The 70,542-nt window shown below is 44.0% G+C and overlaps 4 protein-coding genes across 14 annotated transcripts; all 4 read right to left on the bottom strand.

Moving 5' to 3' along the window:
• Positions 1-293: 293 nt before the first annotated feature.
• Positions 294-7,236, bottom strand: LOC127914336 (zinc finger protein 501-like). Of its 5 annotated transcripts, none has more exons than XM_052490022.1 (5): positions 7,059-7,236; positions 6,700-6,801; positions 4,138-4,419; positions 3,959-4,046; positions 294-3,779 (listed from the first exon to the last, which is right to left on the bottom strand). In XM_052490022.1, exons 3-5 carry the CDS (start codon positions 4,375-4,377, stop codon positions 2,332-2,334), a joined length of 1,776 nt encoding a protein of 591 aa, XP_052345982.1. In that variant the 5' UTR covers positions 4,378-4,419; positions 6,700-6,801; positions 7,059-7,236; the 3' UTR covers positions 294-2,331. The 5 variants fall into 5 exon arrangements, with proteins under 5 accessions (XP_052345982.1, XP_052345983.1, XP_052345984.1 ...); XM_052490023.1 differs by having other exon boundaries at positions 6,700-6,804; XM_052490024.1 differs by lacking the exon at positions 6,700-6,801.
• Positions 7,237-11,530: 4,294 nt separating this feature from the next.
• LOC118371300 (gastrula zinc finger protein XlCGF57.1-like) lies at positions 11,531-18,205 on the bottom strand. Of its 3 annotated transcripts, none has more exons than XM_052490006.1 (4): positions 17,483-18,205; positions 15,245-15,526; positions 15,066-15,153; positions 11,531-14,885 (listed from the first exon to the last, which is right to left on the bottom strand). In XM_052490006.1, exons 1-4 carry the CDS (start codon positions 17,747-17,749, stop codon positions 13,438-13,440), a joined length of 2,085 nt encoding a protein of 694 aa, XP_052345966.1. In that variant the 5' UTR covers positions 17,750-18,205; the 3' UTR covers positions 11,531-13,437. The 3 variants fall into 3 exon arrangements, with proteins under 3 accessions (XP_052345966.1, XP_052345968.1, XP_052345967.1); XM_052490008.1 differs by having other exon boundaries at positions 15,010-15,153; XM_052490007.1 differs by having other exon boundaries at positions 15,004-15,153.
• Positions 18,206-18,351: 146 nt separating this feature from the next.
• LOC118371301 (multiple epidermal growth factor-like domains protein 8) lies at positions 18,352-49,362 on the bottom strand. Of its 5 annotated transcripts, none has more exons than XM_052490002.1 (43): positions 49,290-49,362; positions 47,525-47,776; positions 47,178-47,341; positions 46,682-46,891; positions 46,169-46,349; positions 45,639-45,727; positions 44,446-44,659; positions 41,737-41,920; positions 41,150-41,295; positions 40,903-41,013; positions 40,663-40,826; positions 40,115-40,216; positions 39,823-39,970; positions 39,007-39,170; positions 37,885-38,088; positions 37,544-37,747; positions 37,162-37,407; positions 36,929-37,047; positions 36,695-36,826; positions 36,298-36,495; positions 35,832-36,059; positions 35,479-35,663; positions 35,135-35,348; positions 34,676-34,919; positions 34,426-34,558; positions 34,082-34,332; positions 32,981-33,091; positions 32,775-32,893; positions 32,357-32,594; positions 32,016-32,187; positions 31,576-31,739; positions 31,292-31,427; positions 29,350-29,581; positions 29,042-29,168; positions 28,739-28,955; positions 28,399-28,613; positions 28,057-28,252; positions 25,747-25,915; positions 24,281-24,473; positions 23,916-24,086; positions 23,569-23,699; positions 22,655-22,787; positions 18,352-22,462 (listed from the first exon to the last, which is right to left on the bottom strand). In XM_052490002.1, the coding sequence occupies exons 2-43, from the start codon at positions 47,697-47,699 to the stop codon at positions 20,969-20,971; spliced, it is 8,628 nt and encodes a 2,875-aa protein (XP_052345962.1). In that variant the 5' UTR covers positions 47,700-47,776; positions 49,290-49,362; the 3' UTR covers positions 18,352-20,968. The 5 variants fall into 5 exon arrangements, with proteins under 5 accessions (XP_052345962.1, XP_052345965.1, XP_052345959.1 ...); XM_052490005.1 differs by lacking the exon at positions 49,290-49,362 and adding an exon at positions 48,878-49,213 and having other exon boundaries at positions 40,675-40,826; XM_052489999.1 differs by lacking the exon at positions 49,290-49,362 and adding an exon at positions 48,878-49,213.
• Positions 49,363-63,451: 14,089 nt separating this feature from the next.
• trim35-28 (tripartite motif containing 35-28) lies at positions 63,452-68,876 on the bottom strand. Its single transcript, XM_035756679.1, has 6 exons — positions 68,189-68,876; positions 65,839-65,934; positions 65,143-65,373; positions 64,939-64,961; positions 64,728-64,846; positions 63,452-64,541 (listed from the first exon to the last, which is right to left on the bottom strand). The coding sequence occupies exons 1-6, from the start codon at positions 68,612-68,614 to the stop codon at positions 64,003-64,005; spliced, it is 1,434 nt and encodes a 477-aa protein (XP_035612572.1). The 5' UTR covers positions 68,615-68,876; the 3' UTR covers positions 63,452-64,002.
• Between the last annotated feature and the right edge of the window lie 1,666 nt (positions 68,877-70,542).

A 70,542-nucleotide genomic window follows, 5' to 3' on the forward strand; every position in this document is an offset into this window, starting at 1 on the left:
GTAATAAAAATCACAACTACTGCAGAGTTCCGAGTAGCGCAGTGGTCTAAAGCACTGTATCTCAGTGCTAGAGATACGTCACTACAGACCATGGTTCGATCCCAGGCTGTATCAAACCAGCCGTGAGCAGGAGTCCCATAGGGCGGTGCACAATTGGCCAGCATTGTCCGGGTTAGGGGAGAGTTTGGCTGTCAATGAAAATAAGAATTTGTTCTTTACTAGTCTAGTTAAAAGGTTAAATAATCAAAGATCACAAAAAAGCAATACAGGCTTCTGGACTGAAACAAATCATGTGGTCTCTATGTAATTAACTTTAATTAAATGGCATGTTTATAACAATAGTATCAGAGTTAACTTTACATAAATTATCCTCGTTCCAAATCAAGGAATACACTACAAACACAAAGCAAAGAAAACTGACAATCTTTCAGAATGTATCGCCAACTGATCATCAGGACAATCAGTCATAAAACCATCTGAACAAATAAAAAAAATGGAATAAACTGGTGCTTATAACCTCTTAGACATAAGGTCCCTTGTTTGGGTGGTTCTGGTACCGGTTCCGACCCTGCGTGATGTAGGATGTGAAATCTAACACCACTTGAAGCTGGGATGTCCCTTCTACCATTTCAATCACTCTTCCAACTGTCCAACTCCTGGCTGAACCCTATATCAGAGCTACTGACAAAGCACATGCCTGCAATCCTTACATCATAGCACAGCAGGAGAGTGGTTTCATTACAGTAGCACATTCAGAGATCGATTTATAGCCAATAATCTAAAACAATTAATACATTTTAAACAAAAAAGATTAACATGGAGAGTTCCTAACGAGTTCATGAAGGCAATCTAGAGCGCTGTGAAACTTCCACAGCGATGGGGTCAAACACTTTAATCAAGAGAAACCTGTAGAAAATATCTAACACTAAACATACAAATATGATATTTACAGTTATGAGGTGTACTTGTCATTTTATAATTTATTTATGCTATATTTAGAAAGCACATAAGACATTTCTAGCATTATTCATACAATTTTGTTGATAAGGAAATCCATAACATATTTGTACTGTGTACTTGAACTTGTGTCCTCAAAATTGACCTCAGCAATTTAACTTCAATTTTTTGACCAGAAGTGAGATTACCTTTCTTTGAGTATGCAACATTACTAGTTACCATTTATGGACCTCATGATAACTACTTTTGGGGATTATGTAGCTTCCATTGAACTGGTTAAATGCAAACATCCATAAAACAAAAGAGCAATAATATTAACAAAAGAGCTCCAAAAGTATTGGGACAGTGAATTATGTTTTGTTCTTTTGGCTCTGTACCTCCAGACGTTGTATTTGAAATGATACAATGATTATTAGGTTAAAGTGTAGACAGTCAGCTTTAATTAGTATTTTTACCCATATGAACAGTTTAGAAATGACACTTTTTGAACATATCCCCCTAAAATAAGGGGGGACTAAAAGAACTGGTACAAATTCCTTGTTTGGTAAAAGTAGTCAAAAGTGTAGTATTTGGTCCCATTGTCCTAGCACATATTGATTACAACAAGGTTGTTACTCTACAAACTTGTTGGATGCTACAATGATTACGGATAGTCCTGAATAATGAGTGAGAAAGCTAGAGTACAGACGCACAAGTATCATGCCCTCAAGACATGCTAACATCTTACCATTACAATAACAGGGGAGGTTAGCATTTTGAGGGGGTATGATATTTATGCCTCTAACTTTCACTCATTAATCACAATTCATTCAGTTTTATCCATAATCATGGTAGCCACTAATATAGAAGACCATACTATTCTAATTTATAATAAAAGTGACAATACATTATTTACCATGAATTTCTATTGAGCACAAAATACCCTGACACACAACCAAAACAAACAGCAAACGCATCCAGTCAAGCTTAATGTAAGCATTGCATGCTGGGCATATGGGACCAAATAATGTAACCATTCCCTTAAAAATGGGGGGGAATATGTACAAAAAAAACCTGTTCTTTCTGAGCGGTTCACCCGATATGGATGAAAATACCCTCAAATTAAAGCCGGCACTTTAACCTCAGTCGTTGTATAATTTCAAATCCAAAGTGCTGCAGGAGAAAGAGAACATGTCACTGTCCCAATACATGGAGCTCACTGTGACCCAACTGGAGGATTGTTAAAACATTGCAGCGTTATCAAACATGGGGCAAAATTGAGTTAGAATTTGATGTCACACATCGATCACAGACAAAAGAGATCAGACTCCCCTCCATTTAATTCATAAGAGTAACAGAGTTTCATAAAATGTGCTATGTTAATATACATCATTATCATTTAGGTTTATGACGTCTAAGCAGGTGTTTGGAGAGGTTGGACTTGCGAGCAAAGCTGAGAAAGCAGTGGGGGCAGGAATAACGTTTCCCCTTGTGGATTTTCATGTGGCCGTTCACATGACTCTGTTCATAAAAGCTTTTCCCACACTCTTGGCAGGAGTATGGCTTTACTTCACGGTGAGTGTGGGTCCTCATGTGCAGGGTCAGAGAAGCAGAGCAGATAAAGCGTTTGTGGCATTCAGAACATTCAAATGGCCTCTCCCCAGTGTGGAGGCGCCTGTGTTTAGTTAGATCTCCAGACTGAGTGAAGCTTTTACTGCACTCGGTACAGGTGTATGGTTTCTCACCTGTGTGAGTGCGCTGGTGGTTCTTCAGGTGGTCGAGTCGGGCAAACTGCTTGTCACACACTGTGCAGTGGTAAGGCCTCTCACCTGTGTGTGAGCGCAGGTGTATGTTCAGCACCCCAATCCTTATGAATTTCTGCCCACAAACCCCACAATGGTAGTTTTTCTGGTTGCTGTGGATCTTCAGATGAGTCTTCAGATAACCTTTGTCAGCAAAGTCTTTACCACAGACAGTACATTTGAAAGGTCTCTCCCCAGAGTGTGTGCGCAGGTGAAGCTTCAGACTCTCCCTGTATGCAAACTTCCTGTCACATTGGGAGCAGGAGTACTTCCTCTCACCAGAGTGAACAGTCATGTGCTTCCTGAGGAGCGACTTCTGCTTGAAAGCCTTCCCACAGTCCTGACATTTGAATGGCTTGACCCCATTGTGTATTAACAAGTGATAGCGGTAAGCGCTGGTATCCGAGAAGCGCTTGCCACACTCCTTGCAGACATAAGGCTTTTCTCCAGTGTGGATGCGCATGTGAGTGTTCAGGCTCGTAGGAGTAGTGAGGATCTTGCCACAATCTAAGCATTGGAAGCCGACTTCCTTAATGACCATCTGTTTTGCGTCCTTAGGTTTATTGCCCTCTGGTTCGTGACACCGGTGAGGCCCGAGGCCCCAGCAATTCTCAAAGCTCTTCTCACAGTCTGCGCAACTGATGTGTCCATTGGTGAGAACAACGGCCATTTTGTGCAAACTCTTGCAGTGCTTCAGCAGGCTGCCCAGGTACTTGAATCTGCGGGAGCACTGTGGGCACGTGTGGAATTTCTCCTGTACCTTGTGGGGACGGCCAGTTCTGCGGGGAGGGGCAGGTTTCTGGGGACGGGCAGAGGGGTGGGCCTGGCGGGTGTGGATGTCTAGCTGTCGTGGTGTATGGAACATGCAGCTACAGTGGGCACAGCTGTGTGTGGGGCCGTACACTCTTTTACTCTTTGAGACTTGGCTTCTCAACATGGCCAGGTACTGCTTCTGGTGTTTGGTCTTGATGTGGTTCTCCAGGAAGTAACAGTCAGTAAAGGAGATGGTGCAGTGTGGACAAGGAAAGAACTGAGGAGAACCTGAGAGTGAGGGATAGAGGGAGAAGAGATTGGTACAATAAGAGGGGAGAAAAAAATGGCAAATGTAATTTCTTATTCAATAGTCCTTGCCAATATTAATATGAATGTTCCAGTAACCATCACCCATTTAAACTGCACTGTTGGGAGTAGACTGGAGTATGTTAAACAGCATGTCCTGCCTCCATGGTTGTCTTCATCCCTCCTGACATCCGTCACCTCCTTCACCAAACAAACTTTAATGTCTCTCAGAAGTGTCTTAACCACCACCTTATGGATTAGAAAGATACAGAAACTACAAGTATGCATTAACAATCTTGCCATAATACTAGGCACATTAGAAAACACTAATCCTACTTACCTCAGCCAACCTGGTTAGCACTACCACAGGATCCTTGTGGAGTGGACTAGAATCTGAATGATGATTTGAACTGGTGCTCTTTGAGAGTGCTTGGGTACAATCTGATTCATCTCTGCCGGTGGAGTCATCACCTGACTGTGGGTCACGTTCTGTTTGTGTTATACCCAGGTTTCCATGGCGTTTAGTCCCCATGGTTTTTTTGTGCAGTGGCGTAGTTTTTGAACGTTGTTTGATCTTCATCTTGTTGACTAAAATGCCTCTAATATCCTCCTTACTGACATTCTGAGTGAAAAGAGAAGCAGTTTCAGGCTGATGCTCATTAACCAAGATGAGCTAGACTAGGTCAGGAAACGCAAGGGAAACTCTTTTCATGGCACTTCGACATTGTGACTTTTTTGTATCAGGTTAGGATAATTAAGGTAGCAGGTTAGGAGACTGTGGTTAAGGTTAGGAAAAAGCTCTCCTTACCTGCTATGAAAATCACTGTATCGAAGTGCCATGAAAAGAGTATCCAGGACCAAAACAGCCTATACACACAGAAACACTGCAGACTTAGGCCGCTAGGCAATGATGATTACACACAATGGCACATGCATTTATTTTATTAAATCACTACATAATAGGCCATTAGAGACAGGATTGTATTTGAGCAAGGCATCTACATTGAACAAAAATATAAAGGCAAAAAAGTGTTGGTCCTATGTTTCATGAGCTAAAATAAAAAAAAAAAGAATTTTCCATGTGTACAAAATGCTCATTTCCCAAAAAGAAATTGCACAAATGTTTGATTACATTTAGCAGACACTCTTATCCAGAGCGACTTAGTCATGAGTGCATATATTTCATTTTTTCCCCTCTGTACTGGTCCCCTGTGTGAATTGAGCCCACAACCCTGGTGTTGAAAGCAACCTGCTCAACCAACAGACACATGGGACCATAGACATGATCATTACACAGGTGCACCTTGTGCTGAGGAAAATAAAAGGCCACTAAAAGGTGCAGTTTTGTAATACAACAATGCCACAGGTGTCTCAAGTTGAGGGAGTGTGATATTGGTTTCAACTGTACCGGGCAGATGGCAGACAGCGTGTACGGTGTGTGGATGAGCAGTTTGCCGATTTCAACATGGCCCATGGTGGCGGTGGGGTTATGGTATGGGCAGATAGGCTACAGACAATCACAACTTCATTTGATCTTTTTTATCCATTTGAATGCAGAGAGATACCATGACAAGATCCCGGGGCACATTGTAGTGCCATTCATGCACCACATTCACCTCATGTTTCTGCATGGCCCCATGACATAAGGATCTGTACACAATTCCTAGAAGCTGAAAATGTCCCAGTTCTTCCATATTTTTTTTATTTATTTATTTGACCTTTATTTAACTAGGCAAGTCAGTTAAGAACAAATTCTTATTCTTAATGACAGCCTAGGAACAGTGGGTTAACTGCCTGTTCGGGGGCAGAACAACAGATTTGTACCTTGTCAGCTCGGGGGTTTGAATTTGCAACCTTCCGTTACTAGTCCAACGCTCTAACCACTAGGCTACCCTGCCAGACCACTCACCAGACATGTTACCCACTGAGCCTGTTTGGGATGATCTGGATCGTTGAATATGACAGTGTGTTCCAGTTCCAGCCAATATCCAACAACTTCACACAGCCATTGAAGACAAGTGGGACAACATTCCACAGGCCACAATCAACAGCCTGATCAACTATACGAAGGTGGTGTGTTGCACTACATGAGGCAAATGGTGGTAACACCAAATAGACTGGTTCTGATACATACAAAAAAGGTGTATCAGACCAGACAAATATCGGTATTCTCAGTCAAGCAAAATTAATCGATTAGAGCCCAATTAATTTATTGCAATTGACCGATTCCCTTACAACTCAATGAAATCTTCGAAATGGTTGCATGTCCAGTGTATTTTCTTAATACACACAGCTTTGCATAGTTAATTGTTTAATTCCAGCATCTTAATCAATTCTTCATTTCCTTAACTAACGTCTAATCACTTACACACTAAGGTTTATTTTGCCATAGAATGCCGATTAAAATTCTCTGTAGTTATTAAGACCGTTTTTACTGGCGATAAAAACGCCAGTAAGTCATCACTGAATAACTTAAACTCAACAAAACATTAAAGTGTTTAACCGGAATTGTTTACCTAGTGTAAACAACTCATTTAGACCTGGCGTTTATTTGAAACAGGCGTATATTTGCTGACATGTGTGCCGTTTTTCAGTTATTAAAAGAGAGACAGGCCGCTATTTCAAACGGCGTTTAATTGAAGTTACGGTTAAAGCTGTCTAGAATCTAGCTAGAAGATGGGATTTTGTTGAAAACGGAGTGAATTATCTACAAAAACATCATGTGGCGTGGTTTTGGTGAAACTTAGATAAACCAAATTACGCAGCTTCTTACTTAGCATATTTAGCTACAATTGACAACGGTCACCCACCAAACGTTCGACTTCGTTATAAAGACATCAACGATGTGAGTAAACATTTGTTTTCTACACAAAACATTCACGGGCAAAATAACTTCACTTACCTTCTTCGATTCAAACCAAACACAGTGACCGGAAGAACTCTGTTTGCACTTCCTTGGCGTGGGTGTAGATTGACCAATCAGGTAATCATGTCGAAAGATTGTCTGCTGATTGATGAGGATTTTAAAAAGAGACACTCGCAGAAAAGTGTGGGTACCTACTGACCTGAAAACAATGAGCCAATATAATCTAAATCTGACCCTTAACCTAATTGTAACCAATTCTGAAATTAAATAGCCTATCGGTTTGCACTGCAGGCCAGCAGTGTCCATTATTGGGTGCGTTCGTATTGCACTCTGTAGGGCGTATTTAAATTCAGAATATTTGTTTATTTTTTTGTTAAATAACCCTTTTTACTTACCCTAGCAGAGATGGTTATGCGGCTTTCATGTTATCCAGAGCGTTGGTGACTGTAACTGTGCTGCTGGCAACAACTGAATGAAGCTTATTTTTAGCCGTTGTTTGCTGACACCGGTCCTATTCAACCGGGGTTGAGCGTTCGTAAATTCATCAGTGATAGAGCGAATTTTCGAACGCCTTTATAAAAAAGAAAAAAAAAGAAGCCTATAGTCGTCCCCCAATGATGACGTAACATGCTAAAATGGTCTTCAACCAAATAATTTGACGCTAATTGTTTGTAATTTATGTATGCTTGTGTTCCCACATGTGCTTTATGTATTGATTTGTTGTTAATAAAAAATAACATTTTAAAATAAAAAAATAAAATAAAACAAATAATTTGACGCTATTTCAATGACGTGTTGAAATGACATGAATTGCATAAAATTAGTCCACCTCAACCGATGTCTCTTATATTCTATGCACAAGAAACATGCACAAGAAAACCAGAGGTGTGTCATCTTTCCTGGACTTTTAATATTGTCACCTACTACTCATTACCAGGACAAAGAGTCTGCCAGGCAACCATCTTCTGTACATCACTGATCCCCAATTAAAAAAAAAACGAGTAAATAAAAAATGTAAAAAATAAAAAGGGTTAAAAAAAACACGTAAACTAACACAGAAATACAAGAACAATGTAACCAGTCTAATAATGCTTGTATGCCAGACTCGAAGGTAGCTGAAGATAGTGCTTCAATTTTCCTTAATTAGGAGCAATGCTACTAAACAAGAAAACTGTTATTTTTGTTATATATTTGATTAAATACATGTAAATGAGAAATCTATCTGAATTACCAATCATTTTGTAGTCTAATGGTTGTTTTGTGTAGTAGCACCATTCAGATTGTTCCAAAATAATGGGGGGATTCATCTTGGAGTGAGTCATATGAGAAACTGAAGAAAATGTTCTTCTTAAGAGTGCGAAAAACATCTAACAAAAATGTAACACACCCTCCTTGAAAATAAAACAACTTTTTCATTCATGTTATCTTTCACCAGGAAGATGGAGCTTTGCACATATATTGTCGCTTTCCTTTGTCTCCAATATAATCTGACAATTTCCATACAATGTTTTGTTCCACATAATGTAATTGCTTTCTTGTTCCATTTGTCACAAGACAAATCACAAAAAAGAGTGATGTTTTAATCAAAGCTCTCACCGGCTGATAAAATCATCCAATCGAGAGAGCCAAAATAAAAAAAAAAGGCATATAAGTTAACATACAGTTCATATACAATAACTGAAATTTAAAAAAGTAAACAATACAGGGTGTACCATCACCCATTCATATATCCTTATGTACATATTCTTTATCCCCTTACACTGTGTATAAGACAGTAGTTTTGGAATTGTTAGTTAGATTACTTGTTGGTTATCACTGCATTGTCGGAACTAGAAGCACAAGCATTTCGCTACACTCGCATTAACATCTGCTAACCATGTGTATGTGACAAATACAATTTGTTTTGATTTGATTTGAAACAGACAGTGAGTCACTTTCCAAACAGAGTAGCAGCAGCTTGCATGTGAGTGGGTGTGTAGAGTCAGTATAAATGTATGTGCATATCATGTGTGACTGAGCAGATGATGGAGTGAGTGTTTGTGTGTGTGTGTTGGAGTGACAGTGTGTGAGTGTGTAGGGCCCTGTGAGTGTGCATAGAGAGAGTGCAAATATTGAAATGAAAGGTCAATAAATATACAAGACAAACTCAGTCTGTGTAGTTATTTTGTTAGCTAATTATCAGTCTTATTGTTTGGGGATAGAAGCTGCTGAAGAGCCTTTTGGTGTCAGACTTGATGCCTTCCTTCCACACCTCCTAATATAGATGTCCTGGATGGCAGGGAGCTCGGCCCCAGTGATGTACTGGGCTGTCCCAAAACCCTCTGTAGCGCCATAAGATCGAGGTCGGTGCTATTGCCATACCAAGCAATGATGTAGCCAGTCAATATGCTCTCAATGGTACAGCTGTAGAACCTTTTTAGGATACTATGTATGTATACCAACTGAATATGTAGCCGTGTTTGCAGGACAGGTGGAGTGGTAGTACTGATGATTGTGATGATGTAATGATGATGAGGTTGTGTGTGTATTGCTGCTGAGGTATCCAAGTGCTACTTCTTCTGCCGTTAATGATGATTGTGACGTGTGGCTTCCTACCGGCTGAGAACGTAGCCCTGCTTGCAGGTGCAGTGGTATCCCTGGGTCAGGTCATGGCAGTCCTGGGTGACGTTACAGTGGTGGTGGCCGTTGGCACACTCATCCTCCTCTGGGCAGTGGAGGAAGGACCAGCTGCTGTTTCTCTGGGGACACACTCCCTCCTGACACATGCACGCACGCACACACACACAGGGGAAAGTGAGGAGAAGAGGTAACTTGAAATAGTTATTGGGAGTAGAGAATATAACCCTAAATGATGGACAATGAAGTTATATTCTATAAAGCTCTTATATTTTATAAATATATATACACTACCGGCAAAAAGTCTTAGAACACATACTCATTTAAGGGTTTTTCTTTCATTTGTACTATTTTCTACATTGTAGAATAATAGTTCAGACATCAAAACTATGAAATAACACATATGGAATCATGTAGAAACCAAAGCAATCTGTGATCCAACTCAACCCAAACCATCTCTATTTGGTTGAGGTCGGGGGATTCGGGGGATCCTTCTTGGTAAAATTGCCCTTATACAGCCTGGAGTTGTGTTGGGTCATTGTCCTGTTGAAAAACAAATGATAGTCCCACCAAGCCCAAATAGCCATGCTGGTTAAATGTGCCTTGAATTCTAAATAAATCAGACAGTCACCAGCAAAGCACCCCACACCATAACACCTCCATGCTTTAATGTGGGAAATACAGATGCAGAGATCATCCGTTCACCCACACCACGTCTCACAAAGACACAGCGGTTGGAACCAAAAATATCCAATTTGGACTCCAGACCACAGGACAAATGTCCACCGGTCTAACGTCCATTGCTCGTGTTTCTTTCTCAAGCAAGTCTCTTCTTATTATTGGTGTCCTTTAGTAGTGGTTTAGTTACAGCAATTCAACCATGAAGTCCTGATTCACACAGTGACCTCTGAACAGTTGATGTTGAGATGTGTCTGCTTACTTGAACTCTGTGTAGCATTTATTTGGGCTGCAAGTTCTGAGGCTGGCAACTCTAATGAACTTATCCTCTGCAGCAGAGGTAACTCTGGGTCTTCCATTCCTGTGGCGGTCCTCATGAGAGCCAGTTTCATCATAGCGCTTGATTGTTTTTGCGACTGCACTTGAAACTTTCAAAGTTCTTGAAATGTTCCTTATTGACACCTTCATGTCTTAAAGTAATGATGAGCTGTTCTTGCCATAATATGGACTTGGTCTTTTACCAAATAGGACTTTCCTCTGTATACCCCCCATACCTTGTCACAACATAACTGATTGGCTCAAATGCATTAAAGAAAGAAATTCCACAAATGAACTTTTAAGGCACACCAGTTAATTGAAATGCATTCCAGGTGACAAGCTCATAAATCTGGTTGAGAGAATGGCAAGAGTGTGCAAAGCTGTTATCAAAGCAATTTGAAGAATCTCAATTATAAAATGTGTTTAACACTTTTTTGGTTACTACACGATTCCTTGTGTTACTTCAGCTGTCTTCAGTATTACTCTACAATGTAGAAAAAAGTCCAAGTAAAGAAAAAGCCTTGAATAGGTGTTCTAAAACTGACACACACAGTGGACGAGGATCTATTATTCAATCTTAAACTATATTCTAAAAGGTGTATTCAATTCTGTTCCCCTTACCGTCGAAGGCCTCGCCGCTGGCAGCATACCAGGGCCAGGCGATGCAGAGAGCACTGGGTGAGCAGGTGTTTGCCTAAACTGCTGCCCTTCGTGAATATTTTGCCACACTCGCATTCGTAAGGTTTCTCTCCGGTGTGGGACATGCGCATGTGAGTGTTCAGGCTCATAGTTGTGAGGATCTTGCCACTCGGAGCAATGGAAGCAGACTTCCAGACATATCACAGGCTTAGTGTCCTTAGGTTTATTGCCCCCTGGTTCATGACACCGGTGAGGCCCCAGTCCCCAAAAATTCAGGTACAGGAATCTGCAGGCACACTGCACACTTATCCATTTTAGAGCAAAATGTGGAAAAAAAGTTACAGGGTCCAAATACTTTCCTGAATGCCCTGTACATACACACAGAGAGAATGAATACTGCATGCTTGTCTACCATGTTCAAATGTTTGGTAATGCAATAAAAATAAACCAGTGCAGGTCAATGATGGCTTATGGACTGAAACAAATGTGGTCTATGTAAGTAACCTTCATTAAAAGTAATGTTTATAACAATACTAGGGGAGTGACCTTCACATAAAAGCTCTTCTTCCAAAAATACTTCCAAAAATACAGTACAAACCAACAACAAAACTGACAATAATCTTTCAGAATTTATTATCGCCTACTGATCACCAGGTCAATCATTCATGAAACCATCTTCTGTACATACGTTCTTAATTTTTATACAGAGCAAATAAAACATTTTTTTTGTGTGTGTTTATAACCTCTTAGACATAATGTCCCTTGTTTGGGGGACCTGTGTGGTTCTGGTACCGGTTCCAACCCTGCGTGATGTAGGATGTGAAATCTAACACCACTTGAAGCTGGGATGTCCCTTCTACCATTTCAATCACTCTTCCAACTGTCCAAATCCTGGCTGAACCCTATATCACAGCTACTGACAAAGCACATGCCTGCAATCCTTACATCATAGCACAGCAGGAGAGTGGTTTCATTACAGTAGCACATTTAGAGATAGATTAAGGATGAAAGGAGTGTTCCTAAAAAGTTAATATAGTCAAGCTAGAGCTCTGAGATGTTAACAGCGATGGGGGTCAGACATTATGAACAAGAGAAACATCCAGAAAATATGAATTCTCTAACACTAAACAAATATGTAATTTAAAGTTAAGGAAGATGATATCTTAGTGTCATTTTATAATTTAAGCAATATTTAGAAAGAATAAACACTTCAAAGCCCTATTCATACAATTTTGTCAAATAGAATTGTATCATTTGTACTGTGTGTACTTGAGCTAGTATCCTCAAGTGACCTCAACAATCTATACCTATTTTTTTACCGGAAGTGAGATTTTTAAAAACATTTGAGTATGAAACATTACTAGTTATCATTTATGGACCTCATGATAACTACTTTTGGGGATTATGTAGCTTACATTGAACTGGTTAAACACAAACATCCATAAAACAAAAGAGCAATAATATTAACAAAAGAGCTCCAAAAGTATTGGGACAGTGAATTATGTTTAGTTCTTTTGGCTCTGTACCTCCAGACGTTGTATTTGAAATGATACAATGATTATTAGGTTAAAGTGTAGACCAGCTTTAATTAGTATTTTTATCCATATGAACAGTTTAGAAATTACACTACTTGAACATAATCCCCTAAAATTGGGGGGGGAGGACTTGAAAAGTTGGTACAAATTCCTTGTGTGGTAAAAGTAGTCAAAAGTATAGTATTTGGTCCCATTGTCCTAGCACATATTGATTACAACAAGGTTGTTACTCTACAAACTTGTTGGATGCTACAATGATTAGGGATAGTCCTGAATAATGAGTGAGAAAGCTAGAGTACAGACACACAAGTATCATGCCCTCAAGACATGCTAACATCTTACCATTACAATAACAGGGGAGGTTAGCATTTTGAAGGGGTATGATATTTATGCCTCTAACTTTCACTCATTAATCACAATTCATTCAGTTTTATCCGTAATCATGGTAGCCACTAATATAGAAGACCACACTATTCTAATTTATAATAAAAGTGACAATACATTATTTACCATGAATTTCTATTGAGCACAAAATACCCTGACACACAACCAAAACAAACAGCAAACGCATCCAGTCAAGCTTAATGTAAGCATTGCATGCTGGGCATATGGGACCAAATAATGTAACCATTCCCTTAAAAATGGGGGGGAATATGTACAAAAAAACCTGTTCTTTCTGAGCGGTTCACCCGATATGGATGAAAATACCCTCAAATTAAAGCCGGCACTTTAACCTCAGTCGTTGTATAATTTCAAATCCAAAGTGCTGCAGGAGAAAGAGAACATGTCACTGTCCCAATACATGGAGCTCACTGTGACCCAACTGGAGGATTGTTAAAACATTGCAGCGTTATCAAACATGGGGCAAAATTGAGTTAGAATTTGATGTCACACATCGATCACAGACAAAAGAGATCAGACTCCCCTCCATTTAATTCATAAGAGTAACAGAGTTTCATAAAATGTGCTATGTTAATATACATCATTATCATTTAGGTTTATGACGTCTAAGCAGGTGTTTGGAGAGGTTGGACTTGCGAGCAAAGCTGAGAAAGCAGTGGGGGCAGGAATAACGTTTCCCATTGTGGATTTTCATGTGGCCGTTCACATGACTCTGTTCATAAAAGCTTTTCCCACACTCTTGGCAGGAGTATGGCTTTACTTCACGGTGAGTGTGGGTCCTCATGTGCAGGGTCAGAGAAGCAGAGCAGATAAAGCGTTTGTGGCATTCAGAACATTCAAATGGCCTCTCCCCAGTGTGGAGGCGCCTGTGTTTAGTTAGATCTCCAGACTGAGTGAAGCTTTTACTGCACTCGGTACAGGTGTATGGTTTCTCACCTGTGTGAGTGCGCTGGTGGTTCTTCAGGTGGTCGAGTCGGGCAAACTGCTTGTCACACACTGTGCAGTGGTAAGGCCTCTCACCTGTGTGTGAGCGCAGGTGTACGTTCAGCACCCCAATCCTTATGAATTTCTGCCCACAAACCCCACAATGGTAGTTTTTCTGGTTGTTGTGAATCTTCAGATGCATCTTCAGATAACCTTTGTCAGCAAAGTCTTTACCACAGACAGTACATTTGAAAGGTCTCGCCCCGGAGTGTGTGCGCAGGTGAAGCTTCAGACTCTCCCTGTATGCAAACTGCCTGTCACATTGGGAGCAGGAGTACTTCCTCTCACCAGAGTGAACAGTCATGTGCTTCCTGAGGAGGTACTTCTGCTTGAAAGCCTTCCCACAGTCCTGACATTTGAATGGCTTAGCCCCATTGTGTATTAACAAGTGATAACGGTAAGCGCCTGTACCTGAGAAGCGCTTGCCACACTCCTTGCAGACATAAGGCTTTTCTCCAGTGTGGATGCGCATGTGAGTGTTCAGGCTCGTAGGAGTAGTGAGGATCTTGCCACAATCTAAGCATTGGAAGCCGACTTCCTTAATGACCATCTGTTTAGCGTCCTTAGGTTTATTGCCCTCTGGTTCGTGACACCGGTGAGGCCCGAGGCCCCAGCAATTCTCAAAGCTCTTCTCACAGTCTGCGCAACTGATGTGTCCATTGGTGAGAACAACGGCCATTTTGTGCAAACTCTTGCAGTGCTTCAGCAGGCTGCCCAGGTACTTGAATCTGCGGGAGCACTGTGGGCAGGTGTGGAATTTCTCCTGTACCCCGCGGGGACGGCCAGTTCTCCGGGGAGGGGCAGGTTTCTGGGGACGGGCAGAGGGGTGGGCCTGGCGGTTATGAATCTCTTGCTGTCGTGGTGTATGGAACATGCAGCTACAGTGAGGACAGCTGTGTGTGGGGCCATACACTCTTTTACTCTTTGAGACTTGGCTTCTCAACATGGCCAGGTACTGCTTCTGGTGTTTGGTCTTGATGTGGTTCTCCAGGAAGTAACAGTCAGTAAAGGAGATGGTGCAGTGTGGACAAGGAAAGAACTGAGGAGAACCTGAGAGTGAGGGATAGAGGGAGAAGAGATGGGTACGATAAGAGGGGAGAAAAAAAATGGCAAATGTAATTTCTCATTCAATAGTCCTTGCCAATATTAATATGAATGTTCCAGTAACCATCACCCATTTAAACTGCACTGTTGGGAGTAGACTGGAGTATGTTAAACAGCATGTCCTGCCTCCATGGTTGTCTTCATCCCTCCTGACATCCGTCACCTCCTTCACCAAACAAACTTTAATGTCTCTCAGAAGTGTCTTAACCACCACCTTATGGATTAGAAAGATACAGAAACTACAAGTATGCATTAACAATCTTGCCATAATACTAGGCACATTAGAAAACACTAATCCTACTTACCTCAGCCAACCTGGTTAGCACTACCACAGGATCCTTGTGGAGTGGACTAGAATCTGAATGATGATTTGAACTGGTGCTCTTTGAGAGTGCTTGGGTACAATCTGATTCATCTCTGCCGGTGGAGTCATCACCTGACTGTGGGTCACGTTCTGTTTGTGTTATACCCAGGTTTCCATGGCGTTTAGTCCCCATGGTTTTTTTGTGCAGTGGCGTAGTTTTTGAACGTTGTTTGATCTTCATCTTGTTGACTAAAATGCCTCTAATATCCTCCTTACTGACATTCTGAGTGAAAAGAGAAGCAGTTTCAGGCTGATGCTCATTAACCAAGATGAGCTAGACTAGGTCAGGAAACGCAAGGGAAACTCTTTTCATGGCACTTCGACATTGTGACTTTTTTGTATCAGGTTAGGATAATTAAGGTAGCAGGTTAGGAGACTGTGGTTAAGGTTAGGAAAAAGCTCTCCTTACCTGCTATGAAAATCACTGTATCGAAGTGCCATGAAAAGAGTATCCGGGACCAAAACAGTCTATATACACACACACACTGCAGACTTTGGCTGATAGGCAATGATGATTACACACAAGTCTTCATTATTAGCCAAAAGTTGAATCACTCAACTAACAAGGCTAGTCGTCTTAAATTAACGGCACAGGCATTTATTTTATTAAATCACTCTACATAATAGGCCATTAGAGACAGGATTGTATTTGAGCAAGGCATCGACACTGAACAAAAATATAAATGCAAAAAAGTGTTGGTCCTATGTTTCATGAGCGAAAACAATAGATCACACATTTCCCATGTGTAAAAAATGCTTATTTCTCAAAAAAATATGCACATTCGTTTCCATCCCTCCTTTGCCAAGATAATCCATTCACCTGACAGGTGTGGCACATCAAGAAGCTGATTAAACAGAATCGTTTGCCATTGTCAACGTGCCCAATGGTGGCGGTGGGGTTATGGCATGGGCAGACATAAGCTACAGACAATGAACAGAACTGCACTTTATCGTTGGCAATTTGAATGCACAGAGATACCGTGACAAGATTCTGAGGCATGTTGTCGTGCCAGTCATCCGCCAAATTCACCTCAGGTTTCTTCACAGCCCCATGACGGAAGGATCTGTACACAATTCCTAGAATCTGAAAATGTCCCACTTCTTCCATGGCCTACATACTCAGACATGTCACCCAATGAGGCTGTTTGGTCTGCTCTGGATTGTTGTGTACAACAGCGTATTCCAGTTCTCACCAATATCCAGCAACTTCACACAGCTATTGAAGACGAGTGGGACAGCATTCCACAAGCCACTATCAACAGCCTGATCAACTCTATAAGAAGGAGATGTGTCGCAATGCATGACCCAAATGGTGGTCCCACCAAATAGACAGATTTTCTGATCCACGACCCTACCTTCTTTTTGTATGCATGTATGTGACCAACAGACAAATGTGTATTCCCAGTCATGTGAAATTCATACATTAGGGCCCAATAAATTTATTTCTAATGACCAATTTCCTTATAACTCAGTCAAATCTTAGAAAGTTGCATGTTCAGTGTATTTTCTTAATGCAAACAGCTTTGCATAGTTAATGGTTTAATTCCAGCATTTTAATACATTTCTTAATTTCCTGAACTAACGTGTTATCGCTTACACACACTAACGTTTCTTTTGTTTTAGTATGCGTATTACATTTTAAATTAATTTGACTGAAATTATATTTGATAATACATTTTCTGCAGTTCTTACTTACGCCACGGGTAGGGATATGTACTAGCAGTCTTTCTGGCGACAAACGCTAGTAAGCCATTACAGAATCATTTAAACTCAACATATCAAAACATTAAGTGGTTAACACGAATTGTTTACCTAGTGTAAACAACTAATTGAGACCTGGCGTATATTTGCTGACGTGTGCAGTTGCTCGGTTATTAAAGAGGGACAGGCAGCTATTTCAAACGGCGTTTAATTGAAGTTACGGTTAAAGCTGTCTAGAATCTAGCTAGAAGATGGGATTTTTTTTGTTGAAAACGGAGTGAATTAGCTACAAAAACATGTGGCGTGGTTTTGGTGAAACTTAGATAAACCAAATTACGCAGCTTCTTACTTAGCATATTTAGCTACAATTGACAACGGTCACCCACCAAACGTTCGACGTCGTTATAAAGACATCAACGATGTGAGTAAACATTTGTTTTCTACACAAAACATTCACGGGCAAAATAACTTCACTTACCTTCTTCGATTCAAACCAAACACAGTGACCGGAAGAACTCTGTTTGCACTTCCTTGGCGTGGGTGTAGATTGACCAATCAGGTAATCATGTCGAAAGATTGTCTGCTGATTGATGAGGATTTTAAGAGACACTCGCAGAAAAGTGTGGGTACCTACTGACCTGAAAACAATGAGCCAATAAAATCTAAATCTAACCCTTAACCTAATTGTAACCAATTCTGAAATTAAATAGCCTATCGGTTTGCACTGCAGGCCAGCAGTGTCCATTATTGGGTGCGTTCGTATTGCACTCTGGAGGGCGTATGTAAAATCAGAATTTTTGTATATTATTTAACTGTCATATTGCCCTTTAGTAAATTCAGAGCTTTTCGCTGTCGGAGCGCATGCTGGAGGCTCTGGCCGAGGAGTAGGGTTGATCCGAGCCTTCTGACCTCAACGGCACCCAAATTAACTGGATAAATAGATAACACCGCACTCTGGCCATTTTACTTGCTCTAGCAGAGCTGGTTATGCGTTTTTCATGTTATCCAGAGCGTTGGTGACTATAGCTGTGCTGCTGGCAACAATTGAATTAAGCTTTTTTTTGCCGTTGTTTGCTGACACCAGCCCTATTCAACCGGTGTTGAGCGTTCGTAAATTCATCAGCTATTCTGCGCTCTGAAATTGGAGATGGCCAGAGCGAATTTTCGAACGCTTATAGTCGTCCCCCACTGAAGACGTACCAGGATAAAATGGTCTTCAACCAAGGAATTTGACGCTATTTCAATGATTTGTGTTGAAATTACATGAATAGCATAACATTAGTCCATCTCAACCGATGTCTCACTTATTCCACTTAAAAGAAAATATGCACAAGAAAACCACAGAAGTGTGCCATCTTTCCTGGACTTTTAATATTGTAGCAGACTCATCACCAGGACAAAACCATCTTCTGTACATCACTTGTTCCCTTCTTTAAAAAAAAAAGAGCAAATGAAAAATCTAACTCAGGTGCTCAGTGAAACAAGTACAAGACAATAAAAATTTAGTCTAATAATGCTTGTGCCCAGACTCGAAGGTAGCTGAAGATAGTGTTACAATTTACCTTAATTAGGAGCAATGCTACTAACCAAGAAAGCTGTTATTTTTGTAAAAAACTTGGTTAAATACATGTAAATGAGAAATTTCGGAATTACCAATCATTTTGTAGTCTAATGGTTGTTTTGTGTAGTAGCACCATTCAGATTGTTGCAATATAATGGGGGGATTCATCTTGTAGTGATTCACATGAGAAACCGAAGAAAATTAGTCTTAAGAGTGCAAAAAACATTAACAAAAAAATGTTACACCTTCCTTGAAAATAAAACCCCCTTTTCATTAATGTTATCTTTCACCAGGAAGATGTCGCTTTGCACATATTGTCGCTTTCCTTTGTCTCCATTATAATCTGACCATTTCCATACGATTTTTTGTTCCACATACTGTAATTTTTTTCTTGTTCCATTTGTCACAAGACAAATCCAAAAAGTGAATTCAGTTCTAATCATAGCCCTCATTGGCTGATAAAAATCATCCAATCAAAATAGCTAAAAACAAAACCATAAAAGTTAACATACAGTTCATATCAAAGAACTGAAATAAAATTCTTAGAAACGAAACAATACATAGTGTGTGTGTTATGTTATCCACTCGTAAAATGGCTACAGGGACAGAAGTCTGATAACCTAGTTAAATCCTTCATTTGTAACAAAATCTATTTAAAACAGACATGAAATGTGTCAAAAGTGGACACGATACACAACAGGATTGTTAAGTGTAGTTCACAAATGCAGAAGAACTGGAGACAGACGAGCAGAGAAATAAATACAACAGCAACCTATAAAGAACCATGTAACAGGTCCTGTGAATGAACATGTACAAATATAGACATCAGGTTGAGTGAATAAACAGACACGTAGCTTAAAAGCCTGCCATATATGAACTTATAATTAATTTCACACATCATTAGTGCCATGATATAAAAACACATCTGACAAACAAGCATCACTTTCTTTATTCCTATTCTGTCAAATCAATGTTGCACATCCTGGCGGACTAAGCCTTCCATCTCTTGTTTTTAATGGTAATGTTTGATTGCTACTTTCTGGGGTATAAAGCACATGTTGGTTCCAACTCCAGTAGTTATCGTCCCTACTTTATTGGTCATTCCAAAAAAAAACGACAGTGCAGAAAAAGTTTCTCTATGCAGTCTGGTTGTCAACAATCATACCTCAATAGCGGACGCAGACAGGATGCAACTGAATGGTTGAGCTGATATAACGTGCAGTTGTAGTGCATTCTATTCACGTATAGCGTTTGAAATAAAGCGATACATAACGGAATAAAATACAATCAATATTGAAACAGTGTAAATATAGATACCGATCCTATCAACTTTAATAAACTTGTGACTAGGGATAATTGACAGTTTAGGATGGAAAACACTCTAAAGAAAATATTGTCTGAGTATAACAGAACTGATATTGCAGGCGAAAGCCTGAGAAAAATCCAATCCGGAAGTGCCTTATGTTTTGAAAGCGCTGCGTTCCAATGCGTTCATATTGAGCAGTGAATGGGCTATCAACCAGATTACTTTCCCTCCGTATTCCCCAAGGTGTCTACAGCATTGTGACATAGTTTTACGCATTTTTGTTGAAGAATACCTGTAAGCGGCTACATTGCGCAACTGGTCACCTGATAGCTCCCAGAGTGATTCTCGCGTAAAATACAGAGGTAGCCATTATTCCAATGGGTCCTACTGAAAAACCAATTGTCCCAGTGGATATATTATCGAATATATATTTGAAAAACACCTTGAGGATTGATTAGAAACAACATTTGCCATGTTTCTGTCGATATTATGGAGCTACTTTGGAATATTTTCCGGAGTTTTCGTGACTGCAATTTCCGGGTGATTTCTCAGTGAAGAACAAAAGGAGCTATTTCGCCTACAAAAGTAATATTTTTGGAAAAAAGGAACATTGGCTATTTAACTGGGAGTCTCGTGAGTGAATACCTTTGATGAGCTTCGGATGTTAACGATTTAATTTGATTGCTTTTCTGATTTCCGTGACCAAGTTACCTGCTGCTAGCTGGACAAAATGCTATGCTAGGCTATCGATAAACTTACACAAATGCTTGTCTAGCTTTGGCTGTAAAGCATATTTTGAATATCTGAGATGACAGGGTGGTTAACAAAAGGCTAAGCTGTGTCTCAATATATTTCACTTGTGATTTTCATGAATAGGAATATTTATGTCCGTTGCGTTATGCTAATTCGTGTCAGTCGATGATTATGCTCCCTCATGCGGGATGGGGAGTCACTAGAGGTTTTAACAGGCTCTTACACAACTTTTTCCTTTATGGCCTTTTTCATTTAACTCCCCATTTCTCTTCTAACCTCTTAACATGTTACTACCACCCCACCACATACCCCTCTCTCTCATCTACTTTCTCCCCCTCTCTTCTCTACATAGCCATGGTGGTGAGGTGCTGATGCCCTAGTAGGCCTTTGCGCCCCCCTCCCACCCCGGGGTGTCCCCCTCCATTGCCGTGACCACAGTACTCCTGGAGGTTTTGCCGTAGTGTGACCAGGGCGGACCCCAGGCAGGCGCGGTTAGGGGCTAGGATGCCCCCCGGCAGCTGGATGAGGACGGTGGCCACCCCGGCCATGCCGTCGTCCGTGGGCTCCAGGGTGATGGGCCCCACCTTGAAGGTGGAGTAGGAGAAGCCCATGAGCTGGGACAAGAAGGGATCGGAGCGGCAGAAGTGCTGGTAGCCGCTGTGGGAGGATGGGTGATGGTGGGGGTGCGAGGCCGTGGTGTTGGTGGGGACATAGTGGTGGGTGTTGAGGTAATGCAGGGGCAGGTGTTGCCCACTGTTGCCCCCTCCACCCAGGGTAAGGTGGTGGTGGACGGTGGGGCCGGAGCCTGGCTCGTGTTTGTAGGAGATGGCTCCAGCACGCCCCCTCTGGCCAACTACGATGCCCCCCAGCTTGCCTGTGCGTGCATGGGCCAGGGACACGGCACTGCCCCCCACCCCTCCGCCCCCTGTGGCGGGCAGGTAGATGAGCTGGGGCTCCTCTGGCTCCAAATAGACGGTGAGCTTGGCGAAGGGCCTGGATGCCATCTTGGTCATTTCCTGGATGTGACGCCTCTGCTCTCGGCGGAAGTCCATGAACTGCTTGATCTTCCAGAGGAGGACGCAGACGGAGAGGAAGAGGAAGAAGCAGGAGAAGAAAACAGAGAAGAAGACGAACAGGTCGATGTGAGCCTGGTCCTGGCGGAGGAAGAGCAGGCCCTGGGACTCGCCCCGTCTCTCCTCGGCGCCTACCCCGCACAGGGCGATGTAGAAGCGGCTGGACTTCAGGGAGTGGACCTCATGGGGGAAGGTGATGACCACGCGGTCACGGACACCTCGAACAATCAGCACCGTCTGGGGCTTCCACACCGTGATATAGGAGATGAGCCCCTCCGTCTTGGCCTCCCGTACCTCCCTGTCTGCCCCCTGGGGCTTGGCGTGGAGCTGCAGGGGGGTGTTGGGGAGCATGGCCCCACCCAGGCTGGATGAGGAGTTGGCATACACCTTCATAGGTGACGGAGGTGTCTCCTTATCCCCTCCGCTCGCCCCACCTCGGGCCACCGACTCGTCCTCGATCTTGATGGCGTGGATGCCTGTGTGGAGGTCCACTTCTACAATGAAGGTGTCATGGGAGTTGGACACGTACACCTCCACCTCCCCGAAGGTCACGTCGATGGTGACCCGGATGTCCACGTTGGTGAACTTTGGCTGGGCAGCAAAGAAGACAGTGCGTCCCTTGGGCAAATTGCGGATGGTGGGGTCGTGGAAGCAGTTTGTCTGAGAGGTGGGGTCGAAGCAGCACTCATTGTCCACGTTGAACTGGCGGTAGCACTGGCGCCCGTTTACCGGTGTGCCATTGAAGGAGTCTTTGCACTTGGCGCACTGCGTGGAGGATTCCAGAGAGGGAGAAGAAACAAGAAATACAAGTGCATGTAAATACTGTGCTTATTGTCTGTATATGGATGTGATCTTTACAACCAGGAAAATCAAGGTATCCTTCTTCAGAACTCCCCCTGCTGTATCAGTATACCTGCTTGTAAACTGTGTCTAGTGTGTGCACCATCCTATCCATACCTGTGTTCTGTAGCAGTCCTTCCTGTCGCTCTGCGGGCTGCTGAGGCAGGAAGAGGTCTCTGTGTTGTTCTGACATGGGCAGCCTGTGCCGTCATGTTCATTACACGTGTCTGCATGGCCGTTACACTGACACCTACAGGTGGGAGAAACAAATATCATTTCAGCTTTCTGTAGGATTCAGCCCTCCGAAGTGATTTTTACAGAATCACTCCATCATGAACACTCTTCTGAAGTGCACAGTCTGGAAAAGTGAAAACTCAGATGGGTGTGAACACCACAATATGGCTCCATGTCGCTTTCATCCATTAATTACAAGCAGTGGTGTAAAGTACTTAAGTAAGAATACTTTCAAGTACTACTTAAGTAGTTATTTGGGGTATCTGTACTTAACTTTCCTTTTTATATATTTTTGACAACTTTTACTTCACTATATTCCTAAATTAAATTCTGTACTATTTACTCCATACTTTTCCCCTGACACCCAGAAGTACTCGTTACATTTTCAATGCTTAGCAGGACAGAAAATCGTCCAATTCACACACTTATCAAGAGAACATCCATGGTCATCCCTACTGCCTCTGATCTGCCAGACCTCACTAAACACTAATGTTTTGCTTTGAAATTATGTCTGAGTGTTGGAGTGTGACCCTTGCTATCCGTAAATAAAAGAAAAAAAGCAAACCGTCTGGTTTGCTTAATATAAGAAATTTTAACTTATTCATACTTTTACTGTTGATACTTAAGTATATTTAAATCCAAATACTTCTTCTCAAGTAGTATTTTACTAGGTGACTTTCACTTTTATATTAAGGTATCTTTACTTTTATTCAAGTATGAGATTGTAGTACTTTTCCCACCACTGATTACAAGTGAATTAGATGTGGCTAGTTCATTTTAAAGGAATTACTACTCACTTGTCACAGTTCCCCTGCAGTAGGAAGTAGCCGCTGAGGCAGCTCTCACACTTGTCCCCCACGCTGTTGTTCTGGCAGCTCACACAAACCGCTGAGTCCTCTGTAGGACCTTCCGACACCCACTGAACAATCTGATAAAGGAGAGGGAGTTCAACAAGAGAAATGTACCTAAATGACATCCAAGATGGTATACCTGTTCCTACACAGTGAGTTTCTAGCTTGCACATAAATCATGATATGACCACAAAATATGCTGTTGATCAGTTCAAAAGTAACCCATTACTAAACTCAAAGCAAGATGGGGAGAACATAAATTAACTTAAACAGAAACAGACTAAGTCACTTACGCTGTCTGGGTCCAGAGGGTGGTCTTGGGGGTGGTCTAGCGCCCTCTTGTGTTCGTCCCGGGACAGACACACTGCGCTGTTCCCCCTGCAGAACTCCCGACAGGGGCGACACGTCCCCCCGCCCACCGCCAACCCCACATACAGGGGCTTACACTTCTCACAGTGATCACCCTGGTACAGGAGAGAGAGACAAACCACATAATCATCAGTATATGATACACTGAATGAACTTGTAATCTGACCTGGGATCAGCACCAGTGTGTCACAAGTGTTTTGGCACTCAAGAAACACATTGGGCTGTGACATGCATAATCTTACAGTTGAAATACTGTGTGTGTGTGTCTGGGTGTGTCTGCCCCACTCACCATAGTGTTGTTTTTACACTCCAGACACTTGTCAGGCTCAGACACTCCTTTACAGTTGCTGTGTTTGTTACAACGACACTGAGACGAGCAGTTGTCCCCCACAAAGCCAAAGTGACACTGACACACTCCCGGGGACACACAGGTCCCGTTGACACAGCCCTGAGCACAGACCGGCTCACACTGGCCTGACACACTGCAGAGAGGGAGTAGAGAGAAAGAGGAGAAACTTAAACGGATACTATGGATGTATACCAAGTCTGTAGCTCAGTTGGTAGAGCATGGCGCTTGTAACGCCAGGGTAGTGGGTTCGATTCCCGGGACCACCCATACGTAGAATGTATGCACACATGACTGTAAGTCGCTTTGGATAAAAGCGTCTGCTAAATGGCATATAGTGGTCCTTCTGTAGCACAGTTGGTAGAGCATGGCGCTTGTAACGCCAGGGTAGTGGGTTCGATTCCCGGGACCACCCATACGTAGAATGTATGCACACATGACTGTAAGTCGCTTTGGATAAAAGCGTCTGCAAAAATGGCATATACCTACTGAATATGTAGCCCTGTTTGTTTTCAAGTTTCAATGTCACATACACAAGTACAGTGTGTATGTGAGAAATGTTTGCAAGAAATGCCTTTCTTGCAAACTCAAAACCCAACAATGCAATAATCAATGTATTACGATAAAAAAACAAGAAGAGGAAATACGCAATAAAGTAAGCAAGAAGGATACTATATACAGGAAATATTTAAAAAGTCAGTTCCAATACCATATTTACATGTGCAGGAATACTGGAGTGATGGAGGTAGATATGTATAGGGATAAGGGGACTAGGCAACAGGATTTAAGATAAACAGAGTAGCAGCAGCTTGTATGTGAGTGGATGGGCAGGTGTGTAGAGTCAGTATAAAATGTATGTGCATATTATGTGTGAGTGAGCAGATGATGGAGTGACAGTGTGTGAGTGTGTAGGGCCCTGTGAGACAGTGCAAATATTGAAATAAAAGGTCAATGAAGATACAAGACAAACTCAGTCTGTGGAGCTATTCTGTTAGCTAATTATCAGTCTTATTGTTTGGAGATAGAAGCTGTTCAAGAGCCTGTTGGTGTCAGACTTGATACACCGGTAGCTCTTGCCATAAGACAGCAGGGAAAATAGTCTATGACTTAGGTGGTTGGGGTCTTTAACGATTTTCCAGGCCTTCTTTTCACACCTCCTGATATAGATGTCCTAGATGCCATACCAAGCAGTAATGTAGCCAGTCAATATGCTCTCAATGGTACAGCTGTAGAACCTTTTTAGGATACTATGTATGTATACCAACTGAATATGTAGCCGTGTTTGCAGGACAGGTGGAGTGGTAGTACTGATGATGTAATGATGATGAGGTTGTGTGTGTATTGCTGCTGAGGTATCCAAGTGCTACTTCTTCTGCCGTTAATGATGATTGTGACGTGTGGCTTCCTACCGGCTGAGAACGTAGCCCTGCTTGCAGGTGCAGTGGTATCCCTGGGTCAGGTCATGGCAGTCCTGGGTGACGTTACAGTGGTGGTGGCCGTTGGCACACTCATCCTCCTCTGGGCAGTGGAGGAAGGACCAGCTGCTGTTTATCTGGGGACACACTCCCTCACTCACACCTGACACATGCACGCACGCACACACACACAGGGGAAAGTGAGGAGAAGAGGTAACTTGAAATAGTTATTGGGAATAGAGAATATAACCCTAAATGTTGGACAATAAAGTTATATTCTATAACGCTCTTATATTTCATTCATAAATTTTATATATACTCAGTAAAAAAAAGAAACGTCCTCTCACTGTCAATTGCGTTTATTTATAACCAACTTAACATGAGTAAATATTTGTATGAACATAACACAATTCAACAACTGAGACATAAACTGAACAAGTTCCACAGCCATGTGACTAACAGAAATTGAATGTGTCCCTGAACAAAGGGGGGGGGGTTCAAAATCAAAAGTATCAGTCAGTATCTGGTGTGGCCACCAGCTGCATTAAGTACTGCAGTGCATCGCCTCCTCATGGACTGCACCAGATTTGCCCGTTCTTGCTGTGAGGTGTTACCCCACTCTTCCACCAAGGCACCTGCAAGTTCCCGGACATTTCTGGGGGGAACGGCCCTAGCCCTCACTCTCCGATCCAACAGGTCCCAGACGTGCTCAACGGGATTGAGATCCAGGCTCTTCGCTGGCCATGGCAGAAGACTGACATTTCTGTCTTGCAGGAAATCACTCACAAAACGAGCAGTATGGCTGGTGGCATTGTCATGCTGGAGGGTCATATCAGGACAAGACTGCAGGAAGGGTATCACATGAGGGAGGAGGATGTCTTCCCTGTAACGCACAGCGTTGAGATTGCCTGCAATGACAACAAGCTCAGTCCGGTGATGTTGTGACACACCACCCCAGACCATGACGGACCCTCCACCTCCAAATCGATCCCGCTCCAGAGTACAGGCCTCGGTGTAACGCTCATTCCTTTGACAATAAACGTGAATCCGACCATCACCCCTGGTGAGACAAACCCGCAACTCGTCAGTGAAGAGCACTTTTTTACAGTCCTGTTTGGTCCAGTGACGGTGGGTTTGTGCCCATAGGTGACATTGTTGCCGGTGATGTCTGGTGAGGACCTGCCTTACAACAGGCATACAAGCCCTCAGCCCAGATTCTCTCAGCTTATTGCTGACAGTCTGAGCACGGATGGAGAGATTGTGCTTTCCTGGTTTAACTTGGGCAGTTGTTGTTGCCATCCTGTACCTGTCCCGAGGGTGTGATGTTCGGATGTACCGATCCTGTGCAGATGTTGTTACACGTGGTCTGCCACTGCGAGGACAATCGGCTGTCCATCCTGTCTCCCTGTAGCACCGTCTTAATATATGCCATTTAGCAGACGCTTTTATCCAAAGCGACTTACAGTCATGTGTGCATACATTCTACGTATGGGTGGTCCCGGGGATCGAACCCACTACCCTGGCATTACAAGCGCCATGCTCTACCAACTGAGCTACAGAAGGACCTTAGGTGTCTCACAGCACAGACATAGCAATTTATTGCCCTGGCCACATCTGCAGTCCTCATGCCTCATTGCAGCATGCCTAAATCACATTCACGCAGATGAGCAGGGACCCTGGGCATCTTTCTTTTGGTGTTTTTCAGAGTCAGTAGAAAGGACTCTTTGGTGTCCTAAGTTTTCATAACTGTGACCTTAATTGCCTACCTTCTGTAAGCTGTTAATGTCTTAACGACCGTTCCACAGGTGCATGTTCATTAATTGTTTATGGTTCATTGAACAAGCATGGGAAACAGTGTTTAAACCCTTTGAAAGACAGGGTCCTGAAAAAGGGACTTTCTTTTTTTGTTGAGTTTACACACACGCACACACACACACACGCACACGCACACACACACACACACACACACACACACACACACACACACACACACACACCTGTTCAAAAGTTTGGGTTCACTTAGAAATGTCCTTGTTTTTGAAAGAAAAGCAACATTTTTATCCATTAAAATTACATCAAATTGATCAGAAATACAGTGTAGACATTGTTAATGTTGTAAATGACTATTGTAGCTGGAAACAGCTGATTTTTTATGGAATATCTACATAGGTGTACAGAGGCCAATTATGAGCAACCATCACTCCTGTGTTCCAATGGCACGTTGTTTTAGCTAATCCAAGTTTATAATTTTAAAGGGCTCAGGAGTGGATATTCTAAAGGTCTATTCAATTCTGTTCCCCTCACCGTTGAGGCCTCCCTGCTGGCAGAGTCCAGCCCCGTTGCCCCCCCGGGCAGCACACCAGCCACACTGGGGACAGGCGATGCACTGAGAGCACTGGGTGAGCTGAGCGCACTGGGGGGAGCAAGAGTCCCCACCAGACAGCAGACGACCACACTGACCCGCCTCACAGCGCAGAGGCACGAAGGACGGACTCACACACTGGAGGAGAGGGGGAAAGAAGGGCTGAAATATAATCTCATTCATTTGTTTTTGAAGCTACAATGCAGAAATACATTCAGGAAGAAAATAGACACATATGATCCTTAAACACCCACCCACCCACCCACCCACAGTCTCCATCTTACCTGCTGCAGTGCCATGCTCCACACACAGTGCTGCCAGCCCCCGTCTGAGCCCCGGGAGCCCAGGCAGAGGCTGCAGGTGCTGAGGTGGTGGCAGGGGGGCGGACAAGGCAGAGGGGGGGAGGACTCCACCTGCATAGGGGACACGTTGAGCAGGGCGTAGCTGAAGCACGTCCAGTCGTAGGTGGGGTTCACACTCAGGATGCGCCTGGTCTCGCCTGGAGGAACCGCAACACCAGATGTAAGAGAGTGGTTCTCAGTTATTCCAGCCACGCCTTAGTCTAGTGGTCTACCCATAGACTCCTGTCCCTAGCAATAGAAGGTGAATGGTGGTGTCTCTCACCGGTGCGTTTGAACTGGCGTGTCCACATGCACTTCCCTGAGGCGGTGCACTTGGGGCAGTCGGAGGCCTCACAGCTGGTCTCAGTACAGTTGCTGGACAGGTAGATCTCTCTCTGGTTGATCCTGCAGTCGTGTTCTGAGGTGCAGCTGACTGTACTGCTGATGCATGCTCCCTCTGGACAGTTGGTGCACCACTTACACTGCAGAGCAGACTGAGACTGACAGAGAGGGGGGGTTAGTGTGAGTGTGTATGTGTGTGTACGGTCTGAGCTAGTGTTTGTGTGTGTTTGCATGTGTGTATTACCTGTGAGAGGCTAGAGAAGGTCCTGGGGTGGCGTGCCAGACACTCACTGCAGGTCTTCAGTCTGCGACACTGGTCTGGTAGACGAGGGGTGGGGGAGCAGGGAGACTGACCAATGGAACAGCCCAGTCTGAGAGACAGGGACAACACACCATAAAGAGGGAGAGATGGGAAAGTTTGTCATTAATTCTGAGATAGGGAAAGAATAAACATGATTACACAAAGTGACAACCCCAAGAAACACCTCCAAAATAAAAGACACAGTCAAAAACTTGGAAACATCATCATTCCCATGATAACCATAGCTGTACCTCTCAGCAGTATCAGAGGCGGCGCAGGTGCCCCTGCACCAGACACAGCTGCCTGTGGTGGTGTTGCAGGCCTCGGGCGTGGGCAGCAAGGCACAGGGGTCAGAGGGAAGGGTCAGGGTGAGAAGACGCCCCAGGGTGACCCCGTTGAACCCCCCAGAGAGGAACAGCCGCCCACCCCAGCCCGCCATGGCCAGAGACACTGAACGGTTAACCGGCTCGCCCACCGCCGAGTCTGAGAGAGAGGAAGGGAGAAACGTTAGGATAATCTCCACATCCTCATCAAACTGAGCATACAGCGGGGCAAAAAAAGTATTTAGTCAGCCACCAATTGTGCAAGTTCTCCCACTTAAAAAGATGAGGCCTGTAATTTTCATCATAGGTACACTTCAACTATGACAGACAAAATGAGAAAAAAAATCCAGAAAATCACATTGTAGGATTTTTAATGAATTTATTTGCAAATTACGGTGGAAAATAAGTATTTGGTCACCTACGAACAAGCAAGATTTCTGGCTCTCACAGACCTGTAACTGGGGACTTCTTTAAGAGGCTTCTCTGTCCTCCACTCGTTACCTGTATTAATGGCACCTGTTTGAACTTGTTATCAGTATAAAAGACACCTGTCCACAACCTCAAACAGTCACACTCCAAACTCCACTATGGCCAAGACCAAAGAGCTGTCAAAGGACACCAGAAACACAATTGTAGACCTGCATCAGGCTGTTAAGACTGAATCTGCAATAGGTAAGCAGCTTGGTTTGAAGAAATCAACTGTGGGAGCAATTATTAGGAATTGGAAGACATACAAGACCACTGATAATCTCCCTCGATCTGGGGCTCCACGCAAGATCTCACCCCGTGGGCTCAAAATGATCACAAGAACGGTGAGCAAAAATCCCAGAACCACACGGGGGGACCTAAGGAATTACCTGCAGAGAGCTGGGACCAAAGTAACAAAGCCTACCATCAGTAACACACTACGCCGCCAGGGACTCAAATCCTGCAGGTCCAGACGTGTCCCCCTGCTTAAGCCAGTACATGTCCAGGCCCGTCTGAAGTTTGCTAGAGAGCATTTGGATGATCCAGAAGAAGATTGGGAGAATGTCATATGGTCAGATGAAACCAAAATATAACTTTTTGGTAAAAACTCAACTCGTCGTGTTTGGAGGACAAAGAATGCTGAGTTGCATCCAAAGAACACCATACCTACTGTGAAGCATGGGGGTGGAAACATCATGCTTTGGGGCTGTTTTTCTGCAAAGTGACCAGGACGACTGATCCGTGTAAAGGAAAGAATGAATGGGGCCATGTATCGTGAGATTTTGAATGAAAACCTCCTTCCATCAGCAAGGGCATTGAAGATGAAATGTGGCTGGGTCTTTCAGCATGACAATGATCCCAAACACACCGCCCGGGCAACGAAGGAGTGGCTTCGTAAGAAGCATTTCAAGGTCCTGGAGTGGCCTAGCCAGTCTCCAGATCTCAACCCCATAGAAAATCTTTGGAGGGAGTTGAAAGTCTGTGTTGCCCAGCAACAGCCCCAAAACATCACTGCTCTAGAGCAGATCTGCATGGAGGAATGGGCCAAAATACCAGCAACAGTGTGTGAAAACCTTGTGAAGACTTACAGAAAACATTTGACCTCTGTCATTGCCAACAAAGGGTATATAACAAAGTATTGAGATAAACTTTTGTTATTGACAAAATACTTATTTTCCACCATAATTTGCAAATAAATTCATAAAAAATACTACAATGTGATTTTCTGGATTTTTTTTCTTCTCATTTTGTCTGTCATAGTTGAAGTGTACCTATGATGAAAATTACAGGCCTCTCTTTAAGTGGGAGAACTTGCACAATTGGTGACTGACTAAATACTTTTTTGCCCCACTGTATATGCAGTGTTTTGGCTAGCCACATGCGGTGTCAGTCACACAGTTACCTGGCTGTATCCAGGTGTTACAGTTGATCTGGTACAGATACACCGTGTTGCTGTAGTCCTCCACTCCTGTTCTACCTCCCACAATCACCATGGTGTCTTTTATCAGGGCTGCAGCATGGAAGAAACGGGACAGGGGCTGGGGAGAGAGAGGGAGAAAAAAAGACGGTGGTCATTTAAGAAAAATTTTATTGATATAATGACAATGTCATCAATTAAGGCCAGCCTGGGAACATGTAAAAGCTGTTTAAATACCGGTTAGCTAGTTAAGCCATGGTTGTACCTACCTTATTCCCCTGTGAGGGGACCAGTAGGGACCAGGTGAGGTTGGCATAGTAGAGACTGTAGAGCTCTCCTGAGGGCTCCACTGTCTCCACGTGGAAGCGGTAGCCTCCGAACACGTACACGGCGTCTGTCTGCTTGTGGTACACAGCCGAGTGGCCATACAGACCTGAAGAGAGGACAGGACACACAGGAGTCAGTCAAGAGACAACACGGGAGGGTTAAGGGTTAATCAACAGACAGTAAATTATGCAACATCATAAGGGACAGCAGTTTACAGTTCATAGTGTCAGAAATAACTCTTTGCTCCAACCATAATGGATGCACCTCAATCTTTATATTCTATGCCTACTTAGTGGGAGAGGATCCATGAAAGCTGAGTAGGGACTTTCCAGATTGGCAGGTACTAAGTGAGTTAATGAGTGCAGGTGGAGGTCCTTCTGACCTGTAGGAGGTGTGCCGGTGTGGGGGGCGGCGGTCCAGTTGCCAGAGAGGATGTTGAACTCCAGCAGGTGATGGTTGAAGCCGTTCTCTGGAGAGTAACCTCCGATGAGCAGCATAGAGGAGTCCCGACGCACCGTTAGAGTATGACCTGCCACCGGTGGCAGCACTGAGCTCTGTGGGGAAAGAGGACACAGACTAATTGGTTACATAGAAGTCTATAGTAAATTGAATCGTGGGGTGTAGGCTGACAGTTAACTACCAATATTTTATGTTTAGTGTTTTTTTGTTCATATATATACCCCCAATTAAGGCAAGATGGTGGATTGCTAAAACCAAACAAACCTTGTGCTGTCGCCACACCAGACTGCTGAGGTTGAGGCTCCACGTATCCACGGCGACACCCTTCTGCGTGACACCGCCCACCACCAGCATGAGGTTGTGAGTAGCTCCTTGGCCATCGGAGAGAGGCTCGTGACTGGCCAGAAGGGCAGAGGCGTGATGGTAGCGGGGGCTGGGGGTGGAGCCTTCCTCCACTGAGCTGGTCAGCATCTGAGTCCAGCGCCGCTCCAACACAGAGTACCTGAACCCACCAATCAACACAGAGAGGGAAGAGAGACAGAGAAATTAACTGATATGAGTTTCTGGTCATTTCAAACAATTACAACAACAAAAAATTGCTGTCTCATAAAAGGCATCTTTAAATGAACACCAATAAAAACACAGCCATTAAAAAGTCCCGTCCCCCCCCACACACACACACCTGTAGACGTTTCCCAGGATGCCCTCTGAGAGAGAAAGGCCTCCATACATCCAGAGGTTCCCCTGGGGTCCAGACACTAGAGAATGGCCCATCCGGTGGAGGAACCTGTGGGCCTGGTTCTGTGAAGGGAGGGGGAAGTTTAGCACTGTGACACTCTGTGGTGGGAGTGTTTGTATGTGTGTGTGTGTGTGTGTCCTGGTTCTTACCGCTGTGAGCTGTGTGTCCAGTAGGGTTTCCCAAACTAGGCTGCTGGAGTCCAGAGGGGTGGAGCAGTCAGAGCCGCCCCAACCGTCTGCACACACACACACTCCCAGAGACTAAAACAGAGACAGACACAGAGAGACAGACACAGAGAGACAGACACAGAGAGACAGACACAGAGAGACAGACACAGAGAGACAGACACACAGACAGACAGACAGACAGACAGACAGACAGACAGACAGACAAGACACAGAGACAGACACACACAGAGATAGACACAGAGACAGACACAGAGAGACAGACACACAGACAGACAGACAGACAGACATACAGACACAGAGACAGACAGACAGACACAGAGACAGACAGAGACAGACAGACACAGAGACAGACAGACACCGAGACAGAGACAGACACAGAGACAGAGACAGACAGACATACACAGAGACAGACAAACAGACACAGACAAACAGACACAGAGACAGACAAACAGACACAGAGACAGACAGACACAGAGACAGACAGACACAGAGACAGACAGACAGACACAGAGACAGACAGACAGACAGACAGACAGACACAGAGACAGACAGACACAGAGACAGACACAGAGACAGACACAGAGACAGACAGACAGACAGACACAGAGACAGACACAGAGACAGACAGACAGACACAGAGACAGACAGACAGACACACACAGAGACAGACAGACAGACACAGAGACAGACAGACACAGAGACAGACAGAGACAGACACAGAGACAGACAGACACAGAGACAGACACAGACACAGAGACAGACAGACACAGAGACAGACAGACACAGAGACAGACAGGAGAGAGACAGACAGACAGACACAGAGACAGACAGACACAGAGACAGACAGACAGACACAGAGACAGAGACAGACAGACACAGAGACAGACACAGAGACAGACACAGACAGACACAGAGACAGACAGGAGAGAGAGAGGGTTAACATTAGAGACACACATGAGACTGTAATATATAGGAACAGGATAAACAAAGAGGAAAACATCAAAACAACAATGAGCATTCACACTGTCTGCAGTAACAGTGCTACTGTTCAGTCCCTCTCACCAAGTTACAGGAGCCTCGGCCCTCTGCTAGCCCACAGCCCTCGGGACAGAGGGGCCTGTCGCAGTACGGTCCCCCATACCCCTGAGTACACTGGCACAGCCCCCCGCTGCACTGCGCCCCTCCCTGGCATACGGGTGACTCATCCTCCCCCGCCTCAGAACCCTGGCGACAACGCCGCACCCAGAAGGAGGCGTTGAAACCCTGAGGGCGGTCGGACGAGACGTTGGCCTCAAAGTACACAGAGATCACACCTGGGAGAGAGAAAAAACAAAGGGAGCAGAGAGGGAATCTTTCAATAAAAAATTACTAGAAGCTTTAATAAACAAACAAATCGCTAAGGTTACCTGAAGTGGCCTCCACAGTGATTGGCTGAGTCCGGGTCGTCCCACAGAATGCGCCAATCAGGTTGTGGTCCGAGTGCACCACCCCGTTGCTCAAGAAACGAGGCAGGCCGTCAAACACGTAAACGTAGGAGCTCTGTGTGTGAGAGACAGAAAATACATCTCAGGCCATGGGAACGCTGGTGGCTCTGTTCACTACAGCACAATAAACATCAGTCTGTGTTGTATTAGTTAGTGTGTACTTAGTCCTCACAGTGCACTGTGTGTAGGAGTCTGGGTGCAGGGTGAGAGCCACAGGAGGGCACAGCTTGCCCGGCACACAGGGGACCAAGTTCTCAGAGACAGACAGGACCCACAGACAGTGGGAGAGTCCCCCCTTCCCCCCGACGCCCCCTCGCCACCCCAGGGAGGATGAGATGGGGAGCTCAGAGAGGGGTGACTGGTGGGACAGGATCACAGAGCGCCCCTGACACTGACGAAAACAGGTGCCATTATTCCTGAGGAAGAGAGAGTTGTATAAGTGATATGCATTAAGTGAGAGATATTCAAACATTCAAATATATACTGAAGCAGGTTCTTAATTATAGAGCACATAGCAACTAGTTGCTGATGTACAGTACACATACTGTTCTAGAAAACAGATCCTTTACAGAATGCCTATTTGTAATGCTGCAAAACCAATTTCCTCACTGGGGGTAATAAATCCATCCACCTGGGGTCTCCGTAGTATCCAGGCAAGCAGGATTCACAGTGTGGTCCCTGGGTGTGGTGTGTGCAGTAGCATTGGCCTGTCTGATTGTGGCAGAAGCCCAGGAGGGGGCCTCCATGGCCGTTACACTGGCAGGGCACACAGCCCCCGCCCCCGGCCAGCGCAGAACCAAAACTCCCTGGTCGACAGTGCTCACACTGGAGACCCATTGTCCAATCTGAGGAGAAGGGAGAACGGAGAGCACATTAACTAATTAGAGAAAATTATGACTTGTGAAATTAATAAAATGTGTTGTTTTTCCCCTTTTTTGGACAGATGAATTGGGTTGATATTTATGTCTGTCTCACCCTGGCAGTGGTCACAGATGCCTGGGGCAGTGATACAGGTGCTGTGGAAGTTACAGCCACAGTCCACGTCACACTCCACCCCGCTCAGCACCAGTGTGGCTGGGTCAGATGTCCAGCCCAGGGAACACTCACACTCGAACCGCGGGCTGCCGCTGCACTGGCCCTCACGACACTCATTATAACAACTGGAGCAGAAAGAGAGAGGTCGGCTTTAGGAGAATAGAGTTATTCAGAGAACGAGATATTATAAAAGCTAGTGGAAGGGAAAAGGGCTTGTCATGATAGGGAGGATGAGAGGGAGGGAAAAAGAAAGAGCGACAGGGAGTGAAATGGGGAGAGAGAGAGAGGCTCACGTCTGGTTGCAGTGCAGGGTGCCGTCCCCGGTGTAGCCCCTCTCACAGTGGCACTCAAAGGAGGTGGGGGTGTTGACGCAGGTGGCGAAGGGGTGGCAGCTGTGGAGGCCCAGCCTGCACTCCTCCACATCGGGACAGCTGGGGTAGGACCAGACTGGGTCCCTCTCCCCCTCCTCCAAGTGCTCCAGCTCCATGGGCCGCGGGGGGGCCAAGGTCTGGGGCTCAGGACTAGAGGGGGAGGAGGAATAACAAGGTTCAGCATTACATCCTAATGCAGACAGGTGGTCTGGTATTGACATAGTAACTTCACAGGCAGGTCCAGTGTACGTAGGCATTAGTTACACTGGACCTGCTCAGATAATGATTTTTTCCATCACCACAGCCCGTTTTGTGGGCTTGTCCTCAGTTGAAGTCAAACCTGGGTAAGTAAGCATTTTGAAGTGTGGTAGTTTGCTGGTCATCATACCTGGTAGCCCGTACTTCATCGACAGCCACACTGCAGTTATACACAGAGGCGTCGTCCATCCCTCCCCAGTCTCCTCGTAGACACCTGCCGATGGTGGGGTTGTTGTAGTCTCCACACCAGCCGCACTGAAACGTCTGGAGACAGTCTGTACAGGTGACCAGAGCTGAGCACTGCTTACACTGGGGCACTGAGTGAACACTGGAGTGGGGGAGAGAAGGATGGAGGAAGGGATGGAGATAGGTTGAGGGAAGGAGGGAGACAGAAAAGGTTATTGCACGCTGTTGGTACATAATAGATTCCAAATAGGAAAGAGAAATAAGATTAAACTTCAATTTTAAACTGTTCCAAGTTTCATTGTTGACTACAGGAGTTCAGCTCATTGGTTCTAATGGTTTACCTGTCATACCAGTCCCTGCACTCTCCGTAGGGATACTTGGTGAGGTAAGCAGCGAAGTAGAAGCAGGCCTGGGCCGACTCACACCACGCACACTGACTGGAGTTAGACAGACACTCCCCACACGTCCTCCTCCTGTTACAGAGGGGGGGAAGGGGGAGATAGAGCGAGTTGCATACTGTAGGAGTAATTGCCCCAAGCAATTATATTACGATGAGCCAGACAGTGGGTACTCACTGGTTGCAGACTTTAGGGCACCCCCCTGGGTCGCGAATGGATCCATCCAGTCTTCCCCGTCGGCTGCATTGGTAGTCACCCTTCTTGCTGGCGTTGATCTGCCACTCACAGTAGTGGTCCTGTCGGCCAAAGATCATAAAAGTCAAAGGTCTACAAGATCTGTAAGGGGAGTATAAAAAGTATTAAATGTTTTATGATGCTAATGGCAGTGAGGTGTTCTGTATGTTAAATACCTGAGTGCAGGCGGAGCAGTCCCTGTACTCCTCACAGAGGGTGCATTGTGGAGGGGCCAGCAGCAGGTGGCGTTCCCCTCCCCCCTGGTCCTCTGGGCAGGGCTCCAGGGCAGGTAGGGCACGGAACAGACAGCGGCCCAGAGACGGGCACCAGCCACAGGACTGATCTGACAGACACGCCAAGCAAGACTGGTACCCCGAGCAAGAGCCAGAACGGTACGGCTCCAAGAACAGGAAGGAAATCTCCTACAGAGAGAAAGGAGGGATAGAGAGACAGTGGGAGAAACAAACGTCAACAATATTGATGTTAAGGGTATTGAGCCTCAGTATTACTGTGAAAACCTTTTCTTTATAAAATGTGTAATTGTCAGCTGGTACTCACACTTCCACCGGGCAGGGCAGTTCTGTTCCAGGTCAGGGCCATCTCACTGGTCTGTCCAGAGCCTGAGTTGTTGAGGTATCCCTCGGCCTGGACCAGGTATCGGTTCCCCCGGGTCAGGTTGGGAAACAGACGACCCATGTCAGGACGGGACAGCAGCTTCATCTCCTTCTCCTGGTGAGCTGCCCAGCGACCTACCACCTCCTTCTGAGGGGAGGAGGAAGAGTGAGAAAGTTCAGTAAAAAAATGACAGGCTGGACTACTCGTATCCACTCTACTCGTATCTCTCAAAAAATGTGTACGGTAAGCGCCCACCTCCCGCTCCCTCGCTCTCTCCCTCTCACCAGTTGCAGGGAGTTGGGTCCAGCGGCCATGCGGGCCTCAAAGTGTAGCCTCTGTATCCGGGCCCACATGGAAACTGTCTCGGTGGGAGGGGGTGCAGGTGGAGGGGCACCCCACAGAGGGTGGATGAAACCCCGGAACTGCAAGGTGACGTCCATCTCTGTGGTGGGGCTGAGGATAATGGAGGTGCTGCGCAGGATGGACACCTGAAGGAGTGGAGGTTCAAGGGGGATTGGATGGAGGTGTGTCTTACAGCAAGGTACAACATGTCAGAAGTCAGCAGCATTACATTCAGTCAGATAAGAGTTTGGGAAGCACACAGTATCTTAAGCAGGGTGGGAGGAGGGAAAGTACTTAGAGGGGCTTTAGAGACGCAGTATCGCTAGAAGTAGAGGTAACACCAGGGGTGAAAGGTGGTACGGTGTCCCGGCAAAAGAAAGTGGGGGTACGCCGTACCGGTGAAACACGGGCCTATCATAATAATTAAACCAAAACGTCAAGAAAAATAATGGTGTAGTAGTCTACAGTTATCATTACCGCATGTCAAAGGCATGAAACATTTCCGAATGAACTTGGAAAAAAATGGGTGGTATTAGCCTACACAAAATGTGATGTGGTTCAACGAGAACACTGACATTTTGCCAAGGCAGAGTTGAATGGCCGACACCGGGACGCGAGGAGAGCTGTGGACACAAATTCTTACACTTTTTGGTGTTTTGTGTAAAAGATGTCGCTTTCCATTCACCAGTATTTGGAGGCTGGAAATATGTTGAGAGTGGATGCATATGCCCGGGTAGCCTAGTAAAGGAAGTGATCTTTAAAAGTGAATTATTTGACCATCAGATGAAAACACCATGACTGGTTGTGTTTGTGAGGGAATGGAACTCACGAGCCACACAGGACCACATTACTTGGCGGAAGGGTTGTCACGAGATATCGTGGCAAGGAAACAAAACATGAAGCAGACCAAATGTTCTGAATCCCGTTCTTTTCCAAGCTATAAACACACAATATACATACAGTAGGTTTTTTAAAGGACCAAATAGTTTTTGCCATGGAAAATCAGTTACTGTAGTATCGCGATGTTGGTATTGTGACAACACTACTAGGCGGGGCCTCTGTACCTTGTCAGGCTGGGAGTCATTGCGTGGGTGCTGGAAGGTGAGCAGGTGCAGTCCCGGGACATAGTTCTCAGTGCGACAGGAAAGGAGTGAGGTGAGGAAACGGGTACGCTCCCCCCACCAGCCATAGGCCCCTGAGATCTGGTCCACACGGCAAGCACTTTGATCTGCAATACCGAGAGGGAGGGGGAGCTCATCAAACAACACACACAGTACCAGACCTCAATCTTACAATACATTTAATTTAACTAGGCAAGTCAGAACAAATTCTTATTTACAATGATGGCCTACCCTACCAGAAGGCAAAAGGCCTCCTGCGGGGACGGGGGCTGCGATAATATATATATATATATTTTTTTAAATATAGGACAAATCACACATGACAAGAGAGACACCACAACACTACATAAAGAGAGCATGGCACAACATGGTAGAAGCACAAAACATGCTACAAACATTATTGGGCACAGACAGCAGCACAATGGGCATGAAGGTAGAGACAGCAATACATCACGCGACGCAGCCACAACTCTAAGTAAGAACATCCATGATGGATTCTTTGAATGAAGAGATGGAAATCAAATGCAGTGAACTGGAAAGAGGAGTGACCCAGGGATGTGTGTACTTTGGGGACCTTAACAGAACGTGACTGGCAGAATGGGTGTTGTATGTGGAGGATGAGGGCTGCAGTAGGCATCTCAGATAGGGGGAGCCCTAAAACAGCATTGTTGTTGCTCATGTGGTCCCTCATGTCTTTTATCTCGAATGCATTTTAGCTTTTGATATTTGTAATTCCCCTCCTCCCTCTGTGCATCTCACCTGACACAGGTAGGCAGGACTCGTTCTGGACACACCAGCCGAAGTCACCGGGGGCACGGGGCAGGGAACCTGGAGCCCCACTGAACACCAGGCAGGACTGGCAGTCAGACAGAAAGCGGGCCAGGCCCAGGCACCCTGTGCTGCCACACTGGAGAGAGACAGTTGAACATCGTTTTTATCCATGGTCAAGTTAGATTGTTAGAAGGTGGCTGGGGAGGACAGATTGAGGAGGTTTGGGTTGAAGATGGAGAAAAAGGGATGGAAAAAGCAGAGTGTTGGATAGGTGTGTTACCGGGTTGGTGGGTTGGTACTCCCGACAGCGGCCCTCACACCAGCTGCATTCTGGGTTCTTCAGACACATGCTCTCGTCTGGTGCCTCGGCACACACAGCATCCTGACACACACAGAAACACACAGTCAAACAAATACACCACAGCAGGGCTCTCCAACCATTTTCCTGAAGAGCTACCGTCCTGTAGGTTTTCGCGCCAACCCTAATCTCGGGCACCTGATACTAATAATGAATTGGTTGATAAGATGAATCAGGTTAGTTACAACTGGGGTTGGAGTGAAAACCTACAGGAGGGTAGCTCTCCAGGAACGGAGTTGAGAGGCCTGCACCACACTATACTATGAACTACCCAAAAATTGTGCACAAGAAATACAATGTTTACAAGTCCTGCTTTCAACACCCAAAAAACAGTTTCACTGAAAAACATTATGCTTCAAGAGATGAGAGCATTGCAGTTTCAACCATCCTCCTCTCCCCCATTCCATATGCCCCTGTCCACCATGCAATAATATTCCTTAATAAACTCTCCATCCCTCCCCCTTCCTTACTTCTTGACTCACCCGGTCTCCTGGGTCGCTGCTCACAAACAGAGGAACTTTGTATGCCACCAGGTCTCCACGGGCAATACCACTGTAACCCCCGGCAACCAGCAGCACCCTGCCCTCCATCACAGCAGCTACATGAGAGTACCGCCCTCTCACAGACTCTCCTCCTGAAGGGAAAGAGAGATGATGCAACATAAAGCAACATGAATATGAGTGAGTGAGAATGTGTGTGTAGGGACTCACTGTGTTGGAGGCTCGACCCAGCTGACACCCACTGGTGACACCCCAGGTGGTAGAAGAATATTTCCTCATCATAACACTTCTCTTCCTGGTAGTGGATGTGCACATTCCCCCCTGAGAGAGAGGGGGGAGAAAGAGAGGGAATAGGGAGAATAAGAGCAATATTAGATGGTAAAAATGGCTGGACAGCAAACAATTGTCCCTATCCTATATTCTCTGTGATGACCATCGCCACCACAAGTCCCCTCACCATAGACCACCATGTAGTTGCCGATGATGGTGGCTGAGTGGAAGGCTCTCTCCCTGGGGCCTGTGGCTGGGAAACGGGAACGGAACGAGGTCCAAAACCTCCGGTCCACGTGGAATACATCCGTGGAGTTCACACGTACACTGAACCTGAGGGGGAGAGAGAGGCAGGAAGGATGCAGATGATTTGAGACAACAGAAACACTTCAACATTAACACAGACACCTGCTGAGACACAGATAATAAACAGGACTGGGAATCACATGGAAGCCAAGAACCTAGCGAGAACCTGTTCTTTTTTACCTTTATTTAACTAGGCAAGTCAGTTAAGAATTTTATTTTATTTTCATTGACGGCCTAGGAACAGTGGGTTAACTGCCTTGTTCCGGGGCAGAACGACAGATTTTTACCTTGTCAGCTCAGGTATTCGGTCTTGCATACTTTCGGTTACTAGTTCAACGCTCTAACCACTAGGCCCCTTGCATTACCAAATAGCACATAACACACGACACAATGTGTACTCTCAGTGTGTATTTTGATAATAAAACATATTACCATGCAAGACAGTCCCACAATCCCATCCAACTGTACCTGGCGGTGGTAGGCCTGTGGCCCCCGTAAACCAGCAGTGCCCGGGATGGGGGGTGAAACACCATGGAGTGGCCTGCTGTGGCGGGGGGCTTCCCCCCAGTGGGCTGCACCGCTTCCCACACCCCAGACTCCCGCAGATCAAACCGATACAGAGATGACGAGAACATATCCTCTTCCGTACGACCTGCAGAGGGGAGAGGAGGAGAGAAAGATTACAATAGTACTTATTCAGAACAGATAGGTGCAATCTTAGAATAGATAGAGTGAAGTAATGAGACAGTAACACTGTTGTTGTTTTGGCACTGTACTCCAGCACTTTGGATTCCAAATGGATTGTGAGGTTAAAGTAAGGACGGTCAGCTTTAATTTGAGGGTGTTTTCATTCATATTGGGTGAACTGTTTAGAAAGAACAGAACTTGTTGTACATAATTCCCTTATACAGTGGGGAGAACAAGTATTTGATACTGCCGATTTTGCAGGATTTCCTACTTACAAAGCATGTAGAGGTCTGTCATTTTTATCATAGGTACACTTCAACTGTGAGATACGGAATCTAAAACAAAAATCCAGAAAATCACATTGTATGATTTGTGGGTTCGATTACAGGCTCAAAATGGGCAGAAACAAGGAACGTTCTTCTGAAACTTGTCAGTCTATTCTTTCTCTGAGAAATGAAGGCTATTTCATGTGAGAAAATGCCAAGAAACTGAAGATCTCGTACAGCGCTGTGTACTACTCCATTCACAGAACAGCGCAAACTGGCTCTATCCAGAATAGAAAGAGGAGTGGGAGGCCCCAGTGCACAACTGAACAAGAGGACAAGTACATTAGAATATAGTTTGAGAAACAGACTTCTCACAAGTCCTCAACTGGCAGCTTCATTAAATATTACCTGCAAAACACCAGTCTCAAAGTCAACAGTGAAGAGTCGATTCCGGGATGCTGGCCTTCTAGGCAAAGTTGCATAGAAAAAGCTATATCTCAGACTGGCAAGTAAAAATAAAACATTAAGATGGGCAAACGAACACAGACACTGGACAGGGGAGAACTCTGTCTAGAAGATCAGCATCCCGGAGTCGCCACTTCACTGTTGACGTTCAGACTGGTGTTTTGTGGGTACTATTTAATGAAGCTACCAGGTGAGGACTTGTGAGGAGTCTGTTTCTCAAACTAGACACCCTAAAAACAAGGACATTTCTAAGTGACCCCTTTTGAATGGTAGTGTAAGTATTCAGACCCTTTCCTCAGTACTTTGACGCACATTTGGCAATGATTACAGCCTCGAGTATTCTTGGGTATGACGCTACAACCTTGCCACACGTGTATTCTGAGAGTTTCTCCCATTCTTCTCTGCAGATCCTCTCAAGCTCTGTCAGGTTGGACGGGGAGCCATTTTCAGGTCTATCCAGAGTTGTTCGATCAGGTTCAAGTCCGGGCTCTGGCTGGGCCACTCAAGGACACTCTGAAGCCACTCCTGCGTTGTCTTGGCGGTATGCTTAGGGTTGTTGTCCTGCTGGAAGGTGAACCTCTTCCACAGTCTGAGGTCCTGAGGGCTCTGGAGCAGGTTTTAATCAAGGATCTCTTTGTACTTTGCTCTGTTAATCTGTCCCTCGGTCCTAACTAGTCTCCCAGTCTCTGCCACTGAAAAACATCCCCACAGCATTGTGCTACCACCACGCTTCAACATTGAGATGGTGCCAGGTTTCTTTCAGACGTGACGCATGGCATTCAGACCAGATAATCTTGTTTCTCATGGTCTGAGAGTCTTTAGATGCCTTTTGGCAAACTCCAAGCGGGCTATCATGTGCCTTTTTACTGAAGAGTGGCTTCCGTCTGGCCACTCTACCATAAAGGCCTGATTGGTGGGGTGCTGCAGAGATGGTTGTCCTTCTGGAAGGTTCTCCAATCTCCACAGGGGAACTCTGGAGCTCTGTCAGAGTGACCATCGGGTTCTTGGTCACCTCCCTGACCAAGGCCCTTCTCCCCCAATTGTTCAGTTTGGTCTTGGTGGTTCCAAACTTCTTCCATTTCAGAATGATGGTGATCTTGGGGACCTTCAATGCTGCAGACATTTTTTGGCACCCTTCCCCAGATCTGTGCCTTGACACAATCCTGTCCCGGAGTTCTACCGACAATTATTTTTTTCTCTGACATGCACTGTCAACTGTGGGACCTTATATAGACAGGTGTGTGCCTTTACAAATCATTATGGGGTATTGTGTATAGATTGGCAAGGAACATTTTTTATTTAATACATTTTAGACTAAGGCTGTAACGTAACAAAATGTGTAAACATACTTTCCGAATGCACTGTATATTATCCCTGTGATTACAATGAAGAGAAAGACGTGGCACTCTGTTCTGGGCCACCTGCAACTAGGTCTTTCTTTGCAGTACTTGACCACATGACTGGAGAATAATCAAGAGAAGACTAAATTAGAGCCTGCAGGACTTGGTTTTTGGAATCTGAAATCAAACAGTACAGCGTAAGAGTGAGAAATATCATACCCCCAAGACATGCTAACATCTTACCATTACAATAACAGGGGAGGTTAGCATTTATGCCTCTAACTTTGTCACATATCATTATTCACGACTCATTCAGGATTATCCGCAATCATGGTAGCATACACATTATAGGATAAGTGTTTAGAAACATATTCTGCAAGAAGTTAGGTGACAGCATTGTATTTCAATAACTTATTTACCTCCAAATATGTAGAGATAGTTGTCCACTACAGATGCTGCATGGTTGGCCACCCTCGGTGCCCCGGGCGAATGGGATTGGCCGAGCTGCTGCCAGTCATCCTGGATTGGGCGGTACATCCAGACGTCGCTGGCTAAAGCGCCGCTCATGAGCTCTCCTCCAAAGATCACCATGTTCCCCTTCCACTCTACTGCCGTGTGGGAGTGACGAGCCACCTGACAGAGGGAGAGGGGAAAGAAAGAAGGGCGAGAGGAAGAGGGTGATGATGAGAAGAGAGATGGCAGTTGGGATAGGGTGGGCAGAAGGAAGGGAAGGATGAGAGAAAGTGGGAACAAGAAGAAAGAGAAAAGGGAGGGGTCAGAGTGAGGCAGTAAGATAAGGAGAGATGTAGAAATGGGTTAACAGGAGATGTTTAAAAGGGAGATGTTTAGGAGCATTGGTTTAGTCCAATGAGTCCCACAACAGGTGTGTTTTGAAGTAATCCCTTTTAGTCTGTGTGATTAATAGGGCCAAAGCTAGAGTGGTGTTTGTGAGACAAGGCGTAACCCGAAGGGGCCTGGGGCCAGGTCTTTTATACAAAAACGTCTGTAGAGTCCGAATGGTTTGAGCTACAAACAATTAAAAGCTGAGTCACATGAACATGCTCATGTAACATGTTTTGCTCAATGACGCTCACAAGCTACACAAGAGTTGTTAAAACAGAAGGGGTTCTTCTACATAGAAGATCATAGCGAATCCCAGGACATAGTGTCTATAATACTGTAATAAGCTAACAGTTGCTGTCAAACTCCAACAGTAGTCATTGACTAGTTGGATATTAATTTCCCAATAAGCAAACAATTTCTGTACTTACAGCATTCATATACATTATTTTTTATCAGGTCAGCTTTGACAGACACATTTTTTTTTTATCAACATTTGTCAATACAACTCACGAATGCAACTGTTTATATGAAATTGTTTTGTGTTCTACTTGTAGCTTGTTGGTTGTCTTGAAAAGAAAATGGTAAAACACTTTGTGAGGCTAAATAAGTGCTGGACATGTAGTTTAATGAAAGTCAGATAAATGAAAATCTGATTTTGAAGGATCTTGAATAAAATAATCAAAGAATAAGATAAACACAGGAAAGAATAACTACAGTCTTTGATATATTTTAATAAGATTACATTTCTGGCATGCGGGCAGGCACTTACTGGGGAGTGTCCATAAGATCTGTTCTCCCATTGGTTCAAGCTGAAGTTGTATTTAACCAGGTCTCCCAAAGCTCGGTTCAGGTCAAACCCTGAAATATCATAACAGCACCAACCATACAGAAGTAGTTAACCGATTACATCATGACATACACTGAAAGCCACAATGATTACTATGCAGAGCCAGTTGTCCAACAGCAATAAGGTCAAGGTCTTCTGTGAAGCCGTGTGCTCGCCTCATCTAAACTGGGTTAATGTTAACCAAGCCCAACAATACTCCTGATTGGGTCGATACCGGGTCTAGTTAGACAATGAATCAGAACATAAAGTGAAAACAAATCAATCCTAACATCCAGACGAGCAACACCCTCCTAACTAACAACCCTAACATCCTATACAACAACACTTGAATTCGAATAGTATACCGTATTGGTATCCCTTTGCATGTAAAACTTTTTTTTTAATGTACAATGGGATCCAACACTATATAAAAAATAAATAAACAAACAGTTGTTCAGGGTTCTATCCCTCACCTCCAAACAGGTACATGGCTCCAGTGGAGGACAGGTAGACCCCAGCAGAGCCGGTCCGGGGGGGCGTGTAAGGGTCGCCCCCACTCACCTGCCACCACTGCCCCACCCCACTGTCATCACGGAGACCCAGCTGACAGCTCTGGCCCAGGAAGTCCGAGCTGCATAGACAACGCTCTCCTCTCTAAGAGAAAAAAGGAGAAAGAGAGAGAAGAAAGTTTGGGAGAAATCAGAAATCAACAATATCTAAAGGAAAGGAGAGTCATTCAACCCCTATTTATGTTGCTGCTGTGCTGGTTTCCCCTTCTGTGTTTGAACTCAAATGTATAACCTGCTTAATAATTAACTCCTTAGGTAGCCTTGTACATAGGTTCCCTCAGCTAGCTGTCTTCAGCATCAGTTGACTGTCCACTTTCCATCCTCACCCCAACCTTTGTTTTATTGCACTGTAATAAACCAACATCTCTAAAGACTGCACAGTTTCCAATGTGGATAATAAAGTCTCCCTCTTCTTACCTTGTCACAGGTGCCGTGCAGGATGCAGCCCTGGGGACATAGAGGGGTGCTGCAGTCGGCTCCTCCCCAGCCCAGGTGGCACTGGCACAGGGACGAGGACGTGTCACAGCGCCCGTGACCTCCGCAGGCCCCAGGGCACACAGAGAACAAGTAGGTGGCATTGAAGCCCAGGAGGTTGTAGTTGGCATCGCTGAAGAGGTGGAGCAGCATCTGGAGGGAGGAGAGAAGACAGAAAGGATGTGAAGGGGCAATGAACAACTTGACTACATTTTTTCCATGATATTGTAATCCATCCAGCCCGTCAAGTCAGAAACGTCCAGCTGTCACTCAATTGTGTGATGAATTCAAATTGAGGCCATGGAAACCCGTCAATAAATCCATCCATTTAATGCTGGTATGAAAGGCTTCCCCACCCAAATGCCCAGCAGTCTGAGGTTGATATCTGACATCTCAGAACATGTCTAGTTCCGCCTTCCATAGATAATGATGCAGTTACCTTGCCAGACTTGGCTTCTATGGGCTGCGGCAGGGTGTTGCCACTCAGACTGGCCAGTAGAGGGTTCTGGTAGGAGTCTCCATCGTAGACGAACAGGTAATCATACGTGCATTCGGTCTCCATGAAGGTAAAGTTCAGGACGATACGGTAATTGCTGCTGGGGGCTTGAGGAGAATACAGGAAAGAAACATCAGTCAGATATAATTTAGAGTTTACTTAATTTGCCATAGACAGGATTTTCCTTGGCATATCTTGAGATCTATGTATTCACATTAAACTGACAATCAACGAATCAATCAACACACACTCATCACGGCACTCAGTTCTGCCACCACCGTCTCACTCACCTTTGATGAGCCACTCGCAGTTCCCGTTTACAGAGTAGTTCCCTGGCCCGTCTGTGACGCACCCTGTGGGGCCCCTGAGCACCTGTCTGTGGCCCTTACAGTCTCCTGCCCAACACCCAGGGGCTACAGTCACCAGCAGCAACCCCAGCAGGGGGACATGGAGGAGGGAGGCCATCCTCTCCCCCACCTGGAATAGGTGGAGGAGGTGAAGAAGATGGGGTTGTCCGATTACCTCGCTCACAAGCCGGGAACCTAGAAACGGTTCAAACAAGCAATGCAACTTCAATGAGATGGATTACATATGCTAAAAATATTTTACAAAGAGGTTACATTTCAACATAGGATGAAAGATGCTCTAGTTTTGCCTATATGTCACATCAGTGTTGCTTTCTGGTTACAGTCCCATTTTTACAGAGTAAAAAATCTAAAACTCTGCAAGATAGCCTTTTGGCAATAACTTGCAATCAAACATCAGCCAAATACATATTGCAGTCACATACAGAAGTAACCAAACAGGCAGATAGACAAGAGATTCTTTCATTTATGTCCATGGCATGGTGACAACTTAAGGAATGTGTTTTTCATATGAGACTAACGTTAGTGTTATTACTGTTCCAATTATTTCTGTCTCTGGGAAAGGTAAATTGATGATTCACGTTTTGTAAAGTGGCAACGTGTAACCCCGCACATTGTAGAATATTCGGCTTGTCAATATGACAACATCTCATTAATTTGAATTACAGACATATACAAATAGTTACTTACACTTGCCAACACATTAAGAACTTTTCTAGATATATATTTCATAGCTAATCATCATCACAGTTATGTCTATGGATGCTGCTCTGTTTCTAGCTTACTAATTAGCAAAAATCTCAATTGAATCACGTTTAGCAAATATTTTTTAATTAAATGCCATGAAACGGTGAGCAAGCAGCTAGCTAACGTTACTAGTAGCTAGCCACTATCAAATAATGCTTACTATCCGCAGACAAACGATAACTAGCTAGCTAACGTTAACTGTTATTGCTATGGCTAGCTAACGTAATGTCATTAGTTGGCTAAGGTTAACATAATAGCTAAATACAAACTTTGCACGTTGTTAGTAGCTAGTTAGTTATAACCAGCTAGCAAGCGAGTATTGAACGTTAGTTAGCGTAGCGGATTTGCTGTTATCTTGAACGCGATACCAGTCACCACAGAAGCAGAGGACCGTTCGCTTAGCCTTCCCATTCATTTGTCTAACTAACCAGATCCCACGTCTCCGTCCCCATGATATTTTACATGGTCAGATAGTTATGAGCGACACAATGCATAACTGAATGTGAGATAGCTAACGTTAGCTAGCAGTACCAAAGGGGATCGTCGGACTCCAGCACTGGACTCCAGTACTCGATGTCCGGAATCACAGACCACCCTCCGCAGGGGCTCGCGCTTACTGGATGGCTGCTAGCCAGTTAGCGACCAAGCTAACTTTACTCCAGATGCAAAAGCGCAGTCGTTGGCCATTTATTCAATGATGGTTAGCTAAATCATAATAATAATTAAATACATCTGTCGCAGCTTCAGACATATCTTCATTATTTTTGCCATAAACTATCCTTTTACTCATAAGCACACTAGCCAGCGTGAAATGTTACTTGCTTATTGCCTGACTTCATGAAATGTTTATTGTTTTTGTATATGACAGCCTCCCACACAAAAGGCTCCTCCTCTTCTTCTTCTTTAAAGTTTTATGGCAGAATACACCTGTCCTGCCACCTACCGTACGAGGTATTGAAACAAAAATGAAGAATATTCCATTGTTTGCACGGCTTCTTCTTCTTTTTTGAGGTTTTATGGCAGACTACATATATTGGTGTATTACCGCCATCTACTGTACAGGGCATTGAAACAAAACATATTCCATTGCGGGAAGGGGGGGTGCGGCGAGGGGACCGAAAACACAAAATACAAAGAAAAAATAAATAAATCATCCCACTCCTTCAGTCACAGATTCCCTGTCTGTATGCACCGTGCAGTTGATAACCAATGCAATAAACAATACAAAGTCCACCTTCTTAACATGCAACATGTTGACAAGGAATATTATCTGGTGTCTCTACTCCTACTACCATTAGTTCTTCAACTTCACTCCTTTCTTCCACTCTTCTCACCGACTCCGGATAGGAGACATGCTGGACAACCCTTATTCTTGACACCTCCGTCTCCTTCACCCTAACAGGACACTTCAGAAATTCAGTTGTATGTCCACCAACACAATTACAGAATTTAGGCTCAGCTAGCATATGATACCGCTCATATCTACATACACTTGACACTTGACACATGACTAAATCATTTGCATTTATGACACTGCATGGGTTTGGGCATGAAGGCTCTCACAGGGAATCTCATAAAACCCAAATACACGTGAGAAGGGAGAGACTTCATCAGAAAACAGTAGAACGGATGGAGTAGAACGCATCCACCATGCAAGTCAAAAAGTGTGCACCAACCACTTCATCCAATTCTTCCCATATACTCTTGGCTTTTACTTCGAGCGCCACCCCATAGTTAACACCCTTGTTAGGCGCAATGCTTCATAGATCCACATTCCAATCATTCCTATCTTCTTGAGTCACAGAGCATGCTCCTTCTGTTCCAAAGATATCAGTGGAGGCTGCTGAAGGGAGGACGGCTCATGATAATGGCTGGACTGGAGTCAATAGACTGGCATGCAACACATGGAAACCACATGTTTGATGTGTTGATACCATTCCATTGACTCCATTCCAGCCATTTTTATGAGCTGTCCTCCCTTCAGCAGCCTCCACTGATAGATATACAAAAAAACGAAATATACCCACTTCCCGTTACTCTCATCTACACCACCTCATCCAATGCATCCACAATTTTCTTCTTCTTCTTATGTTTTTAAATGACGGTTGGCAATCACAAGGTGCATTACAGATACTAATTGAACTGGAGTGTAAATCCATTACATTTTGTAAAACAAAAGGGAAAAAACTAAACAAAACATGCTTCTGACTAAACCTTCCCTCATTAAAACCCATTACCCAATTCCACTACTTTGACCCTATCTGCTCCTACATCATGCAAACTGCCTGTGAGGACAGGACACCACCATTAAACACACCCTGTAACTCTACTGAAGTCAAATCTCATATACCCAAGTACTTCTCTGCAGCCATGAACACTAAGAACCTAACCTTGCTGAAGCATATATCACTCATTGGCCAATCCCTCTGTGCTGGCACAGATCTACTACTCACAGGGATCCTCTCAGGATTCCTCAGCAATGACCTATCCTCCTCTACTTTCTTCATTGCCTCAACAACGACACCTTCTGCACTACTCTGACCCTGGCCACCGCAACCTCAAAAAGGCTCCTTGTCATCTCAACATCACAACAATTGTAAACCTCAGCATTGCCTTCCAGTGGCGATGTATGGTAATTGCGTCCTCAGAGAAACTCACCTGAGAAAGTATGAATATTGACAACTAGAAACGGTGTAACACGAAGTGTATTAGTTTGATTAGTGTATTAGTCTGATTTCTAATCAGATGTAGTGTCCATCAGTTAAACATTTATTACCATAGCTATAGCTGCTGTGCATCACCCGACGAGTGCATTGGTGGTGAATCTGGACTATGTAAACTTCAAAACACTCAATCCATTTATTCATCATTATTTTACAAAATCAGTATCAGTATATACAATTTATTCCAACATAGATTACTGGTTAAACAAACATTGAATAGTGTCTGAACATCCCCCAGAGCAAAAGCTTGACTGATTCAACTGTTCTATCGTTTAAAAAAAATAATGAAACATTAAAAAACTAAGTCTAGTTTCCCATAGTATGTTTATTATTTTATAATAAATGAATAACATAAATACAATCAATTTTATTGAGAGCAAAACACTTTGGCATTCACTCAAACCTAAGACAATGAAAAGTAAGAAATCATCATAATGCATGATTTCATATAATCTAATTGTCACTTCAATGTTTCTATGAAACATTACATCAAGTCATTATAATATCATACAACACTGTCATGACAATATGCAATCATGTGCCTTACTAGATTGTTTTTAAACATTAGATAAACAAATAAAGAATCACATAGAATAGGCTTATACAAAGACTAAGACAGTTTGGCATAGACTAATTAGTAAATTAAAGGTACTGTACCCGAACTACCTGCACTGACTCCATCTTGCACTGACCCTACACACACTCCCTAGACCAGTGGATCCCAAACTTTTTATAGTCCCGTACCCCATCAAACATTCAACCTCCAGCTGCGTACCCCCTCTAGCACCAGGGTCAGTGCACTCTCAAATGTTGTTTTTTGACATCATTGTAAGCCCGCCACACACACACACTATATGATACATTTATTAAACATAAGAATGAACTTGAGTTTTTGTCACAACCCAGCTCCTGGGAATTGACAAAGAGCACTTATAGGACAGGGCACAAATAATAATATAATAATAATCAATAAATGTGCTCTTTATTTAACCATCTTACATATAAAACCTAATTTTGTTAATTGAAAATGGTGAATAACTCACCACCCATTAATGAGAAGGGTATGTGTCCTATGGTATATGTTCTATGGCGTTCTGCATTAGCATCGAACTGCCCCCGTGATATGCAGCTGTTCAGGGAAGCTAGAAACCGTTATACACAGGCAGTTAGAAAAGCCAAGGCTAGCTTTTTCAAGCAGAAATTTGCTTCCTGCAACACTAACTCAAAAAAGTTCTAGGACACTGTAAAGTCCATGGTGAATAAGAACACCTCCTCCCAGCTGCCCACTGCACTGAAGATAGGAAACACTGTCACCACTGATAAATCCACCATAATTGAGAATTTCAAAAAGCATTTTTCTACGGCTGGCCATGCTTTCCACCTGGCTACTCCTACCCAGGTCAACAGCACTGCACCCGCAACAGCAACTCGCCCAAGCCTTCCCCATTTCTCCTTCTCCCAAATCCGTTCAGCTGATGTTCTGATAGAGCTGCAAAATCTGGACCCCTACAAATCAGCCGGGCTAGACAATTTGGACCCTTTCTTTCTAAAATTATCTGCCGAAATTGTTGCCACCCCTATTACTAGCCTGTTCAACCTCTCTTTCGTGTCATCTGAGATTCTCAAAGATTGGAAAGCAGCTGCGGTCATCCCCCTCTTCAAAGGGGGGGACACTCTTGACCCAAACTGCTACAGACCTATATCTATCCTACCATGCCTTTCTAAGGTCTTCGAAAGCCAAGTCAACAAACAGATTACCGACCATTTCGAATCTCACCATACCTTCTCTGCTAAGCAATCTGGTTTCAGAGCTGGTCATGGGTGCACCTCAGCCACGCTCAAGGTCCTAAACGATATCTTAACCGCCATCGATAAGAAACATTACTGTGCAGCCGTATTCATTGATCTGGCCAAGGCTTTCGACTCTGTCAATCACCACATCCTCATCGGCAGACTCGACAGCCTTGGTTTCTCAAATGATTGCCTCGCCTGGTTCACCAACTACTTCTCTGATAGAGTTCAGTGTGTCAAATCGGAGGGTATGCTGTCCGAACCTCTGGCAGTCTCTATGGGGTGCAACAGGGTTCAATTCTTGACCGACTCTTCTCTGTATACATCAATGAGGTCGCTCTTGCTGCTGGTGAGTCTCTGATCCACCTCTACGCAGACGACACCATTCTGTATACTTCTGGCCCTTCTTTGGACACTGTGTTAACAACCCTCCAGGCAAGCTTCAATGCCATACAACTCTCCTTCCGTGGCCTCCAATTGCTCTTAAATACAAGTAAAACTAAATGCATGCTCTTCAACCGATCGCTACCTGCACCTACCCGCCTGTCCAACATCACTACTCTGGATGGTTCTGACTTAGAATACGTGGACAACTACAAATACTTAGGTGTCTAGGATAGGGTAAGGATAGGGTAAGTAATCCTTCTCACCCCCCTAAAAGATTTAGATGCACTATTGTAAAGTGGCTGTTCCACTGATGTCATAAGGTGTATGCACAGGGATAGTAAGCACTAGATCTCTGCTTACCCACAGCCCGGTTCAAATTTGTAAGTCGCTCTGGATAAGAGCGTCTGCTAAATGACTTAAATGTAAATGTAAAATGTGTCTGGTTAGACTGTAAACTCTCCTTCCAGACCCATATCAAACATCTCCAATCCAAAGTTAAATCTAGAATTGGCTTCCTATTTCGCAACAAAGCATCCTTCACTCATGCTGCCAAACATACCCTTGTAAAACTGACCATCCTACCAATCCTCGACTTTGGCGATGTCATTTACAAAATAGCCTCCAATACCCTACTCAACAAATTGGATGCAGTCTATCACAGTGCAATCCGTTTTGTCACCAACGCCCCATATACTACCCACCATTGCGACCTGTACGCTCTCGTTGGCTGGCCCTCGCTTCATACTCGTCGCCAAACCCACTGGCTCCATGTCATCTACAAGACCCTGCTAGGCAAAGTCCCCCCTTTTCTCAGCTCGCTGGTCACCATAGCATCTCCCACCTGTAGCACACGCTCCAGCAGGTATATCTCTCTAGTCACCCCCAAAACCAATTCTTTCTTTGGCCGCCTCTCCTTCCAGTTCTCTGCTGCCAATGACTGGAACGAACTACAAACATCTCTGAAACTGAAAACACTTACAGTGACTTGCGAAAGTATTAGTCCCCCTTGAACTTTGCGACCTTTTGCCACATTTCAGGCTTCAAACATAAAGATATAAAACTGTATTTTTTTGTGAAGAATCAACAACAAGTGGGACACAATCATGAAGTGGAACGACATTTATTGGATATTTAAAACTTTTTTAACAAATCAAAAACTGAAAAATTGGGCGTGCAAAATTATTCAGCCCCCTTAAGTTAATACTTTGTAGCGCCACCTTTTGCTGCGATTACAGCTGTAAGTCGCTTGGGGTATGTCTCTATCAGTTTTGCACATCGAGAGACTGAAATTTTTTCCCATTCCTCCTTGCAAAACAGCTCGAGCTCAGTGAGGTTGGATGGAGAGCATTTGTGAACAGCAGTTTTCAGTTCTTTCCACAGATTCTCAATTGGATTCAGGTCTGGACTTTGACTTGGCCATTCTAACACCTGGATATGTTTATTTTTGAACCATTCCATTGTAGATTTTGCTTTATGTTTTGGATCATTGTCTTGTTGGAAGACAAATCTCCGTCCCAGTCTCAGGTCTTTTGCAGACTCCATCAGGTTTTCTTCCAGAAGGGTCCTGCATTTGGCTCCATCCATCTTCCCATCAATTTTAACCATCTTCCCTGTCCCTGCTGAAGAAAAGCAGGCCCAAACCATGATGCTGCCACCACCATGTTTGACAGTGGGGATGGTGTGTTCAGGGTGATGAGCTGTGTTGCTTTTATGCCAAACATAACGTTTTGCATTGTTGCCAAAAAGTTCAATTTTGGTTTCTCTGACCAGAGCACCTTCTTCCACATGTTTGGTGTGTCTCCCAGTTGGCTTGTGGCAAACTTTAAACAACACTTTTTATGGATATCTTTAAGAAATGGCTTTCTTCTTGCCACTCTTCCATAAAGGCCAGATTTGTGCAATATAGGACTAATTGTTGTCCTATGGACAGAGTCTCCCACCTCAGCTGTAGATCTCTGCAGTTCATCCAGAGTGATCATGGGCCTCTTGGCTGCATCTCTGATCAGTCTTCTCCTTGTATGAGCTGAAAGTTTAGAGGGACGGCCAGGTCTTGGTAGATTTTCAGTGGTCTGATACTCCTTCCATTTCAATATTATCGCTTGCACAGTGCTCCTTGGGATGTTTAAAGCTTGGGAAATCTTTTTGTATCCAAATCCGGCTTTAAACTTCTTCACAACAGTATCTCGGACCTGCCTGGTGTGTTCCTTGTTCTTCATGATGCTCTCTGCGCTTTTAACGGACCTCTGAGACTATCACAGTGCAGGTGCATTTATACGGAGACTTGATTACACACAGGTGGATTGTATTTATCATCATTAGTCATTTAGGTCAACAGTGGATCATTCAGAGATCCTCACTGAACTTCTGGAGAGAGTTTGCTGCACTGAAAGTAAAGTGGCTGAATAATTTTGCACGCCCAATTTTTCAGTTTTTGATTTGTTAAAAAAGTTTGAAATATCCAATAAATGTCGTTCCACTTCATGATTGTGTCCCACTTGTTGTTGATTCTTCACAAAAAAATACAGTTTTATATCTTTATGTTTGAAGTCTGAAATGTGGCAAAAGGTCGCAAAGTTCAATGGGGCCGAATACTTTCGCAAGGCACTGTATCTCCCTCACTAGCTTTAAGCACCAATTGTCAGAGCAGCTCACAGATTACTGCACCTGTACATAGCCCACCTATAATTTAGTCCAAACAACTACCTCTTTCCCAACTGTATTTTATTAATTTATTTTTTTTGCTCCTTTGCACCCCATTATTTTTATTTCTACTTTGCACATTCTTCCATTGCAAAACTACCATTCATTCCAGTGTTTTACTTGCTATATTGTATTTACTTTGCCACCATGGCCTTTTTTGCCTTTACCTCCCTTCTCACCTCATTTGCTCACATTGTATATAGACTTGTTTATACTGTATTATTGACTGTATGTTTGTTTTACTCCATGTGTAACTCTGTGTCGTTGTATCTGTCGAACTGCTTTGCTTTATCTTGGCCAGGTCGCAATTGTAAATGAGAACTTGTTCTCAACTTGCCTACCTGGTTAAATAAAGGTGAAATAAATAAATAAAATAAATAAATGTTTGAAAGGATGCACATCACTCTGCAATGTTGAGTTGTATCGGAGAGAGATTCAGTCTTAAATCATTTTCTACACAGTCTGTGCTTGTATTTAGTTTTCATGCTAGTGAGGTCGAGAATCCACTCTCACATAGGTAAGTGGTTGCAAAGTGCATCTGTGTCTTAACAGCACGATTTGCCAAGGCAGGATACTCTGAGCGCAGCCCAATCCAGAAATCTGGCAGTGGCTTCTGATAAAAAACAATTTTCACAGAACTGCTTGTTGCAATTTTGATGAGACTCTCAGATATCGGTAAGTGGACTGGAGGCAGAGCATGAAAGGGATAATGAATCCAGTTGTTTGTGTCATCCGTTTCCGGAAAGTACCTGCGTAATTGCGCACCCAACTCACTCAGGGACTAAGCTATATCACATTTGACATTTGCAAACAAAAAAAATCATACAATGATTGAAAGACCTGTGTGTTGTCCTTGTTAATGCAGACAGAGAAGAGCTACAACATTTTAATCATAGCCTCAATTTTGTCCCGCACATTGAACATAGTTGTGGAGAGTCCCTGTAATCCTAGATTCAGATCATTCAGGCGAGAAAAAACATCACCCAGATAGGCCAGTCGTGTGAGAAACTCGTCATCATGCAAGCAGTATATACAAGTGAAAATTATGGTCAGTAAAGAAAACTTTAAGCTTGTCTCTCAATTTTAAAAAACGTGTCAATACTTTGCCCCTTGATAACCAGCGCACTTCTGTATGTTGTAAAAGCATTACATGGTCGCAGCCCATATCAATGCACAGTGTAGAAAACACACAAGAGTTCAGGGCCCTTGCTTTAATAAAGTTAAACATTTTCACTGTAGTGTCCAAAACGTATTTCAAGCTGTCAGGCATTTCCTTGGCAGCAAGAGCCTCTCAGTGGATGCTGCAGTGTACCCAAGTGGCGCTGGGAGCAACTGCTTGCACGCTCGCTACCACTCTACTATGTCTCCCTGTCATGGTTTTTGCACCATCAGTACAGATACCAACACATCTTGACCACCAAAGTCCATTTGATGTCTCAAAGCTGTTCAGTATTTCAAAAATATCCTCTCCTGTTGTCCTGGTTTCCAGTGGTTTGCAGAAGACGATGTCTTCCTTAATTGGATCCCCATAAATGTAACGGACATATACCAGGAGCTGTGCCAGGCCCGCCACGTCTGTTTACTAATCCAGCTGTAACGCATAGAATTCACTGGCTTGTATGCGAAGCAGTAATTGTTTCAAAATATCTCCTGCCATGTCACTGATGCGTCGTGAAACAATGTTGTTTGATGAAGTCATTGTCTGTATCGTTTTTATGGCCTTTTACCCCAGCATTGTCCCAGCCATATTTTATTTTGTAACCTTTATTTAACTAGGCAAGTCAGTTAATAACAAATTATTATTTTCAAAGACGGCCTTGGAACAGTGGTGGGTTAACTGCCTGTTCAGGGGCAGAACGGCAGCTCGGGGATTTGAACTTGCAACCTTTCGGTCCAACGCTCTAACCACTAGGCTACCCTGCCGCGGCAGCAGGAAGAATTAAGTCCTCCAAAACAGGATGGGGCTTGCCTGCCCTAGCCACTCGGTAGCTCACCATATAAGACGCTGCTAGCCCCTTCTTATTAATGGTATCTGTTGCTTTTATACATATATTACTACTTGAAAGTAGTCTTAATTCTCACTCAAAAAACTCCTGACATATTTTTCAAATTGGCATGTTTTGTTTTAGTGTCTGCACAAGAGTGAAGTTTCATCGAGTTGTGAGGTAGTACTTTTGCACAAATAACACACTGTGTCTGAGGGAAGGCACTACACCCAATATAAGTGAACCCCAAATCAATGTAGTTCTCATCATATTTGCGCCTCTTCGATGGACCAACGTCCCTGTCGGTTGTTCGGTACTTTCCCGGGTAAAGGGGAAGTAGGTCTTTGGCTGCATCAGATTCACAACTGTCAGTGTCCGTGCTAGCTGGGTTAAAACAAATGTATAATTACTGATGCTATCATTGGATGTGCTCGTGGAAGCAGAACACCTTGTGTCGTCGACAGGGGCAGGTGTAGTACTGCTGGTAGTAGTAGTACTACCAGATGAGCTGGTATGTGTCTCTATGGGCCTTACTTTTTTTTAAACCATGTATCCATTTTCGAGCGAACGGAATGAGCAGCAGCTACGTTTGGATACTACAGACTGTTAGTGGAATTCCCGCGAGAGTAACGGTTAACGTGATTGGATGTTAATTATTTGACAAGGCTGCCTTAAATACACACGATACCCCATCACAACAAAGCAAAACGTTTTTTATTTTAGCAAATTTACAAAAATAAACAGAAATACCTTATTTACGTCAGTCTTCAGAACCTTTGCCACGAGACTGAATTGAGTTTAGGTGCATGCTGTTTCCATTGATTATCCTTGAGATGTTTCTACAACTTCATTGGAGTCCATCTGTGGTAAATTCAATTGATTGGACATGATTTGGAAAGGTACACACCTGTATATATAATGTCCCACAGTTGACAGTGCATGTCAGAACAAAATAATTCAAGCCATGAGGTCGAAGGAACTGTCCATAGAGCTCCGAGACAGGACTGATCTGGGGAAGGGTACCAAAACATTTCTGCAGCATTGAAGGTCCCCAAGAACACCGTAGCCTCCATCATTCTTAAATCGAAGAAGTTTGGAACCACCAACACTCTTCCAAGAGCTTGCCACCTGGCCAAACTGAGCATTTGGGGGAGACTGTTCTTGGTCAGGGAGGTGACCAAGAAACCGATGGTCACTATGACAGAGCTCTAGAGTTCCTCTGTAGAGATGGAAGAACCTTTCAGAAGGACAACCATATCTGCAGCACTCCACCAATCAGGCCTTTATGGTAGTGTGGCCAGATGGAAGCCACTCCTCAGTAAGAGGCACATGACAGCCCGCTTGGAGTTTGCTAAAAGGCACCTAAAGGACTCTTCGTCCATGATAAATAAGATTCTCTGGTCTGATGGAACTAAGATTGACCTCTTCGGCCTGAATGCTAAGTGTCCCATCTGGAGGAAACCTGGCACCATCCCAAAAGTGAAGCATGGTGGTGGCTGCATCATGCTGTGGGGATGTTTTTCAGAGGAAGGGACTGGGAGGCTAATCAGGTACGAAGGAAAGATCAACAGAGAAAAGTACAGAGAGATCATTGTTGAAAACCTGCTCCAGAGCGCTCAGGGCCTGACTGGGGTGAAGGCTCACTTTCCAACAGTACAACGAACCTAATCACACAGCCAAGACAACGCAGGAGTGGCTTCGGAGACTCAAGGCTGTAATCGCTGCCAAAGTTCCTTCAACAAAGTACTGAGTAAAGGGCCTGAATACTCATGTAAATGTGATATCAGTTTTTTACTTAATTTTTTTTTATACAGACCTGTTTATGCTTTGTCATTATGGGGTATTGTGTGTAGATTGAGGGGAAAAAACAATTTAATACATTTTAGAATAAAGGCTGTTACGTAACAAAATGTGGGAGGGAAAAAATCATGGGGTCTGAATACTGAATCCGAGTGCACTGTATGTATGTGTATACACACAAACCATATATTTGCACTCCCACACTTTCACTACATCACACACACATACACACACACCTTTACACTCATTTACTGCTGCTGCTCTGTTCTTTATTTTACTCTTATCTATCCTGATGCCTAGACACTACCTTGCCTTCATGTACATACCTCATACCCCTGCACATTGATCTGGTACTGATTCTCCCTGTATATACAGTGCCTTGCGAAAGTATTCGCCCCCCTTGAACTTTGCGACCTTTTGCCACATTTCAGGCTTCAAACATAAAGATATAAAACTGTATTTTTTTGTGAAGAATCAACAACAAGTGGGACAAAATCATGAAGTGGAACGACATTTATTGGATATTTCAAACTTTTTTTACAAATCAATGGGGCCAAATACTTTCGCAAGGCACTGTATGTGTTGTATATAGCTCCACATTGATCTGGTACTTTCTGTATATAGCTCCACATTGATCTGGTACTGGTTCTCCCTGTATATAGCTCCACATTGATCTAGTACTTCCTGTATATAGCTCCACATTGATCTGGTACTGGTTCTCCCTGTATATAGCTCCACATTGATCTAGTACTGGTACTCCCTGTATATAGCTCCACATTGATCTGGTACTGGTTCTCCCTGTATATAGCTCCACATTGATCTGGTACTGGTTCTCCCTGTATATAGCTCCACATTGATCTAGTACTGGTACTCCCTGTATATAGCTCCACATTGATCTGGTACTGGTTCTCCCTGTATATAGCTCCACATTGATCTAGTACTTCCTGTATATAGCTCCACATTGATCTAGTACTTCCTGTATATAGCTCCACATTGATCTGGTACTTTCTGTATATAGCTCCACATTGATCTGGTACTGGTTCTCCCTGTATATAGCTCCACATTGATCTAGTACTTCCTGTATATAGCTCCACATTGATCTGGTACTGGTTCTCCCTGTATATAGCTCCACATTGATCTAGTACTTCCTGTATATAGCTCCACATTGATCTGGTACTGGTTCTCCCTGTATATAGCTCCACATTGATCTGGTACTGGTTCTCCCTGTATATAGCTCCACATTGATCTAGTACTTCCTGTATATAGCTCCACATTGATCTGGTACTGGTTCTCCCTGTATATAGCTCCACATTGATCTGGTACTGGTTCTCCCTGTATATGGCTCCACATTGATCTGGTTCTTCCTGTATATAGCTCCACATTTATCTGGTACTGGTACTCCCTGTATATAGCTCCAGATTGATCTGGTACTCCCTGTATATAGCTCCACATTGATCTGGTACTTCCTGCATATGGCTCCACATTGATCTGGTACTGATACTCCCTGTATATAGCTCCAGATTGATCTGGTTCTTCCTTTATATAGCTCCACATTTATCTGGTACTGGTACTCCCTGTATATAGCTCCACATTGATCTGGTACTTCCTGTATATAGCTCCACATTGATCTGGTACTGGTTCTCCCTGTATATAGCTCCACATTGATCTGGTACTGGTTCTCCCTGTATATGGCTCCACATTGATCTGGTTCTTCCTGTATATAGCTCCACATTTATCTGGTACTGGTTCTCCCTGTATATAGCTCCACATTGATCTGGTACTCCCTGTATATAGCTCCACATTGATCTGGTACTTCCTGTATATAGCTCCACATTGATCTGGTACTGGTACTCCCTGTATATAGCTCCACATTGATCTGGTACTTCCTGTATATAGCTCCACATTGATCTGGTACTGGTTCTCCCTGTATATAGCTCTACATTGATCTGGTACTGGTACTCCCTGTATATAGCTCCACATTGATCTGGTACTTCCTGTATATAGCGCCACATTGATCTGGTACTGGTTCTCCCTGTATATAGCTCCACATTGATCTGGTACTGGTACTTCCTGTATATAGCTCCACATTGATTTGGTTCTCCCTGTATATAGCTCCACATTGATCTAGTACTTCCTGTATATAGCTCCACATTGATCTGGTACTGGTTCTCCCTGTATATAGCTCCACATTGATCTGGTACTGGTACTTCCTGTATATAGCTCCATTCTTGTGTATATTATTTTATTTCTCATGTTACTATTTTATTTCGATGTTTAACTTCTTATGGCTGGGGGCAGTATTGAGTAGCTTGGATGAATAAGGTGCCCAGAGTAAACTGCCTGCTCCTCAGGCCCAGTTGCTAATATATGCATATTATTAGTAGATTTGGATAGAAAACACTCTGAAGTTTCTAAAACTGTTTGAATGATGTCCGTGAGTATAACAGAACTCATATGGCAGGCAAAAACCAGAGAAAAAAATCCAACCAGGAAGTGGGAAATCTGAGGTTTGTAGTTTAAGTCGTTGCCTATCCAATATACAGTGTCTATGGGGTCATATTGAACTTTCTACTGCTTCCACTAGATGTCAACAGTCTTTAGAACCTTGTTTGAGGCTTATACTGCAAAGGAGGGGGGAATGAGAGGTGATTAAGTCAGGGCTCTGCCAGAGTGCCATGAGCTGATCACGCGGGCTCACGTGAGAGTTAGCTGCGTTCCATCGCATTTCTACAGACAAAGGAATTCTCCGGTTGAAACATTATTGAAGATTTATGATAAAAACATCCTAAAGATTGTTTCTATACTTCGTTTGACATGTTTCTACGAACTGTAATATGACTTTTCGTCTGAACTTTCGCCTGGACTTGCCCGCGCCTCATGAGATTGTTTACTAAACGCGCTAACAAAAAGGAGGTATTTGGACATAAATGATGAACTTTATTGAACAAATAAAACATTTGTGGAACTGGGATTCCTGGGAGTGCATTCTGATGACGATCAAAGGTAAGTGAATATTTATAATGCTATTTCTGACTTTTGTTGACTCCACAACATGGCGGATATCTGTATGGCTTGTTTTGTTGTCTGAGCGCTGTACTCAGACAATCTGAAGATGGCCCGTTCCCACCAGATTTGTACAACTGAATGAACTAAGGAACAGACCTTCATTGTTACTAACTCCTGACTACATTATATACAATTGGGAAAGGGAGCAAGAGAGAAAATTCACATGTACAGTACATTATAGCATTTGGACTAGTCAGTTCTGATTGGAATGTATACATAATTAGTCATTTCAACCATAATTTCCTCTATCAGTAACATGAAGTCCTATGAGTGTCATTGATGAAGATCAAAGGTTAGTGATTAATTTTCTCTCTATTTCTGCTTTTTGTGACTCCTCTCTTTGGCTGGAAAAATGGCTGTGTTTTTCTGTGACTTGGTGCAGACCTAACATAATCGTTTGGTGTGCTTTCGTCGTAAAGCCTTTTTGAAATCTGACACTGGTGGGATATAACAAGTTTATCTTTAAAATGGTGTAAAATACTTGCATGTTTGAGGAATTTTAATTATGAGATTTCTGTTGTCTTGAATTTGGCGCCCTGCACTTTCACTGGCTGCTGTCATATTGATCCCGTTATAGCGGGATCTAAGCCACAATACGTTTTTAAACTCTATTGTTAGGTAGGGATGGTAAGCAAGCATTTCACCGTGTTCGGCACAGTTGTAATTGGCGCATGCGACAACATTTTATTAGTTATTTTTCACATAATTCCATACAGAAACATAATTAAATCAGTAAACATATCAATAAATCTCAGAACGCAGTAAGATTTGACAGAAAATATGTTCTTACCACTGGAAACCCTCTAGTCCTAGAAAATGTATGTATAATAGCTCAGCAATCTAAACATACCAGTTAAAGAATCAGGGTCCAAAAAAATCCCTCATGTAATAAATGCCTGCATTATGTACATCCTATGGAAAGCATAGGAATACTGCTATGGCACAATTTCAAAGATGATTGTGACCATACAAAAAGCCTTGATCCAAACCTCCTCAACGCAAACCTATAGCCACAGTAAAACTACTAGAATACAACCACACCAGCCTGACAGCTGAAACAGTGGAACGCCCCATCTATTCAAGTGCACATATCAGGCTACCTTCTGACCATAACATGTTATGTCTATCCAAGCGAGTACTACTACTGCCCATCGGCTATTGAATCAGACACTTAGCAAGCTGTAGTGACTGTCACACTGCCCTGTCACGCAGTATGAATGGTCACCTTGGCTGGGTTAACCTCCATCGGGGTGGTGTGGAGCCCAGGACCAAATATGGGGAACACTCTCTCTGTAAACTTGTGTGTGAAGGTGCACAGGTGCTTCCCTCCGTTGCCTGCATCCCAAAATGACACCTCCCCCTTATCCATGTTTAGCTTGACCCGGATCCTCTCTGGCCGACTCTCCACGACCAGCACTGTGCGCTCGCCAGTCAGGGCGTTGTACACCCCTTTGCTCAGCCCGATGGTCCACACGCCCCTGTCTGTGGACACAGTGAACTTCCTCTTGCGAGCCACAGACTCCTTACAGATTCCCAGGATCCACTTCGGGTTGTCTCCCACATGGACCTCCCAGCGGTGCTTGCCGGAGCGGAAGCCCTCAGCTCCAAGGACAAAGACACAGGGGTCGAAGCGCTCAGGGTTGTCCGGGAGAGACTGGCGCTCTGGGCTGTCCCGTACGCTGGCCAGGTCTGGGGACATGGAAAGCCAGGGAGAGGCCGTGTTAGGGTCCATCACCACTGGGACTGGAGAGAGAAAAGGAGACGTGTTACAAAACATTACGATTGAAGCGTAACTGTTGCTCAAAGTGTTTCCTCCTTCATTCAAAACATTGACCCCTTACATGTTATACAGCCATCCACACCCATTTTATTGTGTGTCATAACTTATGTAGCAAGTTAGAACCCTAACCCTTCAGTACATGTACTCACTGCATGTGACGTGAGCCTGCATGCTCTTCCAAATGCTGTAGCCCAGAGAGCCCACGTGTTTGGCCATGTTCAGGAGAGCATCTGAGGGATTCTGGGGGTCTTCACGAGGCCACTGGGCTCTGTGAAAACATGACATCATAGAAGATGACCATGATATTAGAGGGAGGGTACCCAAACTGTTGGGCAACTGATAGGATGTTACTGTACTTACCTTTTCTTTAAGGCTTGGAAGTTCTGAAAAACAACACAATTGAACCCATTAGTTCATTGTGAATAAGACTGACAAATGCTTGCATTCAAAAAGTCTCACTGTCATGCATAGTGACAATGTACAGTTAGGATGAGAGAGGGCGACCCCACCCCACGAGAGAGAGACCCATGAACCCCCTCCATGAGGGAGACCCCTCCTGCTTACCTGCAAGAAGGTTAAATCCTCCGCCCCCATCTCCCTCTTTACTGTTTGGACCAGCTTAGTGAGGGCAGCGATGTCACTGGTCAAGGAGCTGATCCTTTCCTCCATACCGGATCTCTTGTCCTCCTCCTCGTCTGCCAGGGCCTTCAGCCTTGCAGCCTCCTCTACACACAGCACCTGACGGAGCCTCTCAAACTCTGCCTTGATCTGCTTCTCTGCCTGCTCTGTCTGGATCTGGGTACGAGAGAGGTTGGAGGAAGAGTGTCATTTGGTAATGATACTGACATACCTCTTGCAATTCATATCTCACACAACATTACTCATTTATAGGCTATAATTATAGTTTCCTCTAGAGGCTTTCGTGGAGTTTTTCCTTGTCAGGACTCCAGGCCCTAGGTTTGATCTACAGTCAACTATTTTGTTATTTCCAATTCTTTCTGGTGGCTCAAGGAATATCAGTCTGTCCCTACTCATAACCAGTCAAACAGGTTGGTTCACATATCTCATTACAGAACAATGATGAACATCAAACTGTTGGGCTCTGGATAGGCTACACACGTCTGGATAGAACTAGTGAGGGCATCAAAGAGCTCTAATAAATCCCATTATCTTACACAAAACCTTCACCATTAGTCATGGTCATGGATAGGCCCTACAGTGTAGATGACAGCAGGTCAAGCAGATACTCTATTATAGTACCTTCATGAAATCAACTGTGTTAGAGTATTTCTTTTTCATTCTCTTGAAGGTCTCCACTTTCTCCTCCAATATGTTGACTTTAATGGTCAGTTCTTCCTGCAATAGAACACATAAAACACAATTAATATGCATATTAGTTTGTGATCTAGTGACTACCAGATAATAAAAACATACAGCAACTTATTTTACAGTATTGTTTCAGGTCCTAAGCTATTGGGTGTTGATTAAGGCCCTGTTCAATAATAACAATAAAGCCTTGTTCACACTACAGGCCATTAATGCTCAAATCTGTTTTAGAATACTGATTGTCCAAACACCAAGTTACAAGTGACCAAATTAGATGTGTGTGTTCAGACAGCAGTCATTAGCTGACATGGCTATGCTAGTTGTCATAGTAACAACAGGTGTGTCCACAATGGTGTAGGCTGATTGGTGGTGGTGCTCATGGTTCCTATCACTCAGAAGTTATATAGCAAGCTAAGGTGACAACAATGCCTGCCGGGAAAGTTTGATTGTTGTAAGCATTAACTTGGGGAGGGAGAGCAATGGCGGAACCAGAAGCAATGCTTGATTCTGTTGGTGCGAGTGAAGACAGATATTTCCGTATTCCAATCATTTCCTCTAAGAATGGAGCCAAAATGACTAAAGTTGTAAATCAAGATAAGCCTCGGTATGATAATGCCTCATTCCTTGTTGGAGTGCGATTCATGAGTAAGGATGTTTTTTGGGGGAAACCCGTTTGGTCACAAAGATGGCGAAGGATGCATTGGGAGATGTGGAGTCAGAGTGACCAGGAGTGGTGTTGATTTCATGTGTGTCAAAGGAACAAAAAGGAGAATGCACAAATGATCGACGCACAAAGTGGAATGCAATGATTATCGGAGTAGGTCACCAATAAAAGGTGTCATATCTGGCGTCTCTATGGATATTGAGGCTTCAATGGTTTAAGATTAACATGTAAGGAATAGTTGATTCACGTTGCTTAATCCGCATTGTGAATGGAAAGGAGGAAAAAGCCTTTGTGTTATTGATGTTCGATGAAGAATTTCTCCCAACCCATGTAAAGCTGGGATATATGAGATTTGTGGTGCGAGTTTATGTACAAAAGCAACTTCAATGTCATAAATGTAAAAAGTTTGGCCATGTGTCAAGTGTTTGCAAACGGAATATCATTGTTGAAGAGTCTGAGGATGCACAATGTTGCCATTGTGATGGGAATCACATCCCAGAGTTCCGAGTGCCCTGTTAGGATGGAGGAGGTCGAAGTAGGAAGGATCAGGGCTGTTAAGAAGGTCTCCTATGCAGAGTCAGTGAAAATTGTTGAAGCAGCAAGTAGAGACGATGAAGCTATGGCAGTGGATGCCCATCAGTAAGTTGAGAGATCCTGAAACACTAATCGCGAAGAATGTTGATTTTGTTGCGTTCATTGCGCAGGTGATTAATTGTATAGGACAAACAAAACCAAAAAATCTAAATATTGTGAAAGCGGCTAAGAGGTTCTTATAACTCCAGGATTTCACACCTGAAACATTGCAGGGTAATAATGTCTGGAGACACATCCCCTCTCAGGCCCTAGAACCTGTGTAGGGTTCAGAGTACATTTTCACTAAGTGAAGGAGTCCATAGACTTTTATGTTTTTTAAGAATAATATGAGTGTTTTATTATGTATTATTATTATTTATTTTCTTTGTCAGTTCTATCCCACCCAGTAGGTGGCGACAATACACCTTTCGGATGTAGTCTGCCAATAAAATCTTGAAGAAAAAAAAGGCCTGAAGAAAAAGCCCTGCCATGGACGTTTCCCAGTTGCTTTGAATGTTCAAAATCATAGTGTAAGAACACGCTTAAATCCTCAAAGGAGAAGAACGTTTTGGCTAGCCACTGCAGTTCATACAAGTCGCATGGCCAGGAATCAGATTTGTACCTGACTTCAAACCACCTATCAAGGGCAAAAGCGGTGAGGGAGGAGAGCCCTTCTCAAATGAACAGTTTTCTGCAGCGCTTGGTCATGTTGTCAACAAGGCAGCATGTTGCATCGTTCAGAAACATACAACATATATTTAACATAAAATAAAATGTTCTAATTTTCAAACGAGTTTTCATTGGAAATGCAGATAAAGCGCTATTAAACGCAATCGCGTTGCATGTTAAAGCACAGCATTCTATAAATTACACCACCTTCTTAACCTGTCACTTTTTTTTTGCCAACTTCGCCGCCGGCCAGAGCCGGGCACCTGGCTCAAGCCCCGGAGGAAAACCGGTTCCAAAACGAATGCAATCACTTTTCACCCAAATCAAACCCCTCTCACCTGGGAAACCCGACACAGATAATAAAATCTCCTCACTTACCTTACACAACGGCGCGCCCTTGTTGAGTGGCAGTAGCTCGTGAGTTCGATGTAGAGTGACACAGTCAACGCACACGGGCTCCTCGTCCTTTACGCAGTAAAGTTGAAGCTCCAGACGATGCAGGTTACAAAGAGGCACGTTATTGATTGCGTTCGGTCCCCGCCAGCGCTTCTCCTTCTGAAAGGACTCTGTAGCGGCCATCAACGCCCGGTTAGAGATTGGTTGCTCCCCGTCACAGCTCTTCCTGCACACCGGACACCTCTGCACCATCTTTCGGCTTTGCTCAAAGCACTCCTTGCAGAAGCTGTGGCTGCAGGAAAGAAGCACGGGCTCCCGGTAAAGATCTTTACACACCGGACAGGTCAGATCTTCCTGAAGGAGGTCTGGACCCTCTGACATCTCCTCATTCCAAGCACATTCAGCCATGGCGTTGCTGTCGGCAATGCAGGCCCCTTCTGAAAACGCGTAAAGTTTACTTTCGCTTTCTTCAAAATGCTCCTTTTTTATACGCTGACTCTTCCGTTCTGTTTGACGGTTTACCTTTATTGTTTGTAGGTTTGTTAACACCAACACAAAACTTCAGTTTGTAAACAGGTCAAATGTGCCTTTTTGGAGAGCCATCGCTTACAGTTCCAACTGTAACCTCCCTTCTGACTTCCTTCCGCAATGGAGTGGGTGTGTGTATGGTGCGCACCTTTCTTCTTCGATGAGCTTAAAAGGCGGTTGCCACCCAATAAACGTCGCATTACCGCCGTCTACTAGACTGGAGTACTACTTTCCTTGAAAAAATAAAAATAATAAACAAATACTCTACCATCTAACACTACTCTCCAATAAAATAATACAAAAATAACACCACCCTACTCCACAATTTAAATCTATTTAGTCCTACCTCAGGCCAACAACCTGAAAGGATGGGACACCACTTAACACACCCTGTAACTCTGATGTCAAGTCTTGCACACCCAAATACCTCTCTGCAGCTGCCACCACAACCTCAATTTTCTGTGATTTACATTCCATCCCTGCAGTACAGTTAATAACAAATGCTTTAAATGCTACAAATCCAATCTTACTGAAACATCACTTGCTGGCCTATCCCTCTGTACTGGTACAGATCTACTACTCACACCACTCCTCTCAGGATCCCTCCCCTTGACCCATCTTCCACACTGCCTTGGCATTACAACTTCTGCACTACTCTAACCCTGGAAACCTCAACCCGCCTCTCTCTCACAGGACATTTCTCGCACAGACTTTCCCCAATGCTACACATTGCTTTGTCTCATGCCCTTCTGCACACTTCTCACATCTAGTAACCTCCCTCCTACACATTGCTTTCACATTCCCACAAGCTTGACACCTGTAACAACGTAATGTATTCAACACAAAAGCTTGTGCAGGATAACTTACATATGCTAACATCACTTTGTCAGACAAAGACTCAACATCAAAACTCAAAAGAACAGACAATGACTTCTGTTTCACCACTCACACCACACTGTCTGTGTCGCACCAAATGAAGAGCATCAAAAACCTAGGGAATCCTCCCCTTCAGTTGGTCAACTTTTACATTTACTATTACCCCAGCAATCACTCCTTTCTATGGTGTCCTTTTCTTGAGACCATTCGTTTAACTCGGAGCACCTTTTCCATCTGACCTGCTGAAACACAAACAATTATCTCAAGACCACTTTTGGTTACCCTCACCGATTTCACACACCCTGAAACCACAAATGGATCAGCCAAAAGGCAAGGGTCCACTTTTTCCTAAAACTTTACTCCGTGTATCTACACCTGCATTGCTTGCTGTTTGGGGTTTTAGGCTGGGTTTCTGTATGGCACTTTGAGATATCAGCTGATGTACGAAGGGCTATATAAATACATTTTATTTGATTTGATTTACTGTCACAGACTCATCTCTATTCTGATCCTCGGTGCAAGCCTCTGGCTCAGAGAACTTTACCACACCTACCACCTTCGATACTTCGTCCTCATTCCCTTCCATTTCTCCTCCTGTCTTCAGCTCATTCTGCTTACACTTTCTACCATTCTTCTTTAACAAACCATCTCAATATTTTCTGCCATTTTTAACCAACTCAAGCTCACTGCACAACGGTCCCTAGCGGAGCTTAGGGTGTACAACCATGTATTATACACGTTGCTATTGAATTGGTACATGTAATGCAATGTTAAGTATACATGATTGAATGCTGTGTCAAGATGCACTTCATTGTATACATTGTGCCAGCGGGTAAATTGCTCCTGTCATTGCTGTCTCCCCCCTTTTCCCCCAATCCATGATATCCTCCTAAATGGATTTAGGCCTAGAAATAGACTACATGTATGTTCAT

This window comes from Oncorhynchus keta, chromosome 31 (assembly GCF_023373465.1).
Source record: "Oncorhynchus keta strain PuntledgeMale-10-30-2019 chromosome 31, Oket_V2, whole genome shotgun sequence".
Taxonomy (NCBI): domain Eukaryota; kingdom Metazoa; phylum Chordata; class Actinopteri; order Salmoniformes; family Salmonidae; genus Oncorhynchus; species Oncorhynchus keta.

What these genes read in the sequence shown, in the direction of transcription:
- LOC118371301 (XM_052490002.1), bottom strand. Translation starts at nt 47,699, where the DNA reads ATGGCCTCCCTCCTCCATGTCCCCCTGCTGGGGTTGCTGCTGGTGACT. An exon ending in AGCCATGTACCTGTTTGGAG is followed by an intron (nt 45,728 to 46,168) that starts GTGAGGGATAGA and finishes ATGATATTTCAG; the next exon opens with GGTTTGACCTGAACCGAGCT. An exon ending in CTGCAGGGGAACTGTGACAA is followed by an intron (nt 22,788 to 23,568) that starts GTGAGTAGTAAT and finishes TCCCACCTGTAG; the next exon opens with GTGTCAGTGTAACGGCCATG.
- trim35-28 (XM_035756679.1), bottom strand. Translation starts at nt 68,614, where the DNA reads ATGGCTGAATGTGCTTGGAATGAGGAGATGTCAGAGGGTCCAGACCTC. An exon ending in AGGGCGCGCCGTTGTGTAAG is followed by an intron (nt 65,935 to 68,188) that starts GTAAGTGAGGAG and finishes GTTCTATTGCAG; the next exon opens with GAAGAACTGACCATTAAAGT. An exon ending in ACACAGTTGATTTCATGAAG is followed by an intron (nt 65,374 to 65,838) that starts GTACTATAATAG and finishes TCTCGTACCCAG; the next exon opens with ATCCAGACAGAGCAGGCAGA.
- LOC118371300 (XM_052490006.1), bottom strand. Translation starts at nt 17,749, where the DNA reads ATGGACACTGCTGGCCTGCAGTGCAAACCGATAGGCTATTTAATTTCA. An exon ending in TTTGGTTTGAATCGAAGAAG is followed by an intron (nt 15,527 to 17,482) that starts GTAAGTGAAGTT and finishes CTTTTCACTCAG; the next exon opens with AATGTCAGTAAGGAGGATAT. An exon ending in TGCTAACCAGGTTGGCTGAG is followed by an intron (nt 15,154 to 15,244) that starts GTAAGTAGGATT and finishes CTAATCCATAAG; the next exon opens with GTGGTGGTTAAGACACTTCT.
- LOC127914336 (XM_052490024.1), bottom strand. Translation starts at nt 4,377, where the DNA reads ATGAAGATCAAACAACGTTCAAAAACTACGCCACTGCACAAAAAAACC. An exon ending in TGCTAACCAGGTTGGCTGAG is followed by an intron (nt 4,047 to 4,137) that starts GTAAGTAGGATT and finishes CTAATCCATAAG; the next exon opens with GTGGTGGTTAAGACACTTCT. An exon ending in GGATGAAGACAACCATGGAG is followed by an intron (nt 3,780 to 3,958) that starts GCAGGACATGCT and finishes CCTCACTCTCAG; the next exon opens with GTTCTCCTCAGTTCTTTCCT.